At 52.5% G+C, this 70709-nt stretch overlaps 1 protein-coding gene across 4 annotated transcripts; it reads right to left on the bottom strand.

Annotated features, from left to right (window-relative positions):
- Positions 1-21479: 21479 nt before the first annotated feature.
- Positions 21480-68110, bottom strand: WSCD1 (WSC domain containing 1). 4 transcript variants are annotated; one of them, XM_058283730.2, is made up of 9 exons: positions 68000-68110; positions 57403-58074; positions 51652-51766; positions 50080-50264; positions 45944-46065; positions 32124-32283; positions 31081-31245; positions 28153-28353; positions 21480-25797 (listed from the first exon to the last, which is right to left on the bottom strand). In XM_058283730.2, exons 2-9 carry the CDS (start codon positions 57827-57829, stop codon positions 25445-25447), a joined length of 1728 nt encoding a protein of 575 aa, XP_058139713.1. In that variant the 5' UTR covers positions 57830-58074; positions 68000-68110; the 3' UTR covers positions 21480-25444. The 4 variants fall into 4 exon arrangements, with proteins under 4 accessions (XP_058139713.1, XP_058139711.1, XP_058139714.1 ...); XM_058283728.2 differs by lacking the exon at positions 68000-68110 and adding an exon at positions 67165-67492; XM_058283731.2 differs by lacking the exon at positions 68000-68110 and adding an exon at positions 67235-67370.
- Positions 68111-70709: the final 2599 nt, after the last annotated feature.

Below are 70709 nucleotides of genomic sequence, written 5' to 3'. Positions count from 1 at the left end.
CCACAGGGAGAAGCTGGAAGAAACCAGAAGAGCAGACACAAGGAGAGAGAGATCTCTATTTGATGGAAGGCAGAGGTGCAAACCAAGGAACTCCAAGGACTGTGGCACACCAGCACGAGAGTGCTAGTCTTTGGAGAGGAATCACGGTTCTGCTAACACCTTGATTTTGGATCTCTCCTAACCTCAAAACCATGAGCCAATAAATTCCCATCATTTAAGTCAATCCATTGTGTCATGTTGGCCACAGCAGCCTGGCAAGCCAAGACAGCATGTTTAACTCTCTATATCTCCTCTGAGACCATAAACAACTTGAGAGCAGGGCCACGAGTTTATTGTTCTACTTTTATTCCTATGTCCCCATCACCCGACATGATAGTGTTAAATTGACTTGATGGATTGGATGCTCTATTGACAACGTAATAGAAAGCTGTATTCATCCTATGGAGGGCTTCACTGTCCTCCATCTCATGACAATGGAAAGGAAAATCAGAAGGAGTCCCACCCTGGCATGCCATTCCTCTTGGCTGAAGTCAACCTGGACTTGGTAGGAGGACTCTGTTCTGCCAACTGCAAGCCCAGCCCAGCCCAGCCATACTTGGCTGAGCACACCAGGACTTAACAAGGTCTGAATTGTTTCAAGGAGTGTTTTTAACAAGTTGTAAATGTATTTCACCAAGTCCCATTGCTGTGTATAATTGATGCTGCTGATGAAAAGCAAACATGATCCTGTGAATCATTTCTGCCTGCTTACAAGTGAATTTCATTCCCCATCTTCCAGAAGGATGCGCAAAGCACACTTTAAAGGAAAATGTATTTGATATTGACATATGGCAAGACCGCCTTGCATTCTACTTCTACACTGGCTCATGCAAAAGGAAAAGGCAAATTTGTAATTACTATAGATTTTATTTTTTAAAAATACCCACGGATAATTGCTTTTTAAGTGTAAACAAGGGCATTCACAAGAATGATTATTTTATCTCCACTTGGTTTGCTTTAGGATAAGAAATATGGCAGGTACCATGGGATGAAATTATTTACTTACACATCTGCCTCTCACTTAAAGAGAAGGAATGCATCTCATTCCAGTTTACAGTCACCTTCTATCTGTCCTACTGCCCTTGCAAAGGCTTAGCACAAGTTGTCATTTGTTGAATGCATGAATGAAGGAATGAACAAAGGAATGAACCTCCTGGAAAAAATACTGAAAAACCTTGATATGGAAGTCTTCCATGTTTATAATAATGGTTGAAGTATTCTAAAATCTTCATGACAGTTGGTCTTGAAGAAGTGAGGGCAGAAGACTTGAATGCATGTGGTTGTATCAGTCAGCTAATGCAGCAGTAATGCTGCATGACAAACCACCCCAAAACTTAGTGGCTTAAAACAATAAGCATTCATTCTCATAATCACAGGTCTCCAGATTGCTTGCAGTATGACTGATCTAAACTGAGATTAGCTGAATGGTTTTGCTTCAGAGTATAGGTCAGCTAAGCATGGCTCCAGGCTGCAGGTAGACTCAGGGCTATTCCCACATGTGTTTGTTCAGGGGCCCAAAGCTGAACTAGCAGTGTTCAACCTGGCACATAATTTTCTAATGGTAGATCACTGGGGTACCGAAAGGGCAAGCTCAACTGCACAGGACATTTCAAGTCTCGGATAGTGTCAATATCCACTAACATCTCATTGACCAAAACAAGTCCTGTTGTCAACCCAAAAGTCAAGGAGTAGAAAAATACACTCTCTAGATGAGACCATGCAATGGGTGTGCAAGTAAAAGTCTATTGCAAAGCAGTGAAGATTTGGGACTAGAAATTCAGTCTAGCACAAAGGAAGCCCCATGTGTAAAGAAGAGGGAAGAGATATGCAAAGTGACAAGCAGAAAGCATAAACAGCAGCTGGGAACACATTGACTGGAAATGGAGGGAGGGGAAGAATCTATGATACCATCTAAGTTTCTGGGTCCGGGTCATAGTCCCAAGAGAGGGGAAGAGCCACCTCAGTAGACTTTGGGCATTCTCAAGGGACACATCCCAAGGCATTACAAAAATCCCCCAAATGTCAGAGTAGCACATAATGTACTCTGTCAGAGGCAGTAAAATATAATTTCATGCAAATTATTTGGTCTGTTGTTGAGACTAGAGACCAACAAACTCCGTGGAAGTGAAGATGGTGGGCAGTCGGCTGGATTCCTGTCCCAGCTGTGACTCCTCCCTGCCACACTGCAGCCTGGCCTCTGCACCCCAGGCCCCACTTTTCTGACACCTCTCCCACCCTGTCATCAGTGCATCCGTGATCTTCCCCATGCGAAATCCAATGGACCCTTGCCAGGCCTCCTCTTCCTTGAATTCTCTAGAGTGTCAATCTATCAATCACTCCCTTCCTGAAATTCTCCCTTCCCTTGGAATCTGCTTTGTGATTCTAATTTGGATTTCCCTCCTATCTCTCAGAACATTTCTTCTCAGTGCCTTTTTCTGGCTGGTTTGACTTTTCAAGGAGGAAAATGTCGGAGACTGAGATAGAGAAAAGAGGTATTTGGCAATAAACAGTCCAAAAATCTTTTGCCTTGGAAGGGACTAGAGCCGCATGATAATTAGTGCTGCTGTGATCTGGAATTGGGTGGATGGTGAGTTCATCTGGGTCCAATTGTCTCATTTGAACAGTGACCCTCCTGCCCCCAATAACAGATGCAGACCCAAGCTCAAGAGGAATTGGCCATTTCATCATTCCTACCTCCCTTCATAGCTGCTGCGTATAGACTTTGTATCTAAATCATCTGGGTCTCCCACGTAGCCCTATTACAGGGTCTGGCAGGTAGAATTTATTTATTTATTGCACTGAGTTAATTATTGCATATACAAAGGGGAGAGTGACACAGTCTTGAATGAAAAGCTAAAATATGCTTCTCCCGCTTCACAACTATCTACCTTTCTGCTCCATCTCTCCCTACCCTTTGTCTGCCTGCATGCCACTGAAATTACACCCAAGTTAGTCTGAAGGAACCTCCCTCCAGGCCTTTGCTTCTCAGTTTGGCCATTTGCCTCCTGATGCACACTCTCTTATCCTGCAAGCGTCAGCTCAAAGGCCACTTCTTTCAGGAAGCCTTCCTGGATTCCACAGCAAGAAGCAACCACTTTCCCCTGAACTCTTTCTCTCTCTCTCTCTCCCTGTCCCTTTCTCTTTCTCTCTCTCTCCTGGAGCATTTATTACTGCCCTGCTTGTATCACAGTTAATTCTGCCTGCTGCTTATATACAACCCGACCTGATTGCCAGTTCCTTACAGGAGGGAGTTATGCTTTACCCTAGTATTTAGCCAATGATTTGAATATAGTAGGGTCCTCAATAAACAATTAGGAATAAACAAATCAGGGTAGGGGTGGCAATCTGGGAAGAAAATCTGATATATTCTTAACAACTCTTATCCCAAGCTTGTAGTTTTGGAAATGACAAGAATGAAATCAGTTTTTTATTGAATCCATTTCCTCTTTGCAGAATTATTTTGTGGTCTCTTTCATTAGGCCAATTACATTTATGTTGATGAATTAGGACATGCGAGAACCCACTTGCATGGATTACTGGGTGCTAACTACGTAATTAGAGGCCATCATCTAGGAGGAAAGTTGTTGGATATTTCCATCGGAAAAAAAAACACATTATGATCCATAAAAAACAATGAGCAATGATAATTTCATTTTTATTGGTCATTTAAAAACATTCACTGATAATTCTCCTCATGCTTAATAGGCATATGTTTGCTTCCTTCAAAATATAACCATAAACTTGTAAAAAAACACAAAACACTTTTATATAATCATTCTGCCTCACTTCCATCACGCAAACCTAAATGAAAGGCTTCCAGAGGGGGGAGGTATGGAATTCATAAAGGGTATGCAAACAGGTGGAGCTTGCCTTCAGCAATCAGCAGGCCATGAGTCAGGCCAGGTTTCAGAGGCTGCCTTGTCCTCAAGCCAAGGGAGTCTTCACTCCTGAGAGGCTTTATCCTCTGTTTTGCTTTTGAATTAGAGAAGGACAAGCCCAGGCAACCTGTATCCATCCATTTCCATGGCTAAGAAAGAAAAGGCTAGGAGCCATTTAAGGGGACCTGAATCCCAAGCCCAGGCCAAAGGTAGACCATGACCTTTGAATGGTGAGCGTGAATGTTAAGGACATGAGAATGCTCTGAAGTCTGGATGGATGAATGGATGGAGGGATGGGAGGATGGGTGGATGGAGGGATGGGAGGATGGATGGGAGGATGGATGGATGGAGGGAGGGAGGGAGGGATGGAAGGATGGATGGATGGATGGATGGATGGATGGATGGATGGATGGATGGGAGGATGGATGAGAGTATGAATGTGAGAATGGATGGATGGAGGGAGGGAGGGAAAGATGGATGGATTCAGTTGAATTGGGTGGGACTTCCCACATCCATCCCTTGTGTTCTGGCAGAGTCTGCATACCCTACTGCCTTTGTTTCCCAGCTGTCACTGAAAGAGCACCAGATTCTTGAGCACCTGGGGAGGTGATTGCAAAATCTAGAGCAGTCCCTCAAGTTCAGAAATGAACACTTTCATGTGTTTCCAGCATCACCTTAGGAAATTATTTCAATCTTCCTAACTGGCAATTAAATTCTTCACGTGAAATGAGTTGCCTTTTCCTTCTTGCTCCTTTGGACCACACAACTCTGTTTTCTGGTCCCTGGCTCACCTCTGGCCCAAAGGCCCATTTTCCTATCATGCGCATTGATGAAAATGGGGGTTAAGGAGCCAGTGAGCTGCCTCTCCACAGAAGGAACCTTCACTTCCTGCTGGTTTCTCTCCAGAAACAAAAAGCACCCATTTTCTTATGCTCTGAAGTTCTTGGAAGACTGACAAGCCTTCCGAGGGTGCGCAAGTGTGCATGTGTGTGGGAAACTCTCTGTGTGTTTCCATGTCTCCAGAATTTTCAGTGTGTAAGGCAAGAGCGGAAAGGGGAGGACAGGGGCCCTCCAGGGCTTGCTCTGTCTTTCTGAGAGTCAGATGAGGCTGGGGGAGCCAGCAGGCAGGTGGGCTGGCCCCTGTTCCTGTGCTTGCGCTGGCCAATCCTGGCTAGTATGGCCCCTCCACGTGCTCACCCAGCACCCAAGGCTTCTCCAGGACAGAAACAGGGGCTGTTCCTCCCATATTCCTACACCAGTGACTTCAGGTCTGGCATCTGTGGTTGCCACGAGCAAAGGAACAGCTGCAAAGTGGCCTCCATGCCTGCCATGGCTGCAGCCGTTGGCCTTCTCCTCCAGCCCCCTCTGTCCCTTTTTCTCACTTCCTATATCCCTCCTGGCTTTCTTCAGGTTTCCAACCATTTCCTGCCTTGACAATAGCATTTGTCCCAGGAGGATCATGCAAGTTGTATGAGAGAGTCAGAGTTGCCTGGGCACAGCTTTAGGGTCTTGTCCTCCTGGGGACAGTCAGAGCATCATCCTCAACCCAAAGGATGACTTGATCTTCTCTATATCCTCGGGAGGATGTCAGGCGTGGCCTACATAGTGTGCTGATGGCATTTTCCTGAGTGGGAGGAAGGCAACTCTTGGATGGGATGATGAAAGACAACATTCATTATCATTGCTTGAATTCTAGGAAATACCTTGCTTGAGTCAACAAAGGGGATGAAATTTTTATATTTGCATGCCTTCCCCCTAATTTGCTCATTTGCTCATTAATGTGTTTGTTTATTAACCCAGCGAGCATTTATAGAGCACCTAATGAAGCCAGAGGTCAGAATGGTTGGCTCAGGAGCCAGATACCCTGGCTTCAAATACCAGCTCTCTCATTTCCTTGTGGCCTCTCTGAACCCCATTTCCTTATCTGCTAAATAGGGATAAATAGAGTAGCTGCCTCATGAGATGATTCTGAGAATTTTTTTTTTTTTAAAAAGCATATTTTAAACCCTCCATCAATGTTAGCTATTATTATTGTTTTTGATGTTGCTGTTGTCACTATGACCTTGAGCCAGGTATTGAGGGAGATGCTGGAGAAACAGAAGTGAATGACATGGTCCAGGCTTACAGGAACTCACATCCAGCTACAAGAGGAGACATGAAAGACACCAGTGGTGGTTAGAGGCAGAATGGTGGGAACAGAACTGTGAGGATTTCAGAGGAGAGACCTATTCATTCTGCCTGAGCGGGCAGAGAAAGCTCCCTGGAGGAGGCTGCTCTATTCAATTTGGGCCTTGAAGGATATTTGACTTGGATAGTCAGAGAAGACGAAGAAAGACATTCTGAGCAGATGGAGAAGCATGCGCGTGGGCACAGGAGAGCTAACCGCCTGCAGTGGCAGAAGCATCGTTGGAGAGATAAAGGCCACAAAGAGATGGTTGTGTGGCCAGGTCACAGAGAGCCTTGAATGCCACGCCAAGTGGGGCATTTGGGTTTTTACTCAATTGGCCGTGGGAACAATTTGGGCATCTGAAGCTAGGGAGCAAAGGGGTCTGATCATTGCCAAGGGTAAAACTTGCCATTATAAAAATAAACATGCTTACTCGGGACGCTGAGAGAAATTGGCAGGAATTAGTGGCCAGATTTTCAATTCTTTGCCTGTGTGGGTTTGCTTCCTACCACAGGCAAAGGGTCCAAGAAGAATGATGCCACGGGGGCCGCGGGAAGCCTCATGTCCAGAGCAGGCAACTGACTGGAGCTTACTGGGGGCAGTGAGGCAGGCGAGGTGAAGAAAGTATGGAATCTGCTAAACCTGCAGCACCGCACCAAGCTTCCGCTGTCCCCTACAGCCCCGGTGGACTCTTAGACAGCTGGGGAAATTATGGGTGGGAAACTGAGTCACAAAGGGACCAGTAACAGAGCAGGCTGGAGCCAGACAGACCTGAGTCCGTATCCTTTTAACTAGTTGTGTGACCTTGGCAGCAAATTCAGTATCACACATGAATTTTATTAATCAACATTTAAATTTTGCCTTTATCAGAGTGTCATTGTCTCTGTTCTCCTAAATACAGCATAATCTTTCTATGTAGATGAAAACTTTGAGCTACATAAATAACTGTATAATTCTTTAAAAATTCAAGTAATACAGAATTACGTAATTTTTTTAAAAGTCCTGTTCTACCATTCTTACCAGTTCTATTTCCTTTCACATTGATAATTAAAGTTATTAATTTGGTTTTTATCTTTTTGAATGCATGTGCATAAATATATACACACACAGACATATATAAGGTGCAGGTATACCTTTCGAGTGTTTTAAAAAATTATGTATGGGCTCATAAAAAAATTGCTTAACCTTTCTGAGGCTTGTTTTCCTCGTCTGTAAAATGAAATAATAATGGTGATGAGTTCGCAGGGTCCTTGTGGGAAGTTGCTGGCGTGATGCTGGGGCTGCAATAAAGTCTCAGCCAATGGTAGCTGAAAAGAACCTGGACAGGCTCAGCACACAGGCTTTCCTAACCTCCCACCACCCCTTCTTCCTTCAGTCCTTCTTGCCAGTTATCCCAGGCTGCAGCCCATCCCAGGGCCGCTGGAGAAGAGTAGGAAGGACAAGTACCCATCATGCCTTGCAGCATTTATAGTCAGAGAACAACAAAGCACAGCATGCATTTTTCACCACTTCTCCTAAGAGGGTAAAATATGCATCATAACATCTTTTCTTTTCCAGGACCTTCGAAATCTTAGCTATAAATGGTAAAGCACATCAATGAATTTCCCCATGAATATTTATTGAAATAACACTTTTAATACAAAGCCATTTGAAACATGAACCTCCAAGGAAAATGCATTTTGTGCAGTCATTGATCTTAAAATATTTACTATGAATATGCTCATCCTAAAAATATTACGCAGTGCTTTTTATTATTTGTTCTGGATGAAATTGCAAGGGCTTTAGCCTAGATAGTTTTTATAAGCTGAACAGTGTTGGCAATCTGATCTTCTGGACTACATTCAATTCTCTTTCTGGCCCTTGATTTGTTGGGTTCTGGCAACTTTTCCAAAGATGTCTCTGGGATTTACAAACATCTAGATAAGGCGGGGAGAAGGCTAAAGATATGCCTGCTAACAGGTGAGCTCTGAAAGCAGATAATCAGAGAATCACGGACACTTGAGCAAGAAGTAAGCTTAAAGATCATCTTGTCCAACACTCCATTTCTACCTGAAGTTACTCCTAAAGATACACTTAAATTGGATGCCATTTCTCAAGCCACCCATTGGGTTGGTAAAAGTGGAAAAGAGTTGAGTGCTCCCAAAGTCAGATGGATGCTGTGAAAGAGCATTTCATATATTTCTGGTCTGGAGATGAATTGCTACAGATGTTTTCAAGAGAAGGCTAACAATAGTGATTAAAATTAAAACTATAATACCCTTGGAATCAACAATTCTGCTTTTGGGAATCTGTTCTATAGAAATAAAATCACCAGTGTATAAAAGCATATGTAGGGAAGCAGATTTGGCTCAACAGAGAGAGTATCCACCTATCACATGGGAGGTCCAGGGTTCAAACCCAGAGCCTCCTGACCTGTTTGGTGAGCTGGCCCACATGCAGAGCTGACGCGTGCAAAGGGTGCTGTGCCATGCAGGGGTGTCCTCCGCGTAGGGGAGCCCCACGCGCAAGGAATGCACCCCGTAAGGAGAGCCGCCCAGTGCATAAAAGCACAGCCTGCCTAGGAATGACGCCGCACACACCAGGAGAGCTGACGCAGCAAGATGACACAACAAAAAGAGACACAGATTCCCGGTGCCGCTGACGAGAATGCAAGCGGACACAGAAGAACACACAGTGAAGGGACACAGAGAGCAGACAACTAGGGGCAGGGGGCAGGGGAGATAAATAAATTAAAAAAAAATAAGTCTTTAAAAAAAAAAGCATATGTAGAATGATGCTTATTGCAGCACAGCTTGTAGTGGCCCCAACTAGAAACAGCCCAGATATCCATCAATAGGGAAATGTGTGAATGAATCATTCCCTGATTCTTTATATCACTGCTCCCTAAGAGTTTTTGATTGCTTATTTAATGATACCATGCACCCCTAATACATGGTATAAATAAATGTATTTTATGTATAATATAAACAAACATAAAATAGAAATGTTAAAAGAATGAGATTAAAAATAGAGCTAAGCAGTGAAGCTTGGTTGTCACTGTGGGCCCTGAGGGGAGGGGGAGAGAGGTATAGAAGAGATGGAAGCAGGGGTAACTGGGGGGCAATGGAAGTATTCCATCAGGTCATGCAATGATGGATATAGGACATGTTAAATTTCACCAAAGACTTAAAAAAGTGTATAATCTAAAATGTAAACCGTAGTGTAAACCATAATGCAACTAAAAATTTAGAACAGTGTACAGTCTAAAATATAAACCATAATGTAAACCAAAATGTTTAGTTACTGTGTTTCAATATCTGTACATCAGCTACAGCAAATATAACATGAACATGTAAAAAGATCATTGCTTGGGAAGGGGGAAAAGGTTTGATGCTGAATATATGGGAGTCCCCTATATTGTATATGTGACTTTGCTGTGATTTAAGACTTTTTTGAAGACAAAATTTAAAAATTTTTTAAAAAGATATAGACACTGAGGAAGGAATGAAAGAAATTGCCTTGCCACTGCACATACAGGGCAATACCTATTACAGTGATGAAAGGCAAAATGTCAAAAACAAAGTTTTATGATATTTTTCATTTTTTTAATACCCCAATTTGTTTTTTATTTTATTTTATTTTTTCTAAATTAGTATGTATTCTATTTCTAATCTTTAAGCCTATCATTACTATTTCATTTTCCTACTAATTGAATTTGGCAATATATTAGGCTTCATTTTTGAAGAAGTTTTGGACCACAGAGGGGTTAAACTATGACAGGTGAGGAACATTGGTGTGGGGTGTTATTGGTGGGGGACAAATAGTTGGGAGGGAGTTCTTCAGGGCATGTACATAGGGACACAAAAATGTTTGGATATTCATTGGGTATTATCATAGTAGAGTTACAAACGACAACTGAGGGACTGCTGAGTTCCTAGCCAGGGGAGCTCTGTCATATTCCCCAGTGGAACAGCAACAATCCCCCAAGTGCAAGGGCAAAGACCAGTGAAGAAGGATGGTCCAAAGATGAGCCCTTGATACTGATGACTATGCTTATGAACCTGTGTGCCTGAAATTTCAACTAGGTCTAGAGCTGCAGGGTGCCTGAGAGTTACCTCCTGAGAGCCTCCATGTTGCTCAAATGTGGCCCCTCTCTAAGCCAAACTCTGCATATAAATACAAGACCTTACCCCCAGCATGGAACATGACTCCCGGGGATGAGCCTCCCTGGTGCCAAGGGATTACGACCAATCACGAGCTGGTAATGCAACTAGAAAAAGACCTTGAATAAAAGGGGGAAATAGTAAAGACAAATGAGTTTATATGGCTAAGAGACTTCAAAATGAGTCGGGAGGTCATCAGAGGGGTCCTGTTCATGTATGTCTCAGCAGGATCCCAGAGACAGTCAAAGTAGATATAACCCCAGTGCTATGGAGACACACAGGTTCTATGGTCATGGCAGATGGTTCTGGAGTTTAGTGCCTTGTCAGTGGGTCCTACTTTGGAATTTGTTCTCCTGAGTGTGATGGAGTTGGACTTAGATGTGACCTTCCTACACGTGCCTCTTCTGTCACTTTTACTGAAACTGTGATTGGTGCTGGGGTTGGTGTATACTCAGGAGACTTGAATATCTGGACTGGCCATGTGCCAGCCGGGCCTTGAGCCTCAGCAGAGTTGCAATGCCTACTCTCCAGTTAGTTGGACTTACCCAGGTCAGCTAACAGGGAGGTGAAGATGGTCAACCACCACACCAGGGAACCGAGAGTGCCTACAACTGCAAGTAGGAGAATCACATCCATCAACCATGTGGGCTCTAAGTCCCCTCTTGCTTTGGAGGTGGAGTGAACATCACCATCCCAGGGTCCATGGAATGGAGGAATTAAATATGGATTAGAATGGATTTACTGGTATTCTACTATAGAACTATTGTGACACTAGCAATGGAAGAAATTGTATCCCTGATGTGGAGACAGTGGCCACGGTAGTTGCTGAGGGCAGGGAGAGGGAAAAAGAGATGTGATGTGGGGGCATTTCTGGGACTTGGAGTTGTCCTAAATGATATTGCAGGGACAGATGCTGGGCATTATATATCCTGCCATAACCCATTGAATGTACTGGGGGAGAGTGTAAACTACAATGTAAACTATAATCCATGCAATGCAGCAGTGCTCCAAAATGTATTCACCAAATGCAATGAATGTGCCACAATGATGAAAGAGGTTGTTGATGTGGGAGGAGCACCGGGGGGGAGGGGGGATCTGGGAACCTCTTATATTTGTTAAGGTAACATTTTTTGTGATCTATGTATTTTTTTAAAAGGACAATTTAAAAAATAATAATAAAAATAAAGCTAGAAATTTGAAAATAATTTTTCTTGACACCAGTTGCAGAGACCACTAATGATTATTATGCTACTATTCCTAAAAGAATGAATATATCACATTGCATAATGAAACAAAAAACAGAATAGGGAAAAATTTTGTATTGTGTGGTCATATTTTTGCAAAATAAAATGTTGATCCCCCAATTCTTTTATTCATATAAGTGATTACATATTATGAGTATAAAGAAGGGTGAGTGGATAATACCAGGCTGTCACTATTGATTCCCATATTAGGATGCTGAAGAGGAAAGTGGGGAAAAGAGATGAGTTGGGGGAAAATAAGATATAAACAGTAATGCAGGAAATTGTGATGGTTAGACTATTGCATCAGCTCAGCCAGGTAATTGTGCCCAGCTGTTTGGTCAAGCAAGCACTGGGCTAACTGTAATACAAGGGCAGTTATGGACTTTAGTCACCAGTGACTTCACTGGTAAATCATAGATAGCTGATTATGATTACATCAATCAGGGAGATTGCCATCAGCAATGAGTGACGCTTAACCCAATCAGCTGAATGCCTTAAAAGGGGGAGTGATTCCAGCATTGAGAGAGAATTTCCCAGCTCATCTTTGGACAGTCAAAGTCTCCCAGAACTTGTCAAGAGCCTTCATTGAATGCATCAACTATGTGGGATCTAAGCCTCCTCTTGATATAGAGGTGGAGTGAACATCACCATCCCAGGGTCCACAGGATGGAGGAATAAAATATGGATTAGAGTGGACTTACTGGTATTCTACTATAGAACTGTTGTGGTTAGTAATGGAAGAAATTGTAGCACTGATGTGGAGAAAGTGGCCACGGTAGTTGTTGAGGACAGGGAGAGGGAAGAACGGATTGATGTGGGGGCATTTTCAGGACTTGGTGTTGTCCTAAACAATATTGCAGGGACAAATGTTGGACATTATACATCCTGCCAAAAACCAGTGAATGTACTGGGGGAGAGAGTAAACTACAACATAAACTATAATCCATGTGGCGCAACAGTGCTCCAAAATGTATTCATCAAATGCAATGAATGTGCCACGATGATGAAAGAAGTTGCTGATGTGGGAGGAGTGGGATGGGGTGGGGTGTGGGGTATATGGGAACCTCTTATATTTTTTAATGTAACTTTTTTTGTAATCTATGTATCTTCAAAAAAATACAATGAAAAAAAAAAAACACTCTTCATTGGACTTTCATTGGAGCTCCTGGTTGTAGCCTGCCTGCGGAACCTGGACTTGGGCATCCCCACAAGTGTGTGAGAGATTCTAAGTCTCTTACTATCGACAGATATCCCTTATCAATTCTGTTTCCCTAGAGAACCCTGACTAATACAGTATTGTTAAATAAAACGGAAAAAAGTAAAATTCTATGTATTAGTTCAAAGATAAAAAAGGAAATTAGCATATGAAAAAGAACTATCAAACAATAGGGACAAAAAGTATTGTTTTGATTAGGAACACAATTGTCTTGGATTTTGATTGTCTTTTAATATTAATACTAATATTTTTATTATGTAATATATATGATTACTGTTAAACATTAAAAAGGAAAATAAATGCTTACCCCAATTAAAACAAAACAAAAACCGAGGAACAACGAGGGGATGTCCTCTTAAGGCTGTTTCATTTTCAAGTAACAGAAGTCTACTCAAATATGTAAGCTGCAAAGGGGATGCATTATAGTGAGACAGGGTGGGAAATGTATAAAAGTGAGAGTGAGAAGGGCAGCCAGGAATGACACAGGACTAGAATCCTGGAAAGCCCATGGTTAGCATGACGGCTGCATCTTAGTGAGCCTCTCTCCTCTCTCTCTCTCTGGCTATTTACTTCTAGACTCTCCTCCCAGCACAATGATGTGATTCTCTGTTTTCTCTGCTAACCAGCTCGCTCTGCTTCTGCATGGTGGCCCCATGTTTACATGTCCTAGTTTCAGACAACCAGCAGACTGGCTGGTATCACTCGCGCCCAAGTCCAGGCGACCAGGAGGGAGAAGCTGATTGCTCTGGCTCAGGTAAGGGGCCCCCAGTGGTCCAAGGAGCCCTGGCCAAGGAGAAAGAATCATGAGTTCATATTTGGCCATCAGCTCCACCCCAACACTAGAGTAATGGCTCTCAAGAGAAGGGGGCAGAGTCTTCCAAAGATGCACATACAGTTAGTGGAAGAGTCAGTTCTAGAACCCAAGTCTCCTGGATTCTCCACATCCAAGGACTGGTGACATTAGGAAAGAATTGCTCAGTGATGTGCAGGGTTAGGTCAAGCAAGAAATGTCAAAATGGGGCATCAGTGTAGGAAAAGGATGGAGGAACTCATAGACCAAAATGTGGCTTTTTAAAGGAGTTAAAATAGATGAGGGGTCTCTGGACTATTTCATCTGCTGTTCTGTGATTCTAAAATCTGCATGTCACTTATGGCATCCACAGGCCAGGACTGCTCTTGGATCTGAATCTTTACTGTTGTCCTGTGCATAAAATATCCTCTGCCCGACCTTGGCCTGACCCTGAGCATGATATCAAGGCTCAGGCCACTGATGAGAGTGAGATGGGCCTGGCAGAGTCATGCTCAGACCAGGGGAGCTGTGATTGAGATAAGCCCTGCTCATGTTCTGAGGGGACAGGAGATGAAGCTCAGGATACTTCCTTGATCAGAATATGATGAGGCCAGAGATGGCCCTACTGCCCTTGACAACTGGGCCATTGGCTGGGAAAATTGAATTATAATCCTAACACCCTTTGTACATCTGGAAAATTTGTCATAGTGATTAAATGTTAATAAGGCGAGGGAGATTAAATGGATAGTTTCCTTAAAGATTACACTCCACCACCCAAGGTCAGGTGGAAATTATAAGTAATGTAGTGGTGTAGTCAGATCACTCCAGCTGAATAAATGTCATGACTAAAGCAAGGAGTCATTCAGTTTTCTATATTTGAACATCTCATTAGAGTCCATGTCATTCAAAGACAGATTGGGTGGCAGAAAGGTGACATTTAAGATCTCTCATGGAAAGCCAAGCCCTTAATTATCTGATGGAAGTTAATGTGGCCGTGGCCAGGGGGAGCCTGGGTGGAAAAGGGAAGAGTGGATTCCGTTAAGAGCAGGTTTCATGGGAAGCAGAGAAGGCTCCTTGGCATGGAGGCCCATGAAGTAGCCAGAGTTTTCTTGCCTTGTTGGTTCCCTGCCAGCCTGAACTGGGGTCCAGGATGGTTCTTCATGGTGTAAAGAAGCAGTGGCAGCAGCCCTAAGGGAGGATACTGCTGGGGTGACAGAGTCTGCACCCCTGACAGTGGTGTTGGCACAACCAGCCTACGAGCCCGGAGGAGCCTTGGGGAGGATGCTGAAGGCTGTGATGCAGCTTCGTGGGGGCGGTGGGGGGCTAGGTGGAAGCAGCAGCGGGGTGCTGAGCCCATGGGCTGGGAAGGGCCCGGCCAGCTGGCTCTGCACACAACCTGAGTGCGGTAAGGAGCTGCTCAAACAGTTCCCAGTGATCCCTACCTCCTGGTATTCATGCCCTTGTGTAAACTCCTTCCCTGAATGGGTGCTGGACCTCGTGACTTTGCTTCTAACAAATACAATAGGGTCAGAGGGATAGGACAGTACTTCCAAGAACAGGTTGCAAAATATTGTGACTTCTGCTTGTCCTGCACTCTCTCTGGCTCTTCTCACTTGCTCGCTCTGCTGAAGTCAGCTGCCATGAGGTGAGCTGTCCTATAGAGAGGCCCCTGTGTCAAGGAACCAAGGGTGGCCTCTGGCCAAGAGCCAGTGAGAAACTGAGGCCATCTGTCCAACAGCTATGAGAAATTGAATCCTGCCCAGACGTGAGTGAGCTTGGAAGCGAATCCTCCCCCATTTGTGCTTGGAGATGAGACCGTGTCTCCAACTTGATGGCAGCCTCATGGGCATCTCTGAGCTTGAGGATCCGGCTATGCTGTGCTTGGATTCATGACCCACAGAAGTGCTGAGATAATGAATGATTGTTTTAAGAAGCAGTGAGGTTTTGAGGTAATTTGTTCCAGGGTGATGAGGAGCTACTATAACCAGCTTTGGACTTGGTGATGCTGCTACAGGAGGCTCCAGGCTGACCGGGAGATAGCCCCTCCTCTCTCTGTACCTGCATTTCTCACCCTTGCCCCACCCAGCAGAGAGAAAGGCACTACCTGCAACCTAACCTGAGAAGTGGCGGGGGGGGGGGGGGGGGGGGGCCTTGATGAGTTCCTACCTGAGCAGAGACTCATGTGGAGCAAAGGGAGGGATTATGTCATTAGACTGCCTTCCTGAACATCCATGAATAGGGCTTTTGGCAGAAATTTCTGCCAATTTTTCTCCTGTTCTTCTCCAAGAGTCAGGAACAGATGGCTGATCAGGAAGTGGCATGGTAGTTCAGAATAATTCTCTGGTGGAATTTGGTGGCTGCCATACTCTTCACCTCTTATACTTGCAGCACTGAATGGCTATACCCCAACTCAGTCATTAAGCTTCTCAATAAACAGCTGGTGGAAAGATTCAACCAAGTATTTTCAACAGCAGGCCTGTCAAATCACCAATAGGAAAAGCAAGGTGTGGGAAGATACTATTTTCCTGAAAAACTTTAAAAGCCAGGTGATTTAGGATTTTTGTTCATCCTTCCATCCATTCCACCAATATTTCCTATGTCCTCTGCATGCCAGGCCCTGTGTTGGGAGCTGATACAAAGATAAATACAAAATAAAATATAGTCCCTGCCTCCATTGGCTTAAAAATCTTGTGATGGAAATACATAAATTAAGTTTTCCAAGTGAATGAAAATGATGGAGGATTTCTCACTGAATTTTTAAAAAATCAAGAATTGAAAGGACAAATTATTTGTAGAGTATTTTATTTTTCCTAGAACGTTATCCATGTTGGGAGGAGACAAAGATTGGCTTCTTGTGCGGCGGCTCGCTCGGTCGGTAGAGGTGGGGTCTGGCTGCGGACGAGGGGTCGGTCCCGCTTGGGACGAGGGGTCGGTCCGGCAGCAGACGAGGGATCGGTCTCACAAGGGGTTGCGCGGTTTGGCTGACGGGGTCGCCCGGAGAAGCAGGCGACGAAGGGGTCGCCCGGAGAAGCAGGCGACGAACTGGGGACAAGGGAGGCCAGGCCCTTGTCAGGGGCTCTCAGGACTGGAGGGCTCACGGCAGAAGAACTACTGCAGAGACAAGGTAAACACGCAAGTCCACTTTATTGAGGGAGAGGCAACAGTTCTATAGGGGCTGGGGAAGGCTGATTGGTTGAAGCCACGCCCTGTTCTGATTGGTTGCCGGTGAAAGGTCAGTGGGCCGTACTGGATGGGGGAGGGGTGGTGATTAGGGATTGGCTGTGCTGTTGCTGGGGGAAGGGGCAGGGTTTAGGGATTGGTGGCTGCTGTTGCTGGGGTGGAGGGCAGACTTGAGTTTCCCGCCCACGCCTGGCTGTTGCTGCTGTCAGGGGAGGGGAAAAGGGCAGACTGGATTTCTCCGCCCACGCCTGGCTGTTGCTGCTGTCGGGGGAGGGGAAAAGGGCAGACTGGAATTTTCCGCCCTGCGCAGAAGAAGAAGGGTGCCGCCCCACAGGCATCGTGTGGCACCATCCGGGAGGAGGGGCGGCTGCGGAAGCATGGCTGCCGAGAAGGGGAGACCCGAGGGCACTCTGCGCCCATGCCGAGCTTCCTTCAGGGGTGGCGGTGAGTCCGACCAGCCACCCTATTATGGGGGCAGCGGCTTGGCCTGCCACGGCCGCTCCCCCGCCAGGCCAGCAAACCACACTTCAGCCCGAGGGGTGACCGCATTCTTGAAATTAGGGATGTCTGTTATGATATCATGGTTGAAGTCCTGTGTTTTGAGCAGATAAAGAGATGCAGAAGTATTAAATATACTTATCTAAATGTTATATACTGTTTGCTTTATTAACTCTGTTTCCTTGGTTGTAAGTTCTTCCATTTGTCAGTTTTGTAGTCTCTTTGATGGTTTTGACAGTCATCAACATTTTGGTGATTGTGAGTTTGTGAAAGGAAAAGGGAATTGTACAGAATCAACTATCCTAGCTGCCCCAGATATGGCCACCCCTTTTCACCAGACTCTATGAATAAGATAAACAGAATTTTATAATCCCAGGCTGGGTGAAGCCTTGGACAATTTCTTATTTCAAACATCTTGTTGTTTTTTCAATGAATAAATTGAGTCTCAGGGTGGGGTGGGACATGTCCAAGATCACAGAGCAAGTAACTATAGATCTAGATTAGAACCCAAGTCTTATTCCTAGCCACCACTGATTTATGATGCTTTCAGGCCATCTAGTTTCATGATTAAGAAAGCCCTTGCTTCATTTTCTCCCTCCTGGCATCATATCTATATAATAACATAACTGTGCTTGGAAACTATAAGGGGAACTAAAGTTGATCACAACCTGAGCGAACTCTGAAAGACAGAAAATAGAACAGGAAGCTTGGAAGGCACTCAGAGTCCAGGACATGGCTGGGAATTCTGCCTCAGAAAGATGGAGGCTTCCCATTGAGAGCTGGTAGAATTTGGGAGCAGGAGGTTGCCTAAGGATAACCATCAGGATCATTAGCTGAGGTATCAAACCTGGGGCATCCAGGCTAATTGACTCCTGTACAATTCCCCTCTTCTTTCACGAGCACAAAATCACCAACATCTTAATGAAAGTCAAAACCACAAAAGAGACAACAAAAACAACAAATGGAAGAACTTAAACCCAAGGAAAAAGAGTTAATAGAGCAAGCAGTGCATAACATTTAGATAAGTATATTAAACATCTTTAGAGAGATGTGGAGGGTTATCATATCCATGAAACAAATTCAGTTCAGGTTGTTATAAAAATCAATTAAGGTCTTAGGAATAAAAAACATAATTATAGAAATCAACAAGTGAGTTGAAAAGCAGAATGTGCATAGTGAAGAACAAAATTGAATTTCTGACTATCAAACTGAAGGATTTTCCCAGAGCTCAGAACAATGGGCTTAAGAAATGGAAAATATGAAGAAAAACAAACAAAAAACAAAAAATGCTGAGATGTGGAAGCTAGATCCTTGGATTATAATATCAGTATGAAGAATTGTCAGAATGAGGAACTAGAGAAGGAGGGAGATAGCAATATTTAAGTAAATAATAGTTTATAATGTCATAAAATTAAGGAAAGAAGTTCCTATATTGAAAGGCCCCACTATATGCTGAGAAAAGTAAATACAAAAGAGCATAAAACTGACCAACATAGATTGGAGATGTTCATTTGACTTCACAAATAGATGAGTCTGTTAAATCCATGTGGTAGATTTGGGACATTAGCTTTCAACTCATTGTTATGACATGGACAGAACCTGATCCTCCTGGATGTTTCCAAATATCCTCACTAACATCAATGCAATCCAATGGTCAACGGTGCCCTATAGACCACAAAAAATCTACTGATGTCTGTACTTCTTCTACATTGGTGGTGTGGTGGACAGACTCTAAGGTGATCCCCAATGATCCTCACCTCCTATTCACTCCTTCAGTGTGGGCAGGACCTGTGACTTGTGTCTAACCAGTAGGATATGGCAAAGGGGATGGGGTGTCATTTCTGTGATTATGTTGCATTATGTAAGACTCTTGAAGAAGCAAACAGTTGTCTTGTGGACTGCCTATCAGGAGGCCTGCATGTCGAGGAATTGTGGGCAACCTGGAGTTGCTGAAGGCCTTAATTCTACAACCCCCAGGAAATGAATTCTTCCAACAATCCCAGTGAGCTTGGAAGTGGACTGTTCTCCAATTACACCTTCAGATGAAAATATAACCTGCCTGAAACCATGATTACAGTCCGGGGAGATCCTAAAGCAGAAAACCCACCTGACACATGTCCAGGCTTCTGACTCACAGAACGTGGAAGATGATCAACTTGTGTTGTTTTTAGCTGCTAAGTTTGTGGCCGTTTGTTAGGCAGCAACAGAAAACCAATGCAGGTGATTCTGATGAGGTATGATTTCAACCTTTGCCAAATCCCAGGGTACAATTTGGATGGCTAAAGGCTGGGGAAGGAGGAAAGCGTCTGGACCCAGTGCCACTACTCTGCTCCTCTTACCCTTCCTCCCAGACACTGGCTAGGTGTGTGCCCTGCCTTCAAAGTTGGGGTGGATTACTATTCATCTGGATATGGTCACTTGGAACTTGGGAGGGAGAGTTAGCCAGGGAGTTGAGGCCAAAGCCCAGGTGACCGGCTTTTGCCACTTGTAATAGTCAGGAGGGCTGGCTCATGATTCACAGGGCAGGTGTCTGTAAGCAGCTGACTCAGGGCTGCATGACACGAACTCCTGAGCACATTCACTGGGCTGAACTCACGCCCCCCAATAACTGCTGCTTGCCAAGATAGAGCAACAGGGCCTTTCTGCTGCCTGGGATGGCTGTGATTTATGACAAATACCCTGTGCTCCTAGCTTTTGGCACATTATAGTCCATCTCTCCAACTTCGCTCCTTTGGAAAGACTTGATCCTTCTGAGCAGGTTGTCAAGTACTGGGGCTCCTTGGTAAATGGGCCTTAAAATTGATCTAAGGTGCCTACCAAAAAGTACTTTGGCAACGATTGACAGTGATATTAATGAACTTCATTTCCAACAACTTCTTGCAGAGGGGTATGGATGCAGTACGGGAGTAACTGGGTCATTTAGTGGAAAGAGCACACATTCCAGTCATGGCCTGCCACTCATTCTCATAGCACAACCTCATGTGAGACCCTGCCCCTCGCCGAGACTCATTTTTCTCATTTGTAAAGTGAAAGGTTGAATTTTGGGCAAGTCAATCTCAAAAACTGCTTTTTCTTCCCCCCAAATGGAAAGAAAAATCTCTCTGAGGCACAGGTGAGATGTTATCTGTGGCACTTCCTCACCTGTGAGAACCGGTTACTGCTATCACTTGCAATTCTTTCGCATCATGGATGCATTAATACTGATACCTGAAACTGAAAAGATGTCTCAAGCACTGAAGAAATCTTGGAAAGTTCATTCATTCAGCTCATGCTAATGCCTGCAGCATTACCTGGGATTGTTTTTTTTTTCATTTGACACCAATATTCCTCATTTTATAATTAGCAATTATGCATGTTAGTCAGGGTGGTTCTGCTCATTCCCCATGGCAAGGACCTGGATTTCTGTGATGTGTCTGCACAGTAGAAGTGCTCGGAGAGGTCCAGATCAATATTCAGTTACAAAGGGGAGCACCGTGGACAAGGTTACTCTCATTGCCTCCCTGGGATCTTTGGCTTTCTGTGCATCTTGTATAGACCTCCATCCTGACATACTGCATTATAGTCAGGCATTCCAAGGAGAGTTCCTTGAAGATAGGGACCCCATGTAACTCCCTCAGTAGCTCCAATTTCTGGCACACAGTAGGGTTAAAGAAGGAAAGTCAGAGAAGGGGAACTCTCCGTGGCCTCACTCCTCCTCTCCTCCAATAGCAGCGATTTTGCTCTGCCCCAAGTGTGTGTGGGTCCCACGTAGTAAAACCAAAGCTGCATGTTTAACCTCCTCAGCAGGAATTATTCAAACATGTTCCATGAAGGATGGTCTCTTCCCCAATCCAAGCAGCTTATCAAAGCTTTCCTTCCAAAGCCACATCATATTCTCCACCAGAGGAGTTGTGATAAATACAAGAGGTACTGACTTTTATGCTCATTACAGATTGGTATCCCAGTCTTCTCATCCATCAAGGGGAGATGATATCATACCCACATCAAAGAGCTGGTTAAGGATGAAATGAGGCCATCAGAGGTTTGGACTGGGCACCCAGGAGGGGTAATTTTCTAAGGGCATCTAGGTGACTTAAAAATGCTATTAATACTTGTCCTGACAAAACACAGCTTCCTTTGAACATTTCACACACCTCTCCATTTCTGTAAACAGCAACTTGCCAAACTTATCAGGAAGGACACAGCTAAAGCTTATGCTGGCCTGAGTTTTGGGCTTTATCTTCATTAGTCAGAGCAAGAATGCCCTGAGCCCCTCAGGTCCTTCCAATTCAAGCCCCTGTACTGTGCTTTGGGCTTTCAGTAAAAGAAAACCCAATTCAACCAGGTGAAACCAGAAAGGGAATTTATTGGTTCATATAACAAAATAGTCCAGAGGCAGGACCAATCTTGCAGGAAAGGCTTGATCCTGTGCTGAACTCATGTCACCACGGACCTGTTTTCTTTCTGCCTCTTGATTCTGCCTCCAGTGGTGCCCCTTCACGGCCCCAAGATGGCCACCATCACGACCCAGGATTATCTACTTCCTCTTCCACACTCAGCAGGGTGATAAAAAGAGTCTTGTCACCCAGAATTCCTAGCAAAAGTCTTGAGATTCACCCTGGATGCATGGGCTCGGGTCACATGTCCACACCTGGACCAATCACTGTAGCCAGAGAGGTGGAATGTGCTGATTGGCTTAGTCCAGGTTAAGTGTTCCATTCTAGGAAGTGACTGACGTCCCCAGATCATGTGGATCCCCAAATCATGGGCGGCTGGGAAAGGAAGTGGGAATTCGGTGGATTGATGCTGCAAATACAACCAATGAGGCCCATTATCCCCTTCATTTTATGGATGAGAAATTGAAACCAGAGAGGGAAATAATCTTGCACAAGATTACAGAGCAGAATTGAACCACAACCCAATCCTTCTGTCTGTAAGCCCTATATTCTTTCCACTCTACTCCCTCCAGGCAAAAAAAGAAAAAAACAAACAAAAAAACGTGCCCCAAGAATCCCTGTAGCCATGAGGATCAACCATAGCACTTCTTCCTCTTTTTCTTAGAGCCCCTGAAAAATCAAGTAGCTCCTGCTTTTTAGGGAAAGGAAAAAAAAGCATTCTGGTGTGCAAACTTTATCGCATATTCATGTACTCGAAACCTAATTTTAGTTGCAAGAGACTTCATTAAGAGAGGCTCACATAATTAAGCAGCTTTCTTCCCAGGGTTTGGAATTTGGAAGCCTGTCTATTCTTCTCTCTCATTTACACATCACTGGGATTATCAGAATGTGTTTTAGTTTTTCAAAATTATATATTTTGGTTTTTCCAAATTGATCCACAACAGGAGATGAAATCCATGAAAATTACATGTTTTTAACACAGGCTTGTGTAAATCCATATCCTTGCTGTTGAAGTTGCAGTCTGTGGCCAGGCAGGGTCTCGCTGTTCTTTTCTAGTTGGTTCCTGATGTCTTTGCCACACTTCTCCCCTAAATTCAGATCAGATTTTACTCCTTGGCTGGTTGGGGCAGGATCCTCTTTACTCAGAAGCTGGGAGCTACAAATGAAACCTAATGGACACAAATGGACTTTCCTAGAGGAACAGACATCCTCTTCCTGTGTTTCTGATGAGACCACCTGTGGATGCAGACCTGGATGGAGGCTGCTGAGGAACCAGCAACAGAGTTCCTGGCACTCCCTTACTCACTCAACGTCTGAGAACATCTGCTGAGCAGCAGGGGCCTTGCTGTGGGGAGCGACTCCTGGATGGAGGCTGACCCCATCGTTCTCATCTGCCCTCCTGGCTAAGGTGCATGGGAAATAACAAGGCCATTTGAGCAGGCCACATCCCACCTGGAAGGAGATGAGGCCCATGGCACCAGGAAGCAGTGGATGTGTTGCCCATCTATCAGAAGGGGGATGTTGCTCTCCCCAGAATCTTGGGGTGCAGGGAAAGCCTGGGACATCGTGCCTAGATTGCAGCTGTGGTTGGGTCCCCGTCCGTATGTCTGCTCGTCCCAGCCTCCAGAGCTTCTGCATCTTCTTCCCTGAAGATGGCCTGGATGGCCCAGGATGGTGAGGGCCAGAGTCAGAAAGGCAATCTTGGGAGGAGGCCAGGTACCCTGTCTCCATCAGTCCAGTGTCTGCTGTCTCCTTTGAGACTCTAGGGTTTGCTCTAGGCTGCAGGATCCACTCCCACCCCGCCCCCCACAGCCAAGGCAGTGTGGGGATTTCTGGGAGGGTCTCAACTCAGGAGAAATGACCTCATCAGGGGCCTTCACAAATTTGAAAATGGATCCTGGGCAAATAAATACTTACAAAGACCCTGGTGCTTCCAGGCACGAGCTGTGTGATGCTGCAAGAGGGACAAGAACCGCCTCTACGTCTCTCCTCCTTGGCTCAGGCTGAGGGGAGGTCTCCCCAGTGGTCATCCCAGAGCAGGCCAAGGGCCCAGCCTAGAGAAGCCACAGAGGGCTTCTGTGGCTTCCCAAGCTCAGACCCACCCACTTTCCCTCCCTTCGCAGAGGTCAGTGTGCAGGCTTAGCTCCCTCGCCATGCTGCCTGCATCTTGGCCGCCCTGGGCCTTCCTTGCTGCGGGGTTGCACCTGCACCGCCCAGGCCTGAGCCCTTTAATCCCCGTGACCTCATGTCTGAGCCCAAGACCTGTAGGGAAAGGGGACCCAAGAAGGCAGTTAGCGTCAGCACTGCCCCCTCCCAGGCTGGGAGTCAGGTTGAGCACTAAGTGGTTGTGAGGAGAGAACCTTTGTCTGTCCCCAGTCGATCCTCTTCCTGCTCTACGGAAACGGACAAAAACCCCTCACAGGCAGCTATCCACCTAGGTTTCAGATGCACTAAGACTTTGCAAGCCTTTGCACATGCTGTTCCCGCTGCCTCAACCATCCTTCGGAATAATTTCCACAGATTCTTCCAGACTGGTTCACAGCATCCTGATGCACTCTGCAAGGCCCCTGCAGGCCAGCACTTAACAGCGTGTGTGACAACGTCTCCCTGACCGCCCCCCCCGCCCCGAGACCGAGAGCTCCAAAGGGAGGGCAGGGCCTTTGGTGTCCACCTGGCCGGCTGCAGCCACCACAAAGGCAGCCTCGGCATCTGTGAGTGCCCTTCTCTTGGTTGAAGAAATGGATAAACACATGGGAAAGATGTCGGCCTCGCTTGAACAGAGTCAGAGGGTGTGGCAAAGAGAGCGAGTGACAAGGCAACAGTGACAGGAAGTGGCAGAGTGAATAACCATGAGGAGAGAGCTCCGCCATGCCGGTCAGGAAGCCGTGGCCACGGCCTCTCCCCCAGGGACCTGCTGATGGGCGCTGAGGCTCTACCTCCTCATGACCTGCCATTGGCTTGGGCCTCTCCTGGTGCCCAGCCTGGGACCCACGCATGTGGGTTTGGCCACCAGTTGCAGGGCTCCCCAAGACCACTCCTCCCTGGCCCCCCCATTCCAACCCCAAGCCTCCTCCCGCTGCTGTATGGTTCCCCTCTGCTAGGGGTTCCCCTGGAGGCCCAGCGCCTGGCCCCACAGATTCTGTCACCCCCACTCTCTGCTTCTGGGTTATCATGTGAATCCTCAGCTTTCCCAACAGTCTGAGGAAAAAGCCAGGCAAGAAAGCCCCAGTCTGAGGAGCGCTGATGCAGGGCAGGTCAGAAGGGGGTGGCTGCGGTGCACAGAACCTCGAGCAGCCAGTCCTGTGGTCAGGGCGTATGTGGGACAGGGGTCCACCCTGCCCATGGTGCCACCAGTCCATCCAAAGAGGAGAGTCGTGGCTGCAGAATCAGCATGCCCAGTCACACCACACACGTTTATGGGATGTCAGACACAGTCAGGGGAGCCTGGCCCAGCAGCAACAGTCTGTGGTCCCCCTGTCCCAATGGTACTTGCTGCCAAGAGTACCAATTCCTTCCCAGTCCAGCACCCCACAATCAGGGAGTGGCGCCTCCTTAGCGGACCCCAACCAGCCAGTCTGTGCTGGAAGGGGAAAGAGAATTGTGGGACAGACAACTCTGGGAACAGTCAACCCGGCCTTTCTGTGCGTGTCTCGGTGTCACTGTGCTTGTGACTCAGCAGCTAGGGGCGACCCATGTGGCTCGGTGTGTCAACGTGAGCTCAGTGAGCGTGGAGGGCAGGCTGGCTTGTGGGTTGTCTGGCTAGGTACATGTCTGTTTGTGTGTCTGCTGGGTGTGTGTGCGTGTGCCTCCCCGTGGGAGAGGCAGCACCAGCGTGGCCCCAAGTCCCAGGGCCTGGGAGTGGGAGGGCACGCGGCCCGTCTGCCCACAGGATCCAGCCGAGCGGGCTGGGCCTGTCATCTGGGCACGTACTCGCGGGGCAGCCCGGCCCAGTTGTGGTCACGTAGGGCCTTGTCCACTGTCCGGATGTAGCCGTTGATCAAGTCCCTCATCTCCGGGGTGAAGGGCTCCGGGTCGTGCGGGCGCCGGCCGCGCCGCCGGAAGCTGCCCTCCTTGTTGTTCTCCACGCAGAGCAGGCGCTCCTCGCTCACCGACACGTTGAGGAAGGCCACCATCTCCCGCAGCGTGGGCACCAGGCTGCGCCGCAGCTCCTCGTAGTGCACCACCAGCAGCCGCTTCCCGTACTTCAGCCAGTCCAGCACGTGCGACGACCACCACGACGCATAGCTGTGCACGAAGTCCGGCCACTCTGGGGCAGGGCAAGGAGGGGCCAGGAGTTAGGGCGGGGCGAGAGGCCAGGGAGGGGCGGGGCAAAAGCTCGGGGGCGGGGCCAGGAACCAGGGGCGGGGCTGGGAGGGGCAAGGAGTCAGGGCGGGGCGAGAGGCCAGGGGCGGGGCCAGGAACCAGGGGCGGGGCTGGGAGGGGCGAGGAGTCAGGGTGGAGCCAAAGGCTGGGAGTGGGCCAGGGAGGGGCGGGGCAAGACCTCAGGGGTGGGGCCAGGAACCAGGGGTGAGGAGTCAGGGTGGAGCCAAAGGCCGGGGGCGGGGCTGGGAACGCGGCATTAGGCCAGCGTCACGGCAGGGCAGGGGGCCCTTCTGGCTTGTTCCACATGAGGAAACAGCCAGGATTTCCCGTGGCCCACTTCCCACAGTCAACCTGCCCTGAGTCCCCCCTGAGAGAAAGAGCCTTTGGACAAAACTTGTGTGAAGGGTTAATATCAGTCTGGGCTCTGAAGACCCCAAGGCCTGCCTGGAATCCGGCCACCTTGAGTCTGCCTTCCCACAGCAGCATTTCCTTGGAAACATCCCGAGGTAAGATAAATGCGTGATGCTGGGATGCCATGTGCCTAGTACCTTGTGTACTAGGTAATCCCTGATCTTTGCCACTGTACCTGGACCCGGCGAGCTGGGAGTTGGACCCCAGATCTCCAGGCTATGTGACACAGTAAAAGACCCACGGGAAACCAAGGCAGTCTTTTCCCTCCATCGCAGCACACGCACCTTGATCTTGTTTCTGGCAATTACACATATCCAGGGTGGGGACTGGACCCACAACTGGTTGGGGGGTAGATGCGGGGTCTCTGATGAGGCTAGTTGTGCAGGCTCGACTGCCCGTCCTGAATTCTTCTACAGAGTGGTACTTGATGAATGCTTACAGAATTCCAGGGAATGTGCCTGGAATTTGAACCTGTGGCCACGACTCGGCAGAAGGACACACAGTGCAGCCACTGACAGGGGTGGCCTCAAACCTTTGCAAATGATCTGCTTCCTGGGAGTTCTTGTCCAGCAGATTAGGAAGTTAGCTTTTTTACTGGGGTGGGGGGTGGGGGGGGGGAGGAGAGCTATAGAGGGGGAAATGTCAAGAATCATCCTAGCAAGTTTCCATAATTGGGCTCTTATATACACCTCATGGGCTGTGGGTACCATTTGTTTTCTCTCGTCTTCCATAGCCCTACGAGAGAGCCCTAAGGGGCTGTCTTCCTTGTTTGAGATGAGAAAACCGAGGCTGAGGAAGGAAAGCTATGCCCCCTTCTCAGGCCCATGTGGCTCATGAGAGCAGAGGAGGGGTGGGAGCTCAGCTCTGCCTGCCTGGGTGAGCTCTTTCCATCATCCCTGTGTCCCTCACAGGCTCACTGAACCTTCCCCACAGGGGAGTCAGCAAGGGGGGCTGGTGAAAGCCATGGGGGGCTGGTCCAGGTGAGGGTGATGGGGAAACCAGCTGAGAACATCAGTCTACCTCAGTGGAGCCAGTCACAAAGGGACAGAAGCCCGGACAGTGCCTCTTGCCACCCAGTCTGCCTGGACAGGGCTTCAATTCTGATTTATTTTTTACATCATTTATCTCACTGCCCTGACTCTCTATTATTCCCAGCCCAAAGGCTAGGCTGGGAGTGCCATGCGGGCTGAGACCATGGCTTCTTTAAGCCTGGGGCCCTGGGCCTAGCCCAGCACCTGGCACTCAGTAGCCCTTCAATGAATATACATCAACAAAGTGCAGAAAGTCTCAGTGGGGAACAAGCCAAGTTGGCCCAGAGTGAAAAATCTTGGGGGTGCACCCGGCTGTGCCACCTGGACCATCTTAGAGAAGCCCCATAGCTGTAGTCCCTGCTCTCCACGTTCTTCATCTGGAAAGCAGGGGTGATAGCGATGACCCCACGGGGCACAGCAAAGCAGCAGTGTAGGAGAGGACTAGTACACGCTGCGTGCTGGCTGTGTCCTGGGCACAGGCATTACCTTTCTGAGTCCCAACACCCCCTTGGAGTGTGGGTTACTGCTGCATTTTATGGATGTGGAAGCAGGTGCTTGAGGCAGAGGAGTTCTCGAGCCCAGGTCCATCTGGATCCTGAGCCCTGTGTGAGCTCCGGGGTGGGACCATCCCCCTTAGGCGCAGAGGAGCCATCAAGCTTACTGTTCCATGTAAAATACCAAGATGCCCGGCCCCAAGCAGGTGCGGACGGGATGGCGAGGAGACAAGCTCAAACACAGATACACAGCAGCAGGTCCCCAGGAGGGCGGGTGCGAGTGCACATGTGTGGAACACCCCTGCGCCCTGATAGTATCCCCCTTGCACTGATGAGCCCCTCCCCGTGGGCCCCTCTACCTACCTTTGCTCTTCCAGTTGCGGTCAGCTGCGTAGCCCAGGTGCCCGGCACATTTCCTGTTGAATTCGGCCATCAGGGACCGGTACGGGTTCCGGATCAGCAGGATGGCTGAGTCAAACATCTCGATCTCTCTCCTGCCGCTCTCGTGGGTCTTCACACAGATGGTGCGCCGGCTCCGCCAGTGGTCCTTCTCGCCCTTAAAGCCTGCCCGTGAAGAACGAGGGGCACCATGGGAGGAAGGTGTCCGTGGGCTCCTGCTCCCAGGGCAGCGGACAGGCCTAACTGCTACTCCAGAACCTCAAGGGAAAGGCAGCTGGGAATGGAGGACAGGCCCACGGATGGCACAGCAGGAGGGCTGCCACGAGGGCCTGTGAATGGCTGGCAGGGGCAGCCCTCGGAGTGACCGGGACAGGAGGCATCTAACAGTGGGGAAAGGTGGTGTTCACAAGAGAAAGGAAATGAGGCACCTCCTGTAAGTCCCCAGAGGTCAGAAAGCAGAGAGCTTAACCATGGCCCTTTGCTGACATTGGAGATGCATAGGTTTTGGACATTTTCTTGGTAATCATTCCAAGTGAACCTCACAAATAATGAAAGATGCAGGCATAGCCAGATGAAGAGACTGAGGCACAGCATGGGTATGTGATTTGCCCAAGATCACACAGCACCAGGACAACGAGGCTCTCTCCACATGGCTTTACGTGTCCCTTTGAGACCCCCAGTCCTCACCCACCTCCTCACAGAGGGGGACAGGATCCCTACCATCAGGCTCTGATCTTCTGCCATGGTCCTGTACAGCGCCCCAGCCCTGCATATGACACAAGTTTCCATGCTGGGCCCCACAGTGGTCCTGGCCAGGGTCTCATTCACAGTGTTTGATCCCAGCTGTGACTCTGTGGCCCAGTGTCCAGCAACACTGACCAATCCCAGTGAGACCTGTCTTCTTCCTGGGCCCTTTAGGGCAGTCCTGGGCACTCAGAACCTGAATGACCTCTTGCTGAGGCCAGGTCCAACCCATCCATTCACAGTCACATATTTATCAACAAAGAGTATTGGGTGTCTGTTATGTGTCAGGTGTTATGTTAGGGATAGACTCAGACCCTGGCTTTAAGGAGCTTATAGTCTAGTAAGGGGAACAGACACATAGACAGCCAAGTACAGTACAGAGCATAGGGGATTATGGGAGCAAAGAGGAGGGAGATGTAGTGGGATGTAATTGTAGGCTTCCTGGAAAAGATGACAACTGCACCTGGTCTCCTGGTCACCACCCGACATAGCCCACGCGATGGGTAAATGAAACCATTCAGCTCTGGGGAGGGACATGTTCCACGAATGCTCCTGAAACACGAGTCCCTCCTCCTCCCCAACCTCTCGACCCCTTCCTGAATGGCTGGGAAGCACTTGTGTCCACAGAGAGCTGCAGGGAATTCTTTGATGCCCAGAAGATGCTGGTCTCTTGTGAATCTGGCAGTCTGGGTTTACCCAATGCAACTCAATCCAAGTTTCAAGAAAGACACATAGACAGCCAGAACGTTTCAGCCCTTTCATTCTGAAATGAAGCCCTGGTTTCGATTCAGACTGTCCAAAAGCTGGGCAATTCCAAGAAAGGAAGAGTCAAGCCACGTCCTGGAGATCTGGTCTTCGACAACCCTGAGACGCATTGCCTCGGCCCCTTCTGACAGCCATTCTGCCTTGTAGCTCAGACCCCATCCACCCACCATGACATGTGGGGCATTGGAGTTGCCTTGTGATTTTCTGCATGTGGGTGCCATTGCTTTGTCAGTGCTCTCAGGCCAGCAGCTACTAACCAGTCCCCTACTAACTAGTCCTGTAAGGCTTGAAGATATGCTAGTCTTTGTTAAAACCTCTTTGAGGCAGTGTCACCCTAGTCCTTACTCATGGCTGGTCCATTGGACCATTGAGCCGTGTGTAGCCCAAATAGCCAGCCGGCTGACTACGGTGAAGGCCTTCTAGATGAACAAGGTGGGCACCCACAGCCCGGGCACAGAGGATGATTCCAGGAGACAACAGGACCACATGCTTCCTTTGGCCATCCCCACCCCAACCCCCACCTGCAGGAATCCATCACACTCAGAACTCCTCGGGAAAAGCAGGGCTGGATTATATGGACAAGTTTGGCTTTCCCCCAACAAGAATAAGACTGATGCAGGTAATTCCAGGGTCCACTGCCAAGCCCCGAAGTTTCCATCTTCTCTAGGAAATTCCTGATACAGTACCATCTTTTCCTAAGCCAAACACTAGTTAAGAAATCCAGAGGAAATGTTCTATCACTTGATAATGGAGAAATATGTTTTGCCAAATTTAGATGCCACTTGACTTGTCTGAGACTCTTAGTTCTTAAACAACACAGACTCGAGCCATTTAAGTTAATTTACTTGGCATAATGAGGCCTCTTATTTCTACAGGGGAGAAATTAGAAATCATAAGACTCTTGAAGATTTTTGGACCTCTATTTTAAAAAAACTGTTTTGATAAGCTATTCTCTGTCTCAAAATAAATACTCCAGGGGTGAGCAGATTAAGTCAGTCTCCCCTAGCAATTGAGAGTTATGAAAATTAAGAGAAATGCAGGAAACATTGCTAGAAAGGGAACCCACACCGCGGGCCCTTCCCTTCATATCCAGAACAGGTGCTGTCCCCTGCAGTTCTCTGCAGGTGTGGTCCAGGGACCGGCAGCAGCAGCATCTCCTGGGAGCTTGCTAGGAAAGCACGTGCTCGGGCTCCACCCCATGTGAACTGAATCAGGGTTCCGGGGTGCAGCCCGGGAACCTGGGTTTAACCAGCCCTCCAGGGGAGGCCTCCGTGCAGTAAAGTTTGAGAAGCGCAGCTCCGGTGCTCCAAGGAGCTCAGCTGGCGAGGGGCCAGTCCATTCACCGGGCACTGCCATCTCCCCTCCCCTGAAGACTGGACATACCTTTATTGTAGAGGGTTCCATCAAAGTAGTAGCTCCCAGTATAGAAGCCCGTGGCATGCTCAATGAGGTGCCGTGCCCACGTGTTCCCAGCTCCCGGGAAGCTGGACAGAGCGACAAACACTTGGGATTTGGTGGGCAGGAATCTCCTGTCTGTGCACCGAGTGTCTGAAAGTCCAGAAGTAGTCTCAGGGTTACTCACCTCCCTTGTGACTCAGAGTCACAGCTGGAGGCCCCTGGACATGAACTGCTGATCCAAGACTCCCGTTTAATGATGGAGAAACCAAGGCCCAAAGAAGGGAAGGGATTTGCCGCCTGGGCCTGGGCTGCACAGGTCGGGGTCTAGGCAGACAAAGCCTGACTGACGACGCCTTCCCTGCCCCGGTGGGGAAGTGGGGTGGGAGACAGGCGCCCTGGGGGCCCTCAGTCCCAGTTCTGTCTCCGTGGCCACAGCAAGGCACAGGTAACTCCTGGTTCTCCAGGGGAGGGGGATGGGATGGTGGCTGGACTGACCAGTGCCCGTACCCAGGGACAGCCAACAATGAGCCAGGGCTGGACTTATTTCAGGCAAGTAACTTTTCTGCAGCTCGGCTTCCTTCCCTCAGCACTGCTGCAAGGAGCACTCGATATCATCAGGCGAAAGCCCCAGAGCCCCCAGCTGTGCTGGTGCCCAGCAGGTATGATAAAGGTATAAGGCCCCTCCACACTCTCTCCTCCTCAGCTCCTGAGGTCATCTGGGGTAGACCTGACCTTGACACCATGCAGATGCCTTGGGCCTGGACACAGCCCAGGGGCCTTACTGGTCCCCAGCCCCTGGGCTGGCTCTGATGCCTCAGAGGCCCTGGGGGCTGCTGGGCTCTTCAAACTGGGCCCACCACCCCCTAGGAAGTTGGATCTTTATACAGGCACTGTCCTCACCCCAGGCTGGCACCGCCAAATCCTGGGAGCCCTCCCGTGACCCCTGACCAAACGCCGTAGCCAGTGGCCGGGGCAGGGGGTGGGAGCCCTGCAGCCCTCGCCCACCTCTGGGGAGCGCTGGCACTCACCTTGCACGGGCGTTTGGTAGACTTCGCAGTAAGCCCCCAGCCTCTGTGCCTCTGGCTCCTGGCCACACAGAGCATCATCCGCAGCCTCCCGCAGGTTGAACTGGGGAGTGGGGTAGGCGCAGTAGCACTCCCAGCCCCTGAGGACAGCCAAGGGGAACTCCTGCCCGGGAAGGAGGGAGAGAGAAGGAAGCATCTCAGGTGAACGCAAGGGCCATACCTCCATGGACGCGAGGGGATGGATGGTGGGTCGTGTGGCACCCACGATGGCAGCCTCCATACCCCAGCCCAGGGCAGACAAAGCTCAGCAAGGCATGGTTTCATCCTCAGCTAGCTCACAGTTGGTCAGGGCGACAAGTGAACAGTCTCAGTGTGCCTGGTGCAAGGACCCAAGGGTAGGCAAAGCATGGAAAGCATGGAGCAGAGCCCAGCCCACTGCTGCCGGGGCTGAGGAAGGCTCCGGAGAAGGTGGTGCTGGAACAGGATCTGGAGGGGTATGTGCCGGGAAGGGAAAGGGCACCCCAGGATGCCAGGGGCATTGGCATGCGCAACTGTGTGGCGGGTCAGGGTGCGAGGGGTAAGCTGGCCCAGGGCAGCTCCGGGGCTCGGAGGTCACACCTTTAACCGTCGAGCCCCAAGTGAAGCCCATGCCTGGGGATGACTGCAGTTCCCCTTGCAGCAGGCAAGAGCCCCCCAGCCACCCTCCTGCAAGAGACCAAGTCCAAGCCCTGGCCATGAAGACCCACTGCAGCAGGGCTCCTTTCAAGAGAGGAGCAGGGGGCAGATTTCCAGGCATTTTCCCAAAGACAGGAAGCGTGGGGCAGCGTAGACACCGTCCCGTCCTACCAGGGATGGGAGTGGAAGACAGCCAGCTCCCGGCAGTCTCTTGAGCAGTTTCCGGCTCTCTTTCGAGGAGGCTGGGCCATTCCGTGGCACTCTCTCTGGTATCCAGGGAGCTGAACGTGAATTCCAGCTCCCTGGCTGGGCAATGTGGGGCCACATGTTTCGACTCCCTAAATGTCACCACTGTAAAGTGGTCATAAAATCCACCCTGCTCGTTTGTGATGTGGACTAGACAAGGTAGGTTGTCCAGCCCTGGCCCGGTGCATGGTACGTTCATGGAGCAATGGGCCTTCTTGGTCTACTTGCCCCGTGGGCATCAGCCTCGGCTCGCTCAACAACTCACCTACCTGCTCTGTCCCACAAATAGGTTTCAGGCTCCTACCTATGGCAGCAGGTGGGCTACTTAGCGCCATTTCATCCCTACCCCTCCCTGTATCTTGCTACCTGGAGTGCAGACAGAAGGGCGAGCCGTGCAAGAGCACGTGTGGGAGGAGATGTCTCGCTGCTGAGGGAAACGTTGCACAAACCTTTTCATTTTGTGCCGACAGCAGAATCTCATAAATAAATAAATAAAGGAAAATCAATAGCGTTTTCTGAGCGTGGCTTGGCAAAGCCCAGGATCTCAGCACTCAGAAAAGACGAGAGACGATGTCCCAGCCAGGGGAGGGTGGGTGCCGAGCCTGGGGAGGTTATCTTGGGGAGGCGAGTGGGAGGAAGGGCTGCTGGATGGTGTCCCCCAGTGTTGTGGGAAACTGGCTTACCTGTTCCTTATTGTAAATATTACACCTGTTCTATTGTAGATGTTGCAGTCGTTCCCTATTATTGTAGATGATGTGGCAGTTCTAATAGCAAACAGCTGCTTGGTGGTTTCCGATAAATACGAGGTGGAAACTAGGGTTGAGGCCCTCAGTTCCAGAGGCTGTGAGTCCCCTGGTCCCACCTTTATTTCCTCTCTTGTATCTCTCTCTCTGTCCTTTGTTTCTTTATGTTCTGCATTACCTTCCCTTGGAGCCAACCTATGGCTGAGCTGACTGCAGCACCCCAGAGCCTGGCTCTTCTTGGAAGCACGGGCTCGCCGGAGCCTCTCCTCTATCCCAGCCCCCAGCAGCCCTCATTAAAGCCTCGTCCCAGCTCCATCTTCCTGCTGCTTAAGGCTTAAGGGCAGCTTCAACTCTGCCAGGAATTTCGCCAGAGCCCAGGCCCACGTCTCTCTCGCAGAGCTGAGCTGCGGCGCAGGGGGGCCTGGAGAGCAGCCTTGTTCACGCCTCTCCCCCATTTTATTGCACTCTCTGCTTCTAGAGCAGGGGTCCTTAGCAAGGGGTCCATGAGCTTGAATTGAAATTCAAAAAACATTAGTCTTGTGGGGACACGTGGGTGCGGGTGTGATCTATTTGTTAAATAGCATACAGTATAGTGTGGACTTAGTAAGGGGTCCATGGAACAAAAGAGGTCAAGAACCCCTGCTCTAGAGCCCGAATTCCCTTCTGCCCTGGAACAATTCATCAGCCCTCCACTCCCCCTTTCTCCATCTGTAAAATGGACGGATTCCGTGGGTTGGCCTGCCTAGAAGAGCCACAGGGTTTCATCTCTCCCTCGCTCTCTCACTAGCTCCTCACACAGTGTCCATCCTGAGGGTCAGTGGGCCTCGGGCATCTGCCCCATGCCTTCCCTGGAAGAGGCCAGGCCTCAGGTTGCTCCAAAGAAGAAGGGTAGGGGAGGAAGCCACTCGGGGGTCCGTGGGCTCCATGTCCAGCCGGGCCAGGGAGGAAGCAGAGCATGGTAGAGAACGAGCTAGGTTCATAGTCCAAGAGACCTGAACTCAAAGCCCCAGTTCCACAGCTGAACAGTATGTGGCCCTGGGCCAGCCTTGCCTGGCCTGAGCTCCGGTCTCCTCTGCAACACGGAGGGAATAACGTGGACTCCAGATTGCTGGGCGGAGGATGCACGTAAGGAGCCCAGGCCAGTGTCTTCACATCGGCAGCGCTCACCTGTTCTTTGTTTCTTCTCTCCCAGACTTTTCTCTGTACTTGGACCAGGTCCCAGACCACCATCCTAATAACACTTAGAGCCCTCGAGAGCTGGTGTAGCAGTTTGATATGGTTATGAATTCCAAAAATAGATATTGGATTATGCTTGTAATCTGATCTGTACCTGGGCCTGATTGAGTTATGATTAGGGCTTTAATTGGGCAACGTCATTAGGGCATTGAGTCCCCGCCCCTTGGTAGATGGGGATTCACAGATAAAAGGCATGGCAAAGGACAGAGTTGCAGGTTTCTGATGTTGGAGTTTGATGCTGAAGGCAAGCTGGAGCCCTGGGAAATCAGCACGCAGAGGAAAGAGAAGCCAGCCCCAGGCAGGAAGGAACCTTGAACCCAGAGAAAAACAAGTCCCAGGAATGTAGGAACCCAGGAAGCCTGAACCCTCGCAGACGTCAGCAGCCATCTTGCTCCAAATAGACTTTGGTGAGGGTTTATGGCCTGGTATCTGTAAGCTCCTACCCCAGATAAACACCCTTTATAAAAAAACAACCAATTTCTGGTGTTTTGCATCAGCACCCCTTTGGCAGACTAATACAGCTGGCTTCCTAAAATCCCTTGCTTTGGCTCCCCAGCAAGGTCCCAGAAACTCAGATCAAGCAAAAGTCTGCTGCCCCTCCCCCAGTTAGCACTGAGGTCCTTTAGTCTTGATCAAGTGCATAAAGACAAGACTTGCTCTGCAGACTCAGCCCCAGCCACACCCTCAGCCATTGCTACAGCCGCTGTCAGAGCCCGGGGGCCCGCGGCCGATGTGGCCACCATTGCAGATGCAGAGCCGAGGCCGCTGGACTTGGGAGAGGAGGAAAGGGCCCATTAGGATCTTCAGCTTGACTCCACCCCCACGGCCCCCAGGCCCTTTCTTAAAAGAAAGCAAAATCCGTGATCTGATCTGCCATCGGAGCCCTGCTGGCTTTTCTGCAGCACGCTCTGCTGGTGTGAGCTCTTGCAAAGCAGTCACAAGAGCAGCCACCTTGGGCCCCTGCCACCACCACCCATCCTCTCCCAGAGCCCTCACCCCGCACCCCCCCAGAGCAGCACTTCCATCACTGGGAACTGCAGAAGTGAGCAGCCCAGCCACCCAGAGAGGCCACAGGGGTCTGTCCTGTGTCACCCACACTTCTGTCCACACTGGCTCTTCTTGCTGCTCTCTGAACCTCCGAGACTTTGCACTCCCTGCTGCCTCTGCCTGGAACTTTCTTCCCCCAGATGCCCCTACTTTCTTCAGGCCACCTTCTCCGTGGGGCTTTCCCCGGCCACCCCACTGCAAGTTGCAATACCCCTCCCACCTTCAGATACACCCCATCCCCTTACCAGCCTTTAATATATATGTTTTTTTAATTGAGGTGTAATTTACCTCGATGAAATGATTTATCTCAAGTGTACTGTTCAGTTTTGATAAACACCTGTCAAAATGCACAGCATTTCCATCCCACCAAAGTTTTCACAGGCCCCTGCCCAGCCAACCCCTCTACCCAGAAGCCGCCACTATTCTGATTTCTATCACCATAGATCAGTGTGTCTTTTCTAGAATTTCTAGTATATGGGATCATTTGGTGCCTATTTTTTGTGTGTTTCTGGCTTCTTTCATTCACAAAAAAATACTGTAAAAATCCATGTCATTTTACATATGGGTAGACTGTCCCTTTTATTGCTGTACATAGCACTCCACGTGTGGATGTGTCACGGTTTGGTGATCCATCTGCCTGTTGACAGACATCTGGATCATTCCTGATTTTGTTCCATTATACATAAAGCTGATGTAAACATTCTTGTATGAGACCCCTAGTGAGTATTTTCATTTTCCTTGGATAAATACCTATGAGTCCTTCTTCAGTTTTCCCCATGGCATTCATCACCCTCTGACAAGCTGTATTTTACTTACTTGGTTTATTGTCTGTCTGTACCCACTACAAAGTAAGCAGGCATTTCTGCGGGTTTTGCTCACTGCTGTATCCTTAGTAAACAGAATCTAGCCCATAGTAGATGCTCAACCAATGTTTGATGGATGAATGAATGAATGAACAAACATCCTTTCCAGGTCCCAGCTCTGCCCAAAGCTATCGGCAACGGGCTTGGATATGACGTGGGTGGTTCTGCAGTCGCTGTGCCACTGGGGCAAGAAGAGAATGCCCGCTGCATCTAAGCAAACTCTCCCCCCACACCAGAAACCCAAGGGGGCTCTGCTGTGCTGGGATTCCTGTTCAAAGGAAGAAAATTTCAGCAGCTGGGCAAAGCTACTCAGGGCACGCTGCCTCCCGCCTCCCTCCGCAGCCGCAGCGCAATCCTCTGCCCCGGAGCAAGGGAATAGGCCAGCCCCGCCTCCTGACCCAACCTTTCTGCTGCCTTGAGTGGATTAAACTGTCAAGTTTCTGGGTGTTTGCAGAGCAATGTGGAGACTGCAGACAGTAATGTGGTTTTATTTACAACATAACCACTTGAGCAAGATCACTGGATTCTGAAAACACAGAACAATTTTCAGCCCCTTGGGGATTCCTAGGACATGATTTCCATAAAAATTAAATATTGATGAATTTTATCTCTCTGCCAACTTCCCTGTTCCCTGCCTCCTCCCCTGCAAGCTTCAGTGAGAGAGAGAGAGACCAGAGAGAAAGAAGGGAAGAGAGAGATCAGGGAAAGCAAGGCGGGAAGAGAAAGAGAGGGCAGGGATATGACGGCAGCTGACGGGGAAGATTCGCAGGCAGGAGGTAAACGGATTTCCAGACCGTTAGGTTCGTGGAAGAGAAGCCAGCCTTCTGGCCGCCCTGTCCACGGCGTCACATGCCACCACGCACAACTCCTTGGGGGCAAGCAGGTAAATGCTATGGATTGTCAATGAAATCTGGGGGGAAAGTCTGACTTGTTTCTTGCCTTCAGAGCAGTTCTTTTCACTCCAGAGCCAGGTCTGGACATTAAAGATCCACAAAGGAAAGAAGCCCCCACAAGCAGGCTGCAGGGATGTTGCCATCTGGAGGGGCAGGTTTTTACTTTCAGGCAGGAGTCATGTTGAATGAAAATGCCTCCCCCAAGAACCATGTTCCTCTCCAAACAGGTGCCCCTTAAGTCTGACTGGTTTGGGTTAAAAAAAATAAAAATCAGGGCATGTTATTTATTATTCTGTACTGTTGTCCATTCCAGAAATTCAGAATTTCAAAAGGTGATCAATGTAAATGGAAAAAAGGTGAAAAAGAGGAAGTAGGGGCAGCTGGGAACAGCCACTGAGGTATAAACAGGGCTTGTAGTCTGGAATCCTTGGCTGTGAATCCCATCTGTGTGACTGTCAGCAAACCACTGGGCATCTCCAAGCCTCAGTTTTATTATCTGTAAAAGGGGCAGTGCTGAATGAGGAAGGGCTCTGGCGTCAGACAGGTACAGACCGAGACTACGTTTAGGTGAATTGAGTCTTGATTTCTCTGTCTCTAAGAGGCGTCTGAGAGTTGCACGTAATTCTCTGCCTTTCAGAGAGAGCAGACACTGAGCAACTTGAGTCTGAGTCTGGGGGAGGCTAAATGCAGCGGGGTAAGAGGGGGCAGGCAGGGGCTTTGTCCCCTCCCTCAGCCTCCACTCTTCTCCATGTTAAGAGCTCCCTCACCAGTCCCCACCCACACTGCCAGCCTCAAAGGTGCTGGCAGCCTGAGAAGAGCAACTCCACACAGGTACTGGAATATCCACCCCACGGATGGGAGGAGAGGCCAAGCAAGACCGTCTGGGGCCAATGCCCGGCAGAATGCCCGGCCGAGCTGGTCCCAGAGTGTCTCCATGTGGATGTTCTCCTGAGTGGATGCTCCCCACAGACCTGAGACTCCAGGTGGCACACCTGAAACCACACCCAGACCACACGCCCAGGTGCAAAGCCCCACACCCATCGGGAAGAAGTGCATGCAACACTGCATGACACGGAGCCACCAATTCATGGTGATCCCAAGGTGCCTGGATCCCCAATGGCCTGGGAAAGGACTGACCCCTCACCTGAGGCAGGTCCTCAGACATCCCCCACACAGCAAAGGCGTGCAGGGCAGCTGGATACAACCATCACAATCAGTTTCTGGAATACTCACTACTCAGAAACATAAATTACAAAACTCCCTCATGCCCACAGTGTCGCCAAATCCTCATCACAGCCTGGTGAGGTCTTATCGCCACCCCAAGTCAATTTAGCAGATGAGGAAACTAAGGCTCAGGGGGCATGTGATCTGGCCAAGACCATAAAACAAGCAAGTGGCAGACCTGGGATCTGAGCCCCAGTCACCGTGACTCTAAAGCCGTCCTTCCACCATCTTAAGAACAATAAGTCTAGGAAAGCCACTTGCCAAAATGTACCAAATGTCTTAAAAGTACACATAGACCCTCTCTCCCTGGAGGAGCCCCCACCCAATCTTGGTGTCTATTTCCATCTTTCCCATTTCTCAGCAAGCTCAGTTCTCCCATTTCCCAATAAATTCTTTTTACTGGCCTAACAAAAAAATAAAGTATACATATAAACTGTACATACCCTTTGACCCAGAAATTCCATATCCGATAATACATGTCAAGGAAATAATTATGAATGTGCTCAAAGGTTTATCTTCAAGGATGTTTAAAGTGGTATTATTTATAATGCAGAAAGGAAGGAAGAGAGGGAGGGAGGGAGGGAGGGTGGGCGGGATGAAATGTGCAATGGGAGAGGATGGCATCTATGAAAACCATAGCAAGGCAAGGAAAAATGCTCATGACATTATAGTTTACACTCTGCCCCACACAATTTTGTAAGTTATGTAAACTACCATCCACGGTTAGTAGCAATGCTTCAGTATGGGTTCATCAATTATAAGAAACGTACCACACTAATGAAGGATATTGTTAATGTGGGAAAGGGGTGGGGGAGGGAGTGGGGCATGTGGAATCCTTTATTTTTTTATGTAGCATTTATGTCATCTAAAGCATCTTTAAGAATAAAAAAAAATTTTAATACTCAATGTAACACATTAAATGGAAAAAAAGAAACAAATACATAAAGACTCAATTTTTGTAAATCAAATTCATACATATATATGAAATAAAAGACTAAAAGGATGTGTACCAACAATTAAAAAAGGAGGCTATTCATTGTTTTCTCTGAGATGGTGGAGGTACAGGAGAAATTTTATTTTGTTTGTGCATTTCCAGATTTTCTAAAATAGATGTGCACTATCTTTGTAACCAGAAAACAAACAATGAATGTTCTTTTAGCAAGGCCATACAGTACAATAGTGACAGGCTTACCACTGACTTTTCATAAGAAATCCCAAGCAGCTCCCTATCAGTCACCTATTGGAATTATTCAACGGCATTTTGGCAAAGGGAAAACTCCTAATATCCAGGTAGTAACTTGTAAAACCCAGATCCTTACAGCCCCAACCCTTGCTAAAGACATGAAACTGCTGCCCCACCGAGTCCACCCAGGATAGATGGTAGTTACGGGGAGCCAAGTGATCAAGAGCAACTGGGCAGCAGAGAAGAAGCAGGCGTGACATGAACGTCCACCATTCCCTCTGACAGGTGGCCAGGCTAACGCTCCATTGAATGACCAAAGGAATAACAAACCCTAGAAGAAGGATCAATGGGAAAACACCTAGATCACTAATATTCTGCATGAAGAACTTAGACACCTGAAAGAGGCTAAAAGAGGACAAGGAGAAAGGACAACCCTCTCTTCCGCCTCCCTCCTTTATCAGTAGAACCACATATGGCTGCTGGCAGAACAAACCTCAGCTCACACGGCATAGTAACCGGGAAAGTTCACACATTAGTACCCTGTTTGCAGATGGTGTTAGATTTCACTCATCATCCCCATTATGGAAATGTTCACTCCCACGAACGGTCTATCGACTGATGCACAGATATTGAGCTTCAAAATTAATGATCCCAGATCCGAACTGTTTTCAATGCAAATATCTAGGCTCCCACTCAGCTCCCTTTCACCTTACGTCTAAACAAAGGAGGTGATAGGATCTTGGGGGCAGCTGAGAATGAGCAGGTTTCCTTCCATCTCCAATACCATCACAGAAAATTAGACAAGATCATTTTATTGGGTTTAAAAACACATTACATTGGTCAAGTCCACTTGTTGGCAGAAAGTCAGATAATTAAGATGCTGATTTTGTCCAAAATGTTATTTCTCTGTCAAATTACATTCTTGGCGCTCCCCAAATCCATTTGAACTAACTAGCAAAAAACAGTTGTGTTTTAATCTGAGGCCACAAATAAACCTCAGATGGTGCTCAAAAGTAGGGGTGCTGCAGGGAGGGCTCCCCCTCTTTGCCTGCTTTCAAGTCCCACCTCCCACAGCTGCTGTTCCTGGCCCCGCTGCCCAGCCAGTCCTAATTAAGCCCCTTGCCCCCACTCTCAGGCTCAGCTCTGCCCCATTTAACGTTCTACTGTGAACATTTTCCATCATAAAAGTCTTTGAAAACATTTTCAATGGCGGTATTATCATCCACTGTATGGCCGTGGCATAATTTAACAGTTCCCATATCATAGGACATTTGAGCTAGTTTTTCAGCCAAATTAAGATGGAATGAAGCTGCCACAAGGACAACCCTGCAGCCTCCATGCCACTGGCCTTTCTGGGGGAGGAAGTGCTTGGCAGTTCAGCACAGGGAAGCACCCCCACAATTCGGAATCCCCGAACTCACCTCTCTCACCCACCCCCAGGGCTCAGAAGAGAACAGAGAAAACCACTCTTCAAATCGGCCCCTGGCCTCTGCAGGCCTGGGTCAGATGAATTTCCAGCTGACCCTGAAAGGACCCTGAAAGGAGAATTTGCTTCTTCATCTTCATCAAAAATGTTGGAAGAGACAATCACTCAGGACTCAGGGCCGTGGGAAGGGGGCCACGCCTGGGCACTGCTGAGCCAACGCCTTCCAGCAGACCTCGGGGGCAGTGCCGCTCAACAAGGGCTGGTTTTGCCCTCCAGGGGACATCTGGCAATGTCCAGAGACAGTTTTAGTTGTCAAAACAGGTTGTGGATGCTATTGGCATCTCACGGTAGCTAAACATCCCACAGTGCACAGGCAAACCCCACGATAAAGACTTATCAGAACCAAAATGTCAACAGTGTGGAGCCTGAGAAAGCCTGTGCAACCCTGCCCTCGGGTGAAATCCGAATCCTGGCAAAGCTCCCACTGGGCTGCTGGGAGCTGGGAGCGCAGAGGGCTCGTGTTCAGACACACTGACACCCCCAGGACCAAGCATCCCAAGCTCACTGTTGGGTAGGTGGTAGTTTCCTAGGCTAGACCATCATTCTTGCCCAATGCGGGACCCCTAACCCCACGGTCAGGTCATAGGTGGGCCTCTTGCACAGCTGAGGACTGCCTCCCCCAGAGGGCTAGAGAACGCTCTACCCCACTCGCCAGGTTTGCTCCCCCAACCTGAGACCCAGCATCCTCCCTGGGTTTCCCACTTCTCTTTCCATTCTGCCCCATTGGTGGATTCGCCCTGCAGCGTGTCTCAGTTCTGCTCTTCTGTCAGCTCTCACCCTCTCCCTGCATCAGCTCTTCCTACCTACAGCTACCAGTGCTATGACCTTCATACCTTCCCTTCCTGCTACACCATCAGTAGCTCCCACTTCCCAGCTGGAAAAAAGTCTGAACTTTGAGCCAAGCATCCTAGACCCTTTGCAATTAGCCCCAGCCCTGCCTTTCACACTTCCAGGTAACCCTCCACTGGGGCAAACAGCTGCTTTCCCACCACCTGGTTGCTGCTCAGCAGGTCGCCTCATCTTGCAATGTACTTGCAAAGCCTCTCATTCACCTGTCAACATTGCCCCACATCCTCCAGCTCAGAAACATTTCAATCCTGCTCCCTTCTAAGCCTCTCACCAAGCTTCCTGCACCCCCTTTCAAGTAGCGACCCTACTCTGCCACGTGTCAGTCACTAGAGTTCCTATCTTAGCCATGACACAGCTGGGGGCTCTGCCTGATGACCGGGGCCGGGTCTCACCCATGGCGGCTCTGCTGGCACATTGCTCCACCAAAGTATCAGCACAACAAATCCCACTAAATGCCTCATGCCAAGAACCTGATTTCAACTTTCGAGCTGGAAATGATGACTCCTCACAGCTGCAAAATTCTGCGGAAAAAACAATGGGACTTGAGGAAACACCCACCCTCCAGCCCCATCCACCAAACAGGGGAGGCGGGGACCAGGGACAAGCTGTCAGCACGGACTAAAATGCTTGCGTGCCCTGAAGGCCAAGGCCTTCGCTGAGAACCCTGGATGCCCTTTCAGAATTGTTCCGACCTGAACAATTCGTAGCAGCGTTAGTCAGAGCACGAGCAGGTGACCTGCCCTTGAAACCCGTTGCCGAGGGGAGACGCACAGGTGCCAGGTGCCAAATGACACAAGACACTGCGAGCTTGCAGGTATCTCTTGGCACATCCTCTGATGTGAAATTGCAGCCATCTGGATTTGTGCCAGGAAACACAAGGAAGGGCTGAACATAAGAAGTTGAGGAGTTTTCACGTCTTTAAATTCTGCATCTGTAACCACTACCCGCTCTTTGGAACCTAATGGGCTGCCCACGAGGGGTCCCAGCATTTTGGGGCATCAGTCTAGGATGTGGCTTGCAAGTCACCCTCCCAAAAAGAAGTCAGGTCCTCAAAAAGTGCCCTTCCTCTGACAGGGAGGGACCCTCTCCAGCAGCGCTCATGGTTCTGTGAATTGGTCCAACCCCGGCCAGGGGCAGCTGACTACGTGGACAAAGACGCAGCATTCCCTAGGGAGGCTGCTTCACAGACCGGCTCGGGCTAAATGACAAGAGGTACAGGGGTAAGGCTGCAGGGCTCTTTGTTGAAGCAAGTACATGATAGGACAGCCTATAACGGAATGCTCTGCAGGCATGAAAGAGAAGGGGAAAGCACTTTCTGTGCTGATGTGGAACAATCCCTAAGACGGATTGTCAAGGGAAAGGGGTCCACGGGTGGGCTTTGCAAAGGAGCGATGACACGGGCGTGAGGGCTCGACTATTCACAGCATCTCTCTGAAAGTGGACAGGAGGAGCCAGGACCACGGGCTGCCTCCTAGGAAGGATATGGGGCAGAGGAGAGGGGGGCGAGAGGAAGATGTTTCCCTCTATCCCCTTGGGTATCCTTCTATCCTCTTCCACGGGAACACAAAAACTCAGGGCACACAGCCGCGCTGCCTGCTGCCTTTCCTCCTGCTTCTTCCCAGCTCTGCCCCCTGTGCTCGCTCTCCCTCTCCCCCGGTCACACTAGAGGTACAACGTGTAAAAAGCACAAGACGTGGTCAGGAGCCGCGTGTGCACACCTTCACCTCTCTGAGCCTCGTGCAGCAAACAGGGATCAGAAGCTCTCCCCTCAGGGAGCTGCTGAAAGGATTAAAGCAGAGAACCTGTGGGAGGGCACCGAGCGCAGAGCCCGGCCTGCAGGAGGACACCCCGTGCTTGCCGAGCCCGAAGGGGCCGCCTACAGCCGGGGCCTTTGTTTCTGACGGGGGACCTTCCCCGACAACTGCTTGGAGCTGCAGGTGCAGGGGAAGCCCTGGAAGGGCGGCCTGTTTCCTCTTGAGCGCAAACGGGGGTGACTTGGGCGGGGACTAGTGTGGCAGCCACCAGTAGTTCTGCTCCCACAAAGCGGGTGCGGGGAAGGCGGCGTCTGAGAATCCACGAAGTCACCTCCTCTGCTCACTGCAACGCGGCCCACGAGCCCCGATGCCCAAGACCCTCGGTGGCAGCGGCTCCAGAATGCTGGTGACGCAGGAGAGCTGCTTCAAAGGATGTACTTGTGCAAGAGGAAAGCACGGGAAAGGCTTTGTTCTCCACGCGCCCTCCAAGGGAAGCATCCTGAATGAGCTGAGGAGCACGGGAAGCAGGGGGAGGGCAGCTCCCAAGGCGGGGGGGGGGCACAGTGGAGGCTGTTTGTGTCCAATCCCCTCTGCTCTCGTGGAAGCCCACGCCTCCACCTTTCAAGCTACCAACAGGCTATGGAGCTAGACTGCCTTGGGTTCAAATCCCAGCTCCACCACTTACTGGCTGTGTGACCTCAGGCAGACTGCTCAACCTCTCACTGCCTCGGGCTCCTCACCTATAAAATGCAGATGATAATTGTTCTCATCCATGGGGCAGTTATGAGGATTCAATGAGTTGACGCACATAAAGTGTTTGGAACAGGTACTGGCACGTAATAAACAATCTATAAGTGCCAGCTACTCTTCATCATCCTCATCCCCCCCCACCACCAGGGCTCTCCTCTCTCCTTAGCCATGGTCTGTTAAGCCACCAAGTACCACAGCCCTGTCGTGTGACAGCTGCTGAGCCCCAGCCCCAGCCGACGGACTCCCAGGGCCATTTCTAGAGCCGCAGCATCCAGCCCGCCTGGAGACGGCCTCCAGCCCAAGGCCTCAGTTCCCCCTGGACGCAGCCTGCTGGGTCTTGCCCGCCTCACTCCCCACACTCCCCAGCCTGCCTTCCGTAAGCCTCATTCGGCCTCACCCAGCTTTACCCACCCCAGAGCTAACATGCCGCGCCAGAGCACGCTCCAGTCCTCGCCGGGGCTGGACCAAAGGGGCGCACGTGGAACACGCCCCTGTCCTCAGATTCATGGCCCGACACTGCCAGTACAAATAACGGCCAGCCCATCCGCTGTCCCCGAGGCCCGAGCCAGCCTCTTCTTACTCCCAAACCAACTCAATTGAACATCGGACACTCGTGCTAAGAGCTCACACTGGAAAAAGGCACGATCCTTTCAGCTGTACACCCTCACTGACAATTCCCCACCCGGACTCGAAGCACGGGCGTCAGCTCCGAGCCCCCACCCTGAGGGCCGGGGTACCTGCGGCCTCCCTCCCCCACCTCTCTTCAGCTCCCACCCAGGCCCCGGGAGTGCATGGCTGCAGCCCCGGGTGGGCCCCAGCTCCCTCTCTGGAGACCACTGTGCCAGTCGGATTGTGAAATTATAATTGGTCTTACTTTCTGGGAACAAAATCCCGAGCACGTCTCCACTGTCACGTTGGCCTGTGCCAGGGAGTCGGGGAAGGCGTGTGTGACGTTCTCTGGCAGCCTGAAGCACCCGCGGTAGGTGACGGTCCTCCCTGCAGGGAAAGAAATGGGTTTCTGGTGAGTAATGGTGCTCTCAGTTGGCGGTGCCACTCACGAGAGGAATCAGGCTTCCATCCCGAAGTCAGTGTAAATAAACCCCAGAGGGGCAGCTCTCAAAGCAGAGGCACCAGCTGCCCTGGGTGGGCTGCGGTCAAGCCAGGCTCCTAAGAGAAGCCAGGCCACCTGGATGCAAATCACTGAGCTCAGGTCTCGCTTCTCCCACCAGATCTCCCAGGGCCGTAGCCATCCCTTCCCCCTCCCTCCCTCCCTTCCACAAATTTGTAAGTTGTGCATCTTCTTCATGCCAAACTGCGCTAGATGACTGGAGAGGCTGATACCCGGGGAAATCCTATGTCTTTCCAGAGCATGCATTAAAAGAAAATTAGATTTGGAAATCTGAAATCCTACCACATTCCCTCTTACTGTGCCCTCAGAGTCATGTCACTGCTTTGCTTCCCAGCAAGATCTGCCCCTCCTTAACCCTGAATTCACCCAAATTCTAGGACTACTCCTGGAGCACATGTTGCCAAGGAAGCTTCCTGCTAAGTTGTTCACCAGACTTTCTGGTGGACAAGTCAAGCTCCCTAGTTGGCTTCCTTGTGCTGAACATTCTGGAATTGCCCAGCAGCAACTGCTCGTATTTCTTCCAGGCTCATCGGTTTCCTAGCAGGCATCCTGATTCTCATCTCATGCTGGTTTTCACACAAGGCCTCTCGACCTGCCGCTTCTCCTGGCCTGCAGCAGAAAACCTCCAGCCAGCCAGAACCCAGCAGGCGGGCAGGGGGACACAAACCTGGATCTGGAAGGCCATCCCATCAACCACAGCACCAGTGGTCTGGGCGTCAGGGCAGGGGCTAGCAGGACAGCTGCTGCAGGCAGAACAGCCCGGGCCTAGAGTCCTAGAGACCTGGGTTCAAGTCCAGGTACTGCCAGTGGCGAGCTAAGTACCCCAGGCATGTCGTGGGCTCAGTCTCCTCTTCCTCCTTCACCCATCCCCTAGAGGTGTGTGGAGGTGCAGTGTGCTCCCACGTGCCCCCCCTTATCAGGCCACGTCTCCCCACAACCACATTCCTGTCCTGGTGTTTGGTGGAAAGGCCTGGGGTGATGGTTTGTGCTGGGCTCACATAAACCCTGGGACCCAAAGAACGAAACAGCTAGAAGGACCAGGCTCTGGTCCTCAGCCAGCTCCACCGGGGTGGGACAGGCACAGGGGAGACCGCCCAGCGGCACATGGCCAGGGGAGAGCCAATCAGACAGGCAAGGCCCAGGAGAGTGGTGGGACCAGGGTGCCCGCGAGTCCAGGCCATAGAGATCAGCAGGGGGTCAGGAGAGCCCCAGAGCAGAGCTCCTGCTGGGTGGGCTGCAGGGGGCCGCCTCATGTTCCCCGCGCCCAGCCCTGACCTGACACAGAGCAGGTGCTCAACAGGTGCTTATTCGGTGACCGGACTGGCTGAGATAACGCAGGTGGAAGCACCGCGGAAACTGGGATATGTTAAAAAGTGTGAGCTGCGGGAGGCGGTGGCATCAGCAGCTTCTAGACTTCACCGATGTGACTATGTGGGAACAGGCTGTCACCCGGTGCAGTCTATTCCACACCCTCCTCCCTCGCTTCCCAGGTGAGAACCCAGCGGCCACTTAGGGCAGAGCGGCTGCTCCAAGGGGAAGGCATCGGCGAGCTGCTCGGACCCCACCCCTGCTCCGTGCAGGGTCTGATTCCTTCCGCGGTCCTTGCTTGTCAGACGCTGAAGGTGGTGCTCGCCTGGTCACCTCCGGTCAGCTCCTCCCTCGAGAACGGAGCAGGAGCGCCCGGGGCAGCCGCGCGGGGCAGCCCAGCCTGCCTGAAGGGGCGGCCGGCCCGTTTGCAGCCCGGCCACGGGGCTAGCCCTCGGCCGCCTCAAGGCCTGGGGCGGCCTCAGTGACCTGACCACCTGTTCCTCATCGGCGGGCAACTTGAAGCAGTTAGCCCCAGAAGGCAGGACTGAGCAGGCAGGAGGGGCTGGCCGGGCAGCCCAGGGTCCACCTACAGGCCTGGCCCTCCTGAGGGGTGAGGGGCCGGGCATCAGGGCGGTTAATGCTGTTCGATTCTAGAAAAACACGATCCAAGAAGCCAGAGCACGGCACAGCCCGGTTGTCAAGGAGCCAGTCACTGGGTTGCACAGGACCAAACCCTTGTGCCCAGGACAGGGCCCAGCGCAGCGGAGGTGACAATGCAAATCGGTCCCGTTAACGAACTCCTTTATTAACCCCTGAGCTAGCACGAGTGCTCTCGGGGTCACCACCCTGGCCCTTGTCAGGACCTCCTGAGCCCAGGGGCGTCTCCCTGAAGCAAAAGCACCTGAGCGGCCCCACCCCCACCCCGGGCTGCGCACCACGTCACCCTCCCCATTGCCCTGACCCTGCACGCGGCCCCCTGGGGTTGGCCTTTGGGCTCAGCCGTGGCTCTTGGTCACTGAGTGCCGGACACGCCAGCCCTTCCAAGCCCCCTGCTGCCCCGGCGTCTGACCTACCACCCCTTCCCTGCACTCTGCCCCACTTGGGTGGCTAGTCCCCCAGCTCCCCCAAAGCCCTGGGCCTGGGACCACGGCCAGAGGCGGTCGTGTCTGGGACCCAGCGTGCCTGCACCTGGCTGTGGGTGCCCCCATCGCAGCTGCCCCACAGTTGGCAGCGGTAGGGAGAGTTGCTCCCCTGTCCTGACTTCTTCCCAGGGCCCCCCTGCCAGTCGTGACAGGGTGGCCGATAGGTACCAAGGCGTCAAGCATTTTACAAAGGGGCTTCTCCTCACTGGACTAAGTGGATCTGCGGCTTGTATCCTGCAGTGAGGACAAGCCTGAGTCTCAAACTCATCTAGTTGGGCCCCCTTCCATCGTAATCTCCACCGGGTGGCTCTTTTTGCTGAAATTCTTGGGGGACCCTCTTTCCACCTGACGTATCGCTTCCTCTCCCTCATGGATGATTTCCCCCTGAGTTTTCTATTTTGAACTGCCTGCTCTTCTTCAGAGCGGCTTTACCCACAGGATGCTGGCGCCTGGGTAGATGGCACGGTTCTCAAGGGAGATTTGCGTTGGCCTTTGCCAGGTACCCCCGGGTGACCAAGCGTCCCTTTTATGTTGGAGCTTTCGGGTCAGGCACATAGTATTGACTTAAATGCCAAAAGCAGGCCCTTGGTGACAAATTCTTGGGAAGATTTTTATTTTTTCGCTTGAAGCCTAGGCCAAAACAGACAGGCTTTCTTTTCATCTCCCTGATTCAGTGGGTGGCAAGGTTTTGGTTTTTTGTGGGGGTTGTTTTTGTTGTTTTAATTTAAACTTTCATGAATTACATCTCAGTGAAATTGAATCTTACCTTCACGTAGAGGCTACAATACTACTCCCTACCCTGACAGGCCTGAGGTCTCTTTCCTGTCTTGCTTGGGCCCTAAAACCTAAACCCCGCGGCAGCCACGCCCGCGCCTCCCCTCTGCCGAGCCCAGGACTGCGCAGCTCTCCTGCTCTCACCGCCGTGCTCCTTAGCTCCCTCTTCTTTTCTGGACCCAGGGATTTCCTTGCTGTCCTCCAAGTTCAGGTATGCATTTGAAGCAATGCTGGTTAAATGTAATCCAGCCTTTCTAAGTGTTTTATAGCTAGGAAGCGTTCTGATTATCTGGCCAGCCACACTGCTGGAAATCTCGGTCCACCTCTGCGGTTTACAAAGACACTGGAACCCAGGGAGGGGACGAGAGCCCACCGAGGTCTGAGGCACACCCAGGCCCAGAGCCCAGGCCTCCTGACCAGGGTCCTTCTCCCGTGGGGGGACATGGAAAGATGTGCCTCCATCATGAACTCAAGAGACCTGCACAGGCCCTGACATGCCCCCACCCCCCCACTCCCACCCCCCACAGGAGCCCGGCCAGGGAGGGCGGCAGGAAGCGAAGGCCCCAGGCTCTGCCCAGGGGGTCTGGGCAAGGGTCGGAGGGGGTAGGGAGCAGGTGGAGAGTGGTGGGGGGCAGAGAGCCTAGGCCGCACACTCACGCTTCCTGGAGCCGGGCTGCAGCTCCTCCACGCGGTACACGGAGAGCCGGTCGGCGCCCCCGCACACAGAGCCCTTCTCACCCTTGCACTCCTGGCCGCACTCCTCCGGCCCCACGCTCGCGGCCGGGAGCCGGTTCCCGCAGTAGCACTCTGCCCCAGCCTCCAAGCCGGCGTAGAGGTAGGACCTGCAGGGGCAGAGGGGCTGGGGTGAGGCCTGAGCCTGAGTGTGGGCTGACATGCCATCGGCACGGGGCCTGGGTCCGGGAAGGGCAGCCTCGCAGGTCAGTCCTCAGCTACGGGCGCCTGGCTGAGTTTAGGGAGCAGAGGCCTTCCTTTGGGATGCACTGATTCAGTCAGCCCCATGGGCCCCCCTTCTCAGGCCTGAGCTTCGCCCCGTAGGTGCTGTCCGTGGTTAAAGGAGAAGCGGGGTGCTGGGAACCCCGTGCCGGGGTGGACGAGGGAGCTTCAACTTGCAGCACTTGCCAAGTTCTACGGCATAAATACTCCCACCACAGCTGATTTCAAGTCCCCAGCAGTTTAATAACCAGCTCACAACATTCCTGAAAATCTCACAGTTGGCTCTGCCGGGCGGCCTGAGGCAGCTCCAGCTCCCGCACATCACGGGCTGAAGCGCCTGCCGCAGCCTCCGCATGGCGACCGCCCCGCTGCCCTGCCCGCCCTCCAGCGCCATCGCTTTGCCTCCTGTACCCAGCTCAGGCCTGTGGGTGGAGAAAGGTTGGAAGGGGAATCCATAAGGCATCGCAGGGGGTTTCAACTACAGAGAGACCAACACTTTCAAACTCTCGTCTCGGTGGCACTGGGTGTAAAAAATCCAGACTGAAAACCCAAACACAAGCTTCTGGTGCCCGTCTGGCCACTTGCTAGTGGTGAGAACCCCAAACGCCACGTCCTACCCCTGAGGCTCAGTGTCCTTGACCGTGGGGAGAATAAAATGGAGACGGTCTCGGCTTTAGCTTTATCTAGACTACAAAGCCCACGTGAGCAGGGGCCCTGACTTTTCCTTCTCCAGCCTCAGTTTCTCTATCTGTAAAATGGGGATAAATTAACTGCCGTCTAGCAGAAGGTGGTGTGGATTATACAACAAATGTGAAAGAATCTTATGCAGTAGAAAGAAATCAAGAGTCCCATCTACTGAGTGTGTTATACTCCCCCCTCCCGTAGACACACTGGGCTGTGAGCGCCTTGAGGCTAGGAACCATTTCTTGGCTCAAGTGCCTGGTACTACTGGGCGAGCTTTTGCAGTATCAGGAAAAGCAAGCCTTGCAGGCAGTGAACACAAGATGGAAAATAAAGTTTTCCTATCAGAGTTAGAAAGGTCTTCATTGAGAAATCTGGGTTAAATCCCTTGGTTTTATTTTAAGCACATAAGTAAACTGAGGCCCAGGAAAACAACTCACCAAAGTCACAAGGCAAGTCCCTAGCACAGCTGGGCTAGAACCCAGGGCCGAGCCACGCCGTGGTTTTGGATACTCGGGTCTCGCCTGCCTCGTCCTGGGGCTGTCCCTTAGACTTATTTCCAGGGCGGTCACCGCCCAGGGCCCCAGCACTCACCGCTCAGCACACGCATCCTGGCAGTGGGCGACGGTCATCTTTCGCAAATCATAAAACACAGCCCCCTTCAGGGTCCTCTCCTGGCCGTCATCGCTGAAACACCCGACGTACGTGCCTGTGGGAGGGGAGGCCTGGGGAGACTCAGAGGCCTGGGAGATGGAAGGAGAGCCCCCATCTTGAGCCCGCCCTTGGGAAAAGCCAGCAGACCCCCAGCCCTTCCCGGCCACCCCGCCTGGCAGAGAGGCCAGAGAAAGAAGGCTGCGGTCCAGGGGACCTCCGGGCACCACGGCTTGTTCGTTTCCAGCCCCTTTTCTCAGCGAACGGCCCGCTGTCCACCCAGACAGCCGGGTGGGGACCTGGAGTTGGCCTGACTACCGCCTTCCTCCACGGTCCCCACCCTGAAGTCTGAAGAGTTTAATCCCCCGCCCCCCAGACCCCAGCCCCTCCTCTCCGTCCTCTCCCTTCCAAGGCTCTGAGGGCCTCTGTGTTCACCGGCCTGCCCGCCTCCACAAATGCCCTATAGACGGGTTCCGTTGCCTCCTTGTAAGCCAGAGGGAAGAAATGAGTTACAGAAAAGATGCGTTAGCTAGTAGCTTCACGGAGGAAAAAAAAAATAGCTGTCCCAGGAAGAAGGGAGCCCCCCGTCGCTGGAGGTGTGTAAGCAGAGTCTGAACAATTGTTGTTAAGGATGTAAGAGAGATGTCCTGGGTGGGAATCAGCAGGTCGGGGGGCTGCTGAGGCCCCTTCCCGCCCCGTCACCGGTGGGACATCCTGCTCTGGAAGGGGACACTGGGGTGGCGTGACTCTTCAAAGCAGGGGCCTGTGCACTCACCAACGTGTGCGCCGGTTCTGTCACCAAGGGGAGCAAGATGCCTCTTGGGGAGCTCAGGGACGCTGGGGGCTGTGAGCACAACGCAAACACAGCCACGCAAAGGCCAAGCGCACCAGTGTTTTGAAAGAGCGACAGTGGGAATCTGTGAACACGCCGCCACACAGCCCCCAAGCATGCCAAGGCGCACCCAGCACGGCTGCGCAGAGATCCACATCGGGCACCTGCGATAAAGACGTCGCAGGTCTCCCAGAATGTCTGCGTTCAGCTCTAGGCCTCTGCAGTGTCACCTGGTGGGCGCGGGCACGGTGGCCTCCAGGGACATCAGGGGGGCTCTGGGAAGGAACACGCCGGGGCCCCCCGACAGTCTGCCAACTCCCAAATGGCTCTTCTGTCAGAAGGAAGTCCTGGCCTCCAGCTGGGGGCTTCGCAAGGGGCAGGGGACTCGTTCGATTCCTGCTGAGGCCCAGGGAGAGGCGGACCAGCCAAGGCTCGCTCTCCAGGGCCCACGTTGGGGAGCGGCGTTTCCGCTGTGAACCCCACACGAATGACCTGCGCTCCATTCGTTCTGCTTTCCGTGCCTCAGTTTCCTCCACTGTCCGATGGAGCAATGCCCACCCTCCCTGCCTCAAGTTCACGTCTCCTGCCCCTGCTCTGCTCCCTGCGGCCACCCTCAAGCCCCCCCTCTGGCTTCCCGCCTGGGACGGCTGAGCTCCCCAGCCAGCCCAGCCCTCCGCAGCCTCTCCTTTCTCGGGTTTCCTTGAGCTGAAGCATTTGAAAAACTCGTGTCACCCGAGTCCTTATCACTAGCTGGTGCTAAAAATCTTCCAGACCCGTGTGTCTGGTGTCTGCCACACGGCTGAAGACTCCTTGAGGCAGGGCCCGTGCCTTCACCTGTCTGGGCACCGCCCCCACCCCATCCCTGCGCCTCCCCAGGGGAGCCGGTGTCAGCAGCTACTTGTCCACAGTGGGTTTTGGCTCCTAAAACCATACCAACAATATTCTGAGAGTGCAGTCTGGAAGCAGACATACATCCAAGGAGGGGATGGCCCTACTGCGCTATGACAAGGGCCAGAGTTTAAGGATGGCGAACAGGGGCAAGTGATCCCGGGGGCTGGACCTCTGCCACATAAGGGGTGCTAAGGGGCCGGGGATGAGGAGGGGCAACGCCCACCTTCAGGGGTCTGCCAGGGGGTCTCGTCCACCTTCCGGGCCAGGAACCTGGCGAGACCGCCCCAGGACGCTGACCAGCACAAACGGCTGCGCCCCGCTCCTGAGGCCTGCTGCTCGGACCCCAGGCCCCGCGCGCCTCCCTCCCTCCTTAGGGAGGGCTCGGGACCCCTGAGATCAGAACGGACCGCGACAGAGAGCCTTCACCCGGGCCAGCAAGGATTCATTTTTCTTTTCAGCCTGCCCACTTAGTAATACCTGAGAAATTCTGGATGTGTTGCTCGGCCAAGGAGAGATTCCATTACAGGTTTCAGTTAACCATCCCAAACACAAGCTCGGGGGTGGTTAAACATGCATCGCTGTCAATGGGGAAATTAGCCAAAAGGCTCTGAGGCTGCCTGGGTTTGAGATCCTGGGAGGCTGAGACCCGGAGCAGATGGTAACAGCCTTTGGGAACTGGCAGGCTTAGGTTCAAATCCCAGCTCTGCCTGGGACTACCATTGCCATTACTATCTGGCTGTGTGACCCTGACATGCCGCAGCCTCTCTCTGAGCCTCAGCTCTTCCGTCTGTAAAATGGGGATATGGAGCCAACTCCATGAGGTGACATGTGTAGAGTGTGTCTAATACGAGGCTTGGCATAGAGTAGCAGTTGTTTAATTGTTAATGTATCATTATTAATAATAGGCACTTGAAAATTACTTTTCTTCCCTGAAACTCCATTTCTCCATCATTAAAATGGCAATAGCACCACTTACATCCTAAGGCTGTTTGAAGATTAAATTAAATGAGGTAACAGATGTCCATCTACGCAGCACAATGCGTGTCACATAAATAACAGATGTTCAAATAAATATCAGCTATTATTATTCTGATCGCATGCTCTAGCCCCGGCCTGCTGGGATGGTGGACCAATAAATATTAGCTGAATGAACCCATTAATAAAGGAGAGGAAAAAGGGTTCAGAGCAGTAAGGCCGGGTTATCCTGGAAAGGAGGAGAGGCTAATGAGTTATCGACGGGCCAGCAGGTCTGGAGAAGACGGCCCGGCCCAGTGCGCAGAAAGGCCCGAGATGCAGATGTCCCCTTCGCCACCGAGGAGGAGGTTAGTCCTTTTTCTGGGAAAATGACAAACGGCTTTTTAAACTTCTTGACAGAGGCAAGAATGTGCAGAAAAGGGAAGAACTTCCGAGGGCTACGCTGGGACACATTGCGAGGCGGATATATTACTTTCGGCCGAGATGGAAGCCATGTATTATCGCCTGTGACTCGGCATCTGTTCATTTGCACATCAGAATGGACATGCCGTGAGGCTATTACTGATGGCTTTGGAGATATTGGAACGTCTTTGGAAATTACTATCAATAAAAAACAAACTGGCTACGGAGAAGTTACTATTTTTCCCCTAGTAAACTTACTGACATTTTATTCCATTATGGACATTGTCCAAGGTATAATGAAATGCTCCGTGATGGATGGCGCCTCCTGCGGCTTCCGCGGCTTGCAGGATCCCCTTTCAGGGGCATGGCGGGTTGCCCGGGCCGCCAAGAGACGCCCGCTTTGTCTGCAGCCCCGGCAGCTGTCCCGAGTGCTGGAGCGCGGGCTATTTTCCACCTACCCAGCGGCCTGGCTGTGCAGGACAGCAAGGGGCTCCGAGGAGAGTTCCCAGGCCAGGGCCCTGCCTCCCCCTTTCTGTGAAGCTCGCCAGCCACGTGACACCCTTGGTTTTTATACTCTGCAGGGAGAGCTACCCCTTCCTTAAATCTGGGGGCTATTCAAAATATTCAGCAACACATGGGGGCACTGACCCTTTGGAACTGCTACTTGTAGGAGCCTTAGCAGGATCCTGGATGCCCCTTGCTGTGCCAGGCCTTAACCCTTTACTTGCTGGGTAACTGAGAGGTTTGGGGGTTGCTGGCAAGGGCAGCCAGAGTGGAGAAGGAACCCCGGGGGCCCAGGGCAGAAGCCTTTTACCAAAAAGCGTGGAAGTGTTTCAGTCTTCTAACCACTGATAGGACCATACTGGTGTATGACAGTTGAATGTCAGTCCTGCTTACACCTAACCAGGGTCTCTACAGCTTTCACTGGATCCCCTTCCATCACTCATGTGGTGCATATCTGATACTACCACCAGGCTGAGCTCAGGGTCCAGGGAACAGTACACATGGAGCCTCGTGTGGGGATCCTCAGTGAGTGTGGGTTGAGAGAAGTGGAGAGAGGAATCAAGGTTGATCTGCCCAAGGTCACAGAGCCGTTGGGTGGTAAGACCAAGAAAGGAATCCAGGTTTCTGTTTCCAAAACTTGTGCTCTTTCCATGGCTTCCTCACAAGAAATCCATATAGACTTTTGTCAGCCATTTACCCTTTAGTCTAAATGAGTTGTATTGAGGCTCCACTTCTTAGTGTGTGGGGGGAGAGTTTTCAGAAATCATAGCTGTATAAAATGAGCTCTATGCTCCAACCACACTCTCTACAAAGGCTTTCCTCAGGCAAGAGAGCAGTTCCCCTTGTGTTTTAAGAGTCCAAGATCAAGGAGGGTGTAGACAGTGATGCTGAGACGCTAAATGAGCTCAGTCAGGATCTAACAAGAACCACGACCCTCCCTGGTTGCTGTGTGCTGGGCCTTCACAGCCAGTCCACATCACACAGTGTAAAGAGCCCCGGCCTGGAGCCAGGCAGGCCCTGGGCTGGAACCCGGCTCTGCCACGTTCCGGCAGTGTGATGTGGCAGGTCCTGTCAGTGCCCTGCCCGTGTCCCCCGGGCCCTGCCGTTTCAGGGCACGCCGGGCTGTGCTCCGAGATGCGTGTGCTACCCTGGCTCCCAGAGCCCCCAGCTGCATTAAGTCCCAGGAGCCCACCGTGGTACCTGTTGGATAACCCACCCTTTATAGGTTATCAACCAGGGTCTCCAGGGACCACTTCCCAAATACATGATGTGCACCTGCAGCCTTGTTTCAGGCTTTCCTTCTTAGGAACCCAAGCTTAGAGAGTGACCTTGGGCAATTTACTTAATTTCTTTGCACCTTAGTTTCTTGCTCTGTAAAACTGGGATATAATAACAATAGTACAATTTACAGGTACATAGTAAATGCTGTATATGTCAGCTATTTTTATTAAACAACAGCTGCCATTTATTGAGTGCCAAATAATATTTTAGGTTTTCTATCCCAGAGGTTCTCAAACTTAAACATGCATCAGAATCACCTGGACAGCATGTTACTGCACAGTGTGCTGGCCCAATCCCCAGAGTTCCTGATTCAGCAGGTCTGGGGCGGGGAGGGCTGCGAATGTGCACCTGTAACAAGCTCCCAGATGAAGCTGATGCCACTGGTCTGGGGACGCACTTTGAGAAGCACTGCTCTATCATGTAGAATCTTCACAGTAACCCTGGAGCAGCTCCCTGCAATCGCCAATTTAGAGAAACCTGGAGAAGTTAGGGGACATGTCCAAGGTCACACAAGCCTGTGGCTGAGCCAGGATTCAAGCCGAGCTCAACGCACCTGAGCTCAAAATCGCCTGCTTACACATCTCGGCCTTGAGCCCCGTGTAAATCCAGCTTGCAAGGAGCAGAACTCCAGAGGACTTCCCACCACAGGCCCTGCAGGTCTCCTGCAGAGCGGAAGGGAGGGGCAGTCTGTGAAGGCCACGGTCGGCAGTGCGACAGGGCCAGAGAATGGGGATACCAACACCATGACCCCCGTGGGGCTCCCGGGACCAGCTCCCCAACAGGCCAGGGAGCCAGGGCTGCGCACCTACCGTGGTTGCGGGCGGCTGGCCTGAGGGCCTCGGGGCCCAGGGCGGGCGGCCCCTGGGGGTCACCCATGAAGTGGTGGAACCAGCGGCGCCGCAACTGGCGCAGCTCCGAGTTGCGGCTCCGGAGCCAGCGGGGGCCAGGCCGGGGCCGGGCCAGGGGTCTCCGCAGGACGTCCACTCCGAGCAGCAGCTCTGGGCTGACGTGGGGTTCGTGCAGTGCCCTGCTGTCCAGCAGGCCCACGCCCAGCGCGACGGCGGCCACGGGCAGGGCCTGCAGGGGGCCGGGCGCCTGGGGACCCGGCGGGAGGGCCACGCGGGCCCGCTGCAGCAGCAGCAGGCTGCCGGTCATCAGGTAGGCGGCCGTGAGGAAGAAGAGCAGGAACTGCGTCCGGCGGAGAAACTTTTGGAGTCGGAAGAAAGGTTTGGCCATGCCCCCGGGTGGCAGGGCTCCCGGCTGGAGCCCCGGCTCGGCTCCTAGCGCCCGGGTGGGAGGGAGGCCGGGGCCTCCGCGGCCGTCATCCCCGCATCCCAGCTCCCCTGGGGGTTTCTGTTCCCGTTTCCAGCAGGCATCCAGGTGGCACAATCACTCAGCTCCAGGGGCCACCGGACGCCGCAGCTGCAGCTTCTGCCTGAGTGCCACGGACTGCGCCATCCCTGAGCTCCTGGCTGGGAGATCTGGAAGGGTGGAGAAAGAGCACTCAGGTGCAGAAGGAGGATCCGCCGCCCCCTGCTGGGAGGCCCCTCTGCCCCAGGGTCAAGGCGCCCCTCCCCCATGCGCATTTCACCGAAGGTGCCAGCTGTGCTGCAGGAGCACTGGACTGAGAGTCCCAGCTCTGCACTCATGGACTGTTTGACACTGGGCAAGTTGTTTAACCTCTCTGGCCTACAGCTTCCTCATCTGTAAAATGAGGATAACTCCCTTCCTCTCAAGCTGTAGTGAAGAGTCGACAACGGCAGCAGGAGCACTGAGGAGGAGGAGGAGCACAGCAGCTTTTTCCTGAGCCCTTACTATGTGCCAGGCACCTGATGAAGCATTTCACATTTAGCCTCACTCCAGTCCAACCAGCTGGATACTGTAATATCCACATTCTGCAAATGAGGAACTGTGGCAAAGGGTGGTGGAGTTCCTTTCCCCAAGTCGCGGGGCTGGCAAACAGGGGCCAAAGTGTGCGCAGTCTGCACTCGGGGCCGCACGCCCAGCTACTCCATGGCCTGGCCCACCAGGAGACACCACCCTGCAGATGTGCCCAGCGCCGGGCACGGGTATCTGGCACCTCCCAGGGGTGCACTGGGACTCTGAGTTGTGTTCTGGAAAGAGCTGCCGCAGAGGTTGGTCAGCTTCAACACAGGTGGGGGGTTAGGGTGGGGGGCATGGCCTCCCCAGGCCTCCCCAGGGTGACAGGCTGGCGGCAAAGGGACAGGACAGCGCCCGGGGCGCATCCCACGGGCAGAGGCCGGGCACCTGGTGAGGACAGAGCAGAAGGGCCCTCCGAGCGGCCTTCCAAGGGCGCCTCCGCCCCCCAGGCCATGCGCTCACACCGGGCTCTGGTTCTCCCCGGCGGGGCCTCTGAAGTGGGCTGTCGGGGTTGGCAGAGGGGTCCGCAGCTGCCGCGAGCGGGGCTGCTGGGTGAGGAAGGCCCTGACGACAAGGGCGGGCTTGTCCCAGGAAGAAAGGCTCCGAGATGCATGACTAAGCCACTGCCCGTGACAAACGTGGCCCGGGACCCCTGCCAGGCCCGCGCGGCGGCTCAATGGCTGCTCTGTGCGCCCGGGACAGCCGGCCGGGTGTGAGAGGAAAGACAATGTTTAGGCTCTCGGGGCCTGGCATTCCGGGGCCGAAGATGCGAAGAGGCCCAGGCCGACGAGCCCCTCCGGCCCGGCTGTGCCTTCAGGCCGGGGGTGGGGGTGGCGGGCTGGGTAATGAGCGAGTGGAGGCTGAGTTAACCTCTGAGTCGAGAAGCCATTTCAGAGAGGGTCTCCGGGGCTCTGATTTTCCTCTCTAAGCTGGTGTGCGCCAGGCCCATCCCGGCCATCTGCGTCAGATTTGTAAAACCACAGAGAAAATCCCAAGAAATCCTGACTGATCTCCTGCCCCCAGCTTTGGCGCCTCCAATCCATCCGGCACCAGGCTGCCAGGGTGATCCTCCTGACACGCAAATCTGATCATGGCGTTCCCTGCTTAAAGCCCTTTTCAAGTGCTCCCTATGGCTTTTGGGATAAACGCCAAGCTCCTTAGCATGACATACAAGGTCCCTTCACGATCCGCCGCGTCCAGCCTCATTTCTTGCCAACCTCTTTCCTCTGGCGGCCCCAACACGCCCGTGCGTGAGCGCATACCCCACCACGGTGCTGCAGAGGCCCCTTGGGCCTTTTCCTCCCACTTTACCTGGTGAATCCCTCTGTGTCATCCGAGGCTCAGCCCAGGTGTCACCTCCTCCAAGAAGCTTTCCCTGACCACCACCCACCCACTGGCTTACAGTCCCGTCTTCCCACAGCCCAGGCTGATCCCTATCCCAGCACTCACCGTCTGGGACAACTTGTCAGTCATTCCCACTGGGAATCGACTCAAGGCTATACAGCCTTGCCCTGTTCCTTTTGCAAGCCCAGCCCCCCGCGGGAGGCACAGTGGAGACGCACAATGATTTTTATTTCCGAATGAATTCTTTAAAAAGGAATAAGAGGACAGATGAACTCATAGACAGACCCTGATATCAGAAACCTGCTCCTGGGGATATCTTAGGGTAGTGAAATCTCAAACTCCACTCATCAGAGCTGTGGGAGCTCAGCCTAACCATGGAAAAGAGGGTGTGCTGCCCTGACACGGCTTAACACTGGGTCTTTCAAATGCACGGAAGCTGACAAGAGGGCCTGAGCTCTACGGGCTATCCTTCCTATGGTGGGATTCTACCAGGAGTTTCTGGATCTGTCCACACGGGGTTCTGGCTAGGAGGGTGGGATTCTAGCAGTGAAAACTCCTGTAAAACTGGAAGAACATGGGGTGGTGTGGAACTCCTGATATAAAAAGAAAGTTTCTGATGAGATGGAGCAGAACGACGGGGCCTGGATCACCAGGGCAGAATTCTGAAGGCCAGATGCTGCATGAATTCTATGTGCAGGGTTTGGAAACATGGTACAAGTGGGACAGGGTGGGGAGTGGCCAGGATTCAGTCGGTCACACCCAGGTTCCCAAGGCCCTCCAGAAGTTCCCTCTGGAGCGCCTTCTTCCCAGAGGGGCCTCCCCTGGTCTGGGGTGGTGGGTGGCACTTTCAGGCCAAAGTTCTACAACACAGGCCTCTTCTAGGAAAGGCTGCCACTCCGAACTTTAGAGTTGTAAAGCCGATTTCCCGCCCACACAGGAGAATGCCCGCTACGGGGTTTGGGGCAGGTGTGCTCAAAGCACGGGGAACTGGCCACCTAGCCCCCTGAGGTCCCTGGTTCTAGGCCTCCACCACCGTCACCACCCACATCCCATCTGCCAATCATCCCCTACTCTCTGCCACGCCCATCTCTTCTCAAAGCTGGGAGACAGAGGGCTTCTGTCCAAGGGCTCCCACCCACACCGCCAAGGAAGTCAGAGAGCAGAACCAGCCAGCCCCTAGGGGATGTCCACCCACTGCCTGGGGGCCTGGGAGGTCCATCTTGGGCCAACCATCGCACAGCGACACCACAGGTCCCTCACCCGTTAAGTGGAGTAAATCGGCAATGCTGTGGGAATCAAATTAGAGAGAGGGTGGAAAACTTCTCTGTTCCCTATAGATTGTGGCATGCGTTGGTTAGGAATGGAAAAGAGGCAAACAAGGAAGAGGCACGGGCCTGCGACAGCTTTGCCACTGGTGAAATCAGTGTCAGGGAGCGCTTCGCCTCCCTCTTAGAGCCCCCTCGCCCTCAGGGTGGGCCCCGTATACCATTCTTGTTTAAAACTGATCCCCACACTACGACTGCTGGTAGCAATTGCCTTATTTTTCAAAGCCACCGTTTACTAAGCACTTACAGAGTAAACAAATGGGGTGGACTGGGCTGCATGGCCATTTGCTCCATACAGAGGCAGATGGCCTTAGGGTCCCATTTCAGAGCTCAGGACACCAAAGCCCAGTGAAGCTCACTGCCCAAGGTCAGGCAGACAGGCATTTGAACGCAGGCAACCAGGCTCCACAGCCCACCCCTGTGCCCACCAAGCTTCATGCCTCTCTCCCCAGCCCCTCTCTGGCTTCCCACCAGGCAAGATAGGTTCTTGAAAGGAGTCTAGAGTGTCTCTGTCAGTACCTTTCTGAAAATATGCCAGACCAAAGCTCCCGGGACGATGCCGCACATGGCGCCCCTCAAATTAAACCTTCCAGACGCGGCGATGTGGGTAAGTGTCCAGCTTTCTGGGGCGCTGGGAGGCAGCCTCAGGGCCCTGCTCTTCCTTGAGGATTTGGGATAATCCTCCCCCACCGCGTGCTTCTCCTGCAGCACCTCCCACACGGAACCGTCCCAAGTGCTTCCAGGAGAAGCTGGTGGGCTCCAAGGTGGGGGCGGGGGGGCGGGCCTCCACCCCTGCTGGGGTTTGGGCCTTGTGAGGGAAGGGGCAGCCAGGCTCAGTGTGGAGCCTCGGGCTGGACCCCTGAACACCCACAGCCCTGCCCTGTGGCCACCCCGGAAGCCTTGAGTCACCCTAGAGAAACGCTGGGCCTGAGGGACAGGAACCCTGAGTGGCCTCTTGGGAATGAGAGCAGAACTGACAGGGCCAAGGTCCAATTCCATGAGGTCTCAGGGAGGGAGGCAGGAGCCCAGAGCAGAGATGAGGACTCAGAAATCCTGAGCCCGTGCCTTTGTTGCCACCTGGGTCCCAGGGAAGCAGCCTGGAGGCTGCTGGCAAAGGAACTGCTGGGCTGGGCAGATGGAACCAAACCCTCCGCCAGGCTGGGGGTCAGGCTGGGGGCTTCAGAGAGAGGGAGCAGGTGAAGGTGGCAGGGAGGAGAAAGCAGTGCCTGGGGCCTGGGGGCTGGAGAGCAGAGCTCAGGGCTGGCCCAGGGCTGAGCAGTGGCCACTGGGGTTCCCTCACATGACTTCACCTCCCACCAGCCCTGGCCAGAAAGGACGAGCAGTGGCAGCTCTGGGGCGTCTCAGCCCCCACGGCCACTGCAGCAGAGGCGCAAACCTCTGGGGACTCTGAGCTGAGTGCCCTTGCCCTGCTGAGACACTGGACAAAAGAATGGGGCCCCAGCGTGGCACTCTCCCGACAAGGAGGTGGGCACTCCGGGTCGGTGGAGCCCAGCAGCCTGGAGCCCCAGCCTCAGTGGTGGCAGCCGTGTGGGTCTCAGCCTAGGCCCTCAGTCTCCAGCTGGGCTCACCCCATCCCTGCCTGTCCCTGCCCCTCCATCTCCCCTGCCCCTGCCCTCGCTCGGGCTCCTCGCCTGTCATCTGGACCCCACACCCCTCTCCAGGAGGCTGTCCCCTTCCAGCAGCCTCAGAAAGCAATCTTTCTAACCTGAAAAACGAAAAATGTACAGACTGCGAAGGCTCCCCAGGGTACAGACAACCAAGTCCAAGTTCCTTAACCTGGCACTCGATGGCCCCTCCTGGTGCAGTCCCCCAGATACCTTGCTTGTCCCTTCCTCTCAACATTCCTTCTAGAATTCTGGCCCAGTCAGCGCCCCCTGGCCAGGGTGAGATGCTCTGTGCCCCCTCACACAGGCTCTTCCATCAGCCAGGGATGTCTGTGCCCATCTAAGGCTCTAGAATGCTTCTCAGCCATCAAGGCTCAGCTCCAAGGCCACCTCTCCCATGAAGGCGTCCCGATCCTTGGAGCAGAGAGCACGGCCATGTGCTCCTATGACCTGTGCGCGGGTTATTTGTTCTGCCTTGAGGCAGGGCCGCCCCCAGTGCTCCGGGCCATGCTGCTCTCATCCTGGGATGCCCACCCCTCTGGGTCTGGGGGGTGAGGAAGGGAGCATGGCACCCACCAAACACATGGCACCCACTGTCCCCTGCTGGGGACAAGACCTGTGAAAAGGGGAAGAGGTAGTGTCCCTTTCTTTGAGGAGGCAAATCTCTCGATTTTCTGAACATCAGAACATAAGCGAAAAGGTCTAAAGCTTTAAAAAAAATGTTGCTAGAAAGGTGTAAAACAATTTCAAAGTCAAAACTATTCAATGCAAAGAAAAAAAGTACTTCATCAAACCCATTGTTGGAGTTCATATAGGTAAGAATAAATTTTACATAACACGTTCACGATTGCAAGGTACTTTTACACACTATCAAGTGTGTTGAATGAATGAAGAGATGAAGAAATGCATGAGCAATCTTCCACAAACCTATGAATTCAAAATCATCATGCCCATTATCCAGAGGCAGAAATTGAAACACAGACAGGGCCAATTAACTTGACAAGAGACAACTAGCTCTGGCTAGACTGAACTCGAGTTTCCTAATTCCAAGTTTGTGGTATCATCGACCATCCCACCTGGCCTTCATTTGTTTAATCCCAGGACGGAGACCCTTACACGTCAGGCACTGCGATGGGGCAGGGGCTGCCAAGACAGCTGGGGCCCGGTGTGGGCTGGTATCTCCCATTTAAGTGGGTTGATCTGCAGCCAGTCTGCTTTCCAATCAGCCAATCACAGCCTCTTCTGGGCTTTCTGCAGGCTGCCTTTTCTGTTCACTGGTTCCATGTTTCCCCACCCAGCAGGGCACCCCGAAGGGCTGTCTCAGGCCTAACTCAGGAGCTAGCATGTAAGTGTGTGTGCAATCCTGGCGAGTGGTCTGGATAAATACATGTACAGGGCGAGATTCCAAAGTGAGGCTTGCCCTTCTCTGCCTCTCTACCCCAGCAGGCCTGCAGGAACTAGAGTGGGGTCTGATGCAGTGGGAGGGGGCACAGACACCCCGGCGTGCTATCCTCAGAACCCTCATAGCCCCTCCTTCCACGGCGGCTACCTCTAGCTCCCCCCAGGCCTTCCAGCATCTAGGGCAGATACACGATAATTTTGTAGATTACAAATCACTGCAGCCCATTCTTCCATCCAGTTCTCACGTCCACACCAGGAGGACCTAAACAGGCAGGACAGACATGGACAGGTAGCAGGGGCAGGGTTCTTCCCCCCAACCCATGCTTCAAAAGCAGCACACTTCCAGTCATTTGTAACTATTAAAGTTATGAAGAGAAGAGGCTGGAAGGAGTGGTGGGAAAATGTGACATGAAGCCCAGAGAGAAGGCAATCAGAGGAAGCACTGAGTTCGCTTTTACAAACAGGCTCATTCACCCATCAGCCACCTGAGCAGGGCTGCCCTGGGCCCAGCCAGGACCCAGAGGTTAGGGCCCAGCTCTGCCCCTGCTGGTGGCTATGATTACCACTCGCCTCTTATGGATGGACCCAAAGCCCTTAGCCTTAACCTTAACAGCAGCGTAGCTCCAGAGGGAGAGTCAGGGGCCCTGGTCTCACCAAGGCCTGGGTGGGAGGACGAGCTCCAAGTGTCTGCAAAGAGAAGCAGCCCTTTCCAAGAGGCCCCTGCCCAGAGGCCTGGATTCCAATGACCCGGTGGGCTGCTCAGCTGACCCCACAGGGAACCAGCTCTGCGACTCACTCCCTGGTGCTCCAGCTGAACTGGCTCGGCTGGCGGCTCAGGCTTTAGCAGCCGACCGGGGGGGTGGGGTGGGGTGGGGGGCATGGAAGACCGGTGCCTGCCGGGTGAGGCAGTCAGCGAGGGCAGGGCAGGGAGGGCATCTGGCACTTTGCCCAATCCAGGCTTGTTATCACCTCCAGCTAGACACGATACAGGCCTGAACCAGCTTCCCGGAGGACTCCAACCCCAGTGGAGAAAAGAGAACCCCGTCCCCTCACTCCCAAACAGGGCATTCTTCAAGAGGAGCTGTGGAAACGACTTGGCTAAGGACAGGAGGAGGATACGGCCCAGGTGAGGGCCGGGGGGCTTCTGTGGGGGAAGATGAGGCTGTCAGCTCAGCCCCCAGCCGTGCGCCCGCCAGGCTTCCTTCAGCCACTGAGCAAGCCCCTGGTCCACAGCACTCGAGGAGCAAAGCGTCTGCTCTCCGTCAGCCGGCATGGAAACCCGCCATCTCTAGGGGCCACTAAGGCATCTTCTCCGAGGGGCTTCTGAGGGCCAAGCTACGTGAGGGGGGCAGACCTAAGAGAAATAAGTCCCATTCCTCCACACCCCAAGGAAACCTCTCCCCTGCCTTCCCTCTAGCATTGCAACTACAGAGTAGGGCCAGGTAGCTTTTTGCTTCTCTTTAACTCCCCACCAGCCCTCACTTCCTGAGCCTAATAGTGGCAATAAAGAAGAGAAGAGAAAAGGCCCCCCCATATTCCGATCAAGCGTACTTTTTCGGCATCAAGAGGGGTGGTGGCATCTGCTGTTGTTAGAAAAGTACGGTGGAGTTTCGCACGCCAGGACCCACTGGGGACCCAGCCCATGTGGGACCCAGGCAAGGGCTGAATTCTTCATTCAGCCTTCCCACAGGTCGTAAGAAGGGACAGCGGTCCCCCACCCCCACCCCCACCCCCCACAGGCCAGCCAACTCCACGCAGGTATCAGTGAGGGCACAGATGCTCAGGAAGCCAGACATCCAGCGAGGTTACCCTGAGACAGGAGACACAGCCACTGCCGCTTCTGGGTATTTATAAATATATTTAAAAACGCAATTAGCAGCCTCCAGGCGTGAGTCTCCATCCACACCGAGGAAGATGCAAAGCTCTACCTCGGGGTAATTTTCCGAACGAAATACATGTTCCCCTTTTGCTTCTGCTCTGTTCAAGTTCACCAAGAGACTGGGGAAAATCTTCCACTGACCGGAAGCCTGGCTTGGTAGCGGAACGAGAAGGAGATGCTTCTTGGTAAATGTCTCCTCTTAGGAGGGAGGCGGTGCGCACCCCAAATCCTGCCCTCACCCCCTCCCCGGGCCCGGATCCGCGGCTCCCCCCCAGGGAGCCTTCACCCTCCGAGGAAATGGTTTTTCGGGACTCCAGGAGGGGGACGCGGCTTCTGAAAGTGCCTTGCGCACCCCCCGGCCCCCGCCCCTCTTGATCATTACCAAGCGCTCCCACATCCACACACACTCACGCTCCTCGTCGCACCCAGCGAAGCTGCCCCAGCCCCCCGGAGAGGCGCCCCCCACAAGCCCGCCCCGAAGCCGGAGCAGGTGCAGCCCCCCGCGCTCCCACAAGCGTCTACACAAACTTGTTCGCCCGAGGCCGGGGAGAACCCTGCTCTCAGCCCGCGCGGGGGTCCCGGCTGGGGCACCCGGGAGGCAGCACTCACCCCGCGGTCCGGCCGGCTGGGGCCCCCGGCACTGGCGGCCACGCGCCCGCCTCCCCGGGGCGCCGAGCCCGCAGCCCCGCAGTGCCCGGAGCAGACGCGCCCGCGCGCCCCCGGGCCGCCCGCGGCGAGCGCACGGAGGCGCCCCCGGCCCGCGGCGCCCGCCGCCTGACTCCTCGGACGGCCGGGCTGAGCGGCGGCGGCGGCGCGAGCGGGCGGGCGCGGGGCGGCGGGCGGCGGGCGCGGGGCGCGGGGCGCGGGCGGCGGGCGCGGGGCGCGGGGCGCGGGGCGGCGGGCGGGCGCCGGCTCTGCACATGCTCACTCGCGCGGCGGAGGGACCGCGGCCGGCCGCCTCCGGGTCCTAGAGGCGCCGGCGCGCACCTCCCGGCCGCGGCGGGCGCGCGGGGGTCGCGGCTTGGGCGGCGGGGGCCCACGCGCTGACCCGACGGGAGACACGCACGCGGGCCGCGGGCCCACGCGCCGCCGCCACGCTCAGACGCCGACACTCACCCTCTTACACACACGCCTAGGCGATGTCTCGCTCTAATCGAGGCGCGGAGGCGAATGCCTTGGCACTCACCCTCCGGCACACGCGTACACAAACGCCCTGGGCACTGCCACACAGGAGCGCGCCGCAACGCTCAGTACGAACACGGTGGCAGGCGCTCACTGACACAGATACACGCTGCGAAGCCTGGTTCACGGACGAATACACTGACACACACTCAAGCACATGCACTGGGCTCCGTCCCAGTCAGAAACAAACTGTGATCCTGTGACATGCACACGCGCTCGCTGCCACACAGGTGTTTGCCCTGACCCAAGCATCGAGTCAGGCACATTCTGGATCATGGTCCTGTAGAGACCTAACACTGACACCCACATTCTCACGCACAGACACACCCACACACTACCACGCACTGGAACACACATGCACACATGATAATGATGAGGCACGGAATCACCACCACCGACACCATCTCCCCGCCTACGCACACACACAGCTCTGCCACCAGCTTCCTAAACTGCCCCACACCGACCCAAGCAGCCACACTCAACGCCCTGTGACAGACCCATGGCCCGACATCGTCGCCCCCAGAAGCAGGAGTCCCCCGACACACTCGTACAGAGACACAGAGGGCACTGATACAAACATCCACGGAGGGGGACACACGCTGCTACAGACGCAGGTCCACAACCACGCTGCTGTACACAACACTCCTCTTGAGGAGCTGGGTCCAGCCTTAAGATTCCCCACAGCACACCCCACCCTTGTCCCCCAGAAACCCCCAGCCCCAGCACCCACCCCTGCCCTGCCAGGTGCACGGGAGGGCTCTGTCCTCACCCAGGGCTGGCCGCTAAGGACGCCTAAGGACGCGCAGAGGCAGCGGGAGCAGGTGGCCTTGGCTCTCACCCCGTCTTCCTAAGAGGGAGTTGCTTGCCTCCGACTCCCGCTAGGGGCAGAGCTGATTGGCAAGGCTCAGAGGAGCCCGTTGTCAACAGGTGCAGGACAGGCAGGGAGAGGATTAGCCCAGGACTGGTAGGAGTCCCGCGTATGTAGGTCAGTCCAGTGGCACCCAAAGGCTAGGCATAAAGCGCCAGGATTAGAACTGAGTCTGCACCCTCAGAACGAAGGTTGAGGGCTCTGGGGAGGATGCACAGAGAGTGAGAGATGAGTTCTGTGTCGCCCAGCATTCCTGGTTTGCAGGAAACCCCCGTGGACACCCATCCCGCTCGTAAAATGTGCGTATGTGTATTGTTACTATTAGCAACAAGAGTAACCCACCGGGCACTTTTACAGTGCTTTCTGGTTTTCACAGCCCTCCCCAGAACCAGCTACAGCATTTGCAGGACCAGCGTAAACTGAATGGTGGGCTCCTTGTTTAAATGTTATTAAGAATTTCAAGATGATGACCGTAGAACGTGAAACCAAGCGCGGGGCCATTTGTGCACAGGTTGCGGCACCTGTGAAGCCAGCCCTGGCCCTCACAGACCCACTGTCCCACTTAAAAGTCACAAAAATCCTGAGCTGTCTTCATGTGCCCACTCATAGATGAAGCTCCTGGGACTCGAAGGTGGATCCCCCCAAGGCTCACAGCAAGTAGGGCAGGAGGGACTTGAGCCCAGCCCTTTGGGAGACCAGGGTGGGGGGGCCACGGCCGCCCCCAGGGAAGGAGATTGCCTCAAGAAAAGCTGCCTGAAGAGGGAACAAAGGCTGCCGGGCACGTGCGCCGTTCTGTGCCCAGGGCCCCACTGCACCCGCATGGCCAAGCCTCCAGGGGAGCACTGCGGGGCCCTGCTTGGGGGGACGGGTAGGTGCCCCTGCTGACGCTGCCCAGAGATGTTGAGAAAAGGGGTGCATAAGAGGGTCCACGAAGTGGATGCGAAGGGCTGGGGGGGCGCAGCTTGGGCCACTTAATGGCTGTCGGAATGGCCAGGGGTATTTCAGAGCTGGGACCAGGCCGTCTCCCCAGCAATGGTGGCAGGGAAGGGCACGAAGAGGCTGCCTGGGGTGCACCCCGTCGGAGTCACTCCCCACACCCGCCCACCACCCCGCCCCACGGCTCTCCTCTCCACAAAGCCAACCTGTTTGACAGCCGTTTGCTTATCATCTCTGTCCATATCCTAAAAGCAATTGTGAGAAGAGACGTCACAGGGACTTCTGTGGTGCTGATACATGTCCGGTTACTGTAATGGCACTCCCTGCCACCTGCCTGCAGGCCTGGGACTAAGAATCCGCCCAGTGTGATCCCACTTCAATCCCATCTGCGCCTCTTTGTGGATCCCAATTTTTAGATCCCAGGAATTTACATTGGCTCCCAGCTTCATGTCATCTGCTGGTCCCGTCCTTCCTTCCTTCCCTCCCTCACTCCTTTCTTCCCTCCCTCCCTCCATCCTTCCCTCCTTCCTTCCCTACTTCCTTCTTTCATCTCTCCCCCCTCCCTTCCATCCACCCATCCATCCCTGCATCCCTTCATTTATTCCTGAGCAAGGCCCCTAATTGTGTTCAGTTTGGAGTTGAACACTAGGGGTTCTGGAAGAACCAGTCCCCTCAAGGAATTTCCAGTGTAGGAAACTTGACAAGGAAACAGATTCGAAGTGCCATTCCCAGGAATTCCCCTCCTGACTGCAGGAGAGCTACTGCAACTCCATACGTGACTTCCCCAAAGGACAAAGCACAAGGGCAAGAAGGAAGGGGATATTTCTCATGAGTTTTTTCCACACAACCCCACACCCACCCACCCAACTTCCAGGTCCCATTGACCAGTATTGGGCCACATGCATATCCCTGAACTAATCACTGACCAAGAGGAATGCATTTGACTAAGCCAGTATTCTCTGAGCACATTGCCACCTGCTAGCAAGGAACATCCTGGGCAATGGCTGTTCATAAGGCAGCTAACTATGTGCACCGCATATGTATCTGGTGCATGGGAAACCAGAAAAACTTGCAACACCAGTTTGGAGGAATTCATGGAAGGCTTCCTAGAGGAGGTAACATTTAAACCATCTTTCAAAGGAGCAGTAGCAGTCATCTCCAAATGCCACCCTTTCCTGGCATCTCAGCCAGAGCAACCACTTCCACTCTAGTTCTAGGCCCTCATAAAACTTATTAACTTGTGTATTTCTTCACTTATTGTCTGTCTCCCCCTCCCTAACCCTCACAGCCCTTGCTACTAGAATTTAAACCCTACAAAACCAAGGGATTTTCCATGTCATTCAGAACTATATCCCCGGGTCTTGCTTAATTCTTGGCACAGCAGGCATGTTCATGAGATATTTATTAAATAACCAATTGATTTGTTAAAATGAGGCGTGTCTAGCATGACGTATTTTCAGCGAACCCAAGTTGATTCTCAATGGCCACCACGTTTCTTTCTAAAGACTCAGAGCCTCCTTGCTCTTGCTCTGGCCACAGACTGACCCCTGTCACTGTCCGGCCAGCCGGATGCCTCTGCACAGTAGATATGACTGGCCATCGGGAGACTGGGGTAGGCAAGAGTGTGGAGGGCTCACTGCACCACACCCCACTCTGGGGGTCTGCGGTGGGCTGA

This window comes from Dasypus novemcinctus, chromosome 21, assembly GCF_030445035.2.
Source record: "Dasypus novemcinctus isolate mDasNov1 chromosome 21, mDasNov1.1.hap2, whole genome shotgun sequence".
Lineage (NCBI taxonomy): Eukaryota > Metazoa > Chordata > Mammalia > Cingulata > Dasypodidae > Dasypus > Dasypus novemcinctus.
Note: the sequence above shows the minus strand (reverse complement) of the source record. Positions and strands in the feature narration are given on the sequence as shown.

Coding starts and splice junctions, on each gene's coding strand:
- WSCD1 (XM_058283730.2), bottom strand. CDS start 57,829: ATGGCCAAACCTTTCTTCCGACTCCAAAAGTTTCTCCGCCGGACGCAG. Junction 46,066..50,079: donor GCAGCCCGGCTCCAGGAAGC/GTGAGTGTGCGG, acceptor CTTTCCCTGCAG/GGAGGACCGTCACCTACCGC. Junction 25,798..28,152: donor CCGCAACTGGAAGAGCAAAG/GTAGGTAGAGGG, acceptor GCCCTGCCCCAG/AGTGGCCGGACTTCGTGCAC.